The sequence below is a fragment of the Amblyomma maculatum genome, chromosome 1, assembly GCF_055883805.1.
Source record: "Amblyomma maculatum isolate TAMU_Amacu chromosome 1, ASM5588380v1, whole genome shotgun sequence".
In the NCBI taxonomy this organism is placed as follows: domain Eukaryota; kingdom Metazoa; phylum Arthropoda; class Arachnida; order Ixodida; family Ixodidae; genus Amblyomma; species Amblyomma maculatum.
The window spans coordinates 273,566,180-273,634,280 of NC_139344.1; the positions used below are offsets into that span (position 1 = coordinate 273,566,180).

At 45.9% G+C, this 68,101-nt stretch overlaps 2 protein-coding genes across 4 annotated transcripts in view; one reads left to right on the plus strand and one right to left on the minus strand.

Moving 5' to 3' along the window:
- Positions 1-2,709: 2,709 nt before the first annotated feature.
- Positions 2,710-17,425, plus strand: LOC146206564 (mitoferrin-2-like). The gene is made up of 5 exons (XM_084591292.1): positions 2,710-3,236; positions 3,883-4,108; positions 9,306-9,362; positions 9,445-9,845; positions 15,344-17,425. The coding sequence occupies exons 1-5, from the start codon at positions 3,120-3,122 to the stop codon at positions 15,518-15,520; spliced, it is 978 nt and encodes a 325-aa protein (XP_084447418.1). The 5' UTR covers positions 2,710-3,119; the 3' UTR covers positions 15,521-17,425.
- A 43,153-nt stretch (positions 17,426-60,578) lies between these two features.
- LOC146206565 (programmed cell death protein 4-like) overlaps positions 60,579-68,101 on the minus strand; it is a 48,928-nt gene continuing 41,405 nt past the window's right edge. For 2 of the 3 annotated variants that reach the window (XM_084591293.1, XM_084591294.1), the window contains 2 exons: positions 62,944-63,083; positions 60,579-60,728 (listed from right to left, as the gene is read on the minus strand). In XM_084591293.1, coding sequence (XP_084447419.1) covers positions 60,668-60,728; positions 62,944-63,083 — 201 coding nt within the window. In that variant the 3' untranslated portion in view covers positions 60,579-60,667. Of the gene's footprint in view, positions 60,729-62,943; positions 63,140-68,101 lie in introns of all 3 variants that reach the window. The other variant, XR_014704456.1, reaches the window with a different exon arrangement.

Sequence of the window (68,101 nt, forward strand, 5' to 3'; positions counted from 1 at the left end):
GGGGTACACTCCAGTATACATCCTTGCCGAGCAAGCGCTAAGTGCTGACATGGTCACACTAGACATGAAAGTATATACTAATTCGTGTTGCCAAACTGTGTGAAGCGGAGCTCTTATATCCTTAAAATAAGAGGCTTCTACCACGCCGACGCCTCCCTCAAAGCGCAGCCAGGCGCAGCTCTCCGCGAGCGGCTGTCCCCGAACGGTGGCGCCGCGGCGGTGGCGACTGGAAGTAGGCGCCTCCCGCCGGTTTCGGGCGACGTAGCAGGCCGCACCTAGTGCGCTTCCATCGAGCGCTTCCATCGAGCGGCCGTGGTACAGGAAACCTCTCCGCACGGAAATCTGACTGCTCACGTGTAGGTCGGTAAGTGGATTGAGTTTACTGAGCTCACAACAAGACGGATGCTTCTTAACTGCAGATAATCTGGTGTTGCACTGTGAAATGACAAAATGATTTCCTGAAACCGAGGGAAGTATAAGGAATTTCTGATGTGTGTGATGTTTATAAATGGTACATTAGTGTAATTATTTTATTGCGGTAGCAATACTGCGCCAGGTTTCGAGCCGTCACGTGGTTCCAGCGGAGGCCACTCTTGACCTTGAACAGCCGAGGAGGAGGAGAAGAAGAAGAAGACTGGTAATGTAGCGCACCTTACACTGATAGGGCGTGATAGGGGAATAATGTAGCAGGCAAAAGAAGCTACCGCCATTGCTATCGCAATTCAACTAAGGTTAACCAGAGTTAAATCACAACTAATTTTATTTTTTCAATGACAATAAATTTTACCATGTGACAGACAGAAGTGTTACATACAATTGACAATTAATTTAGGGCTATCAGCGATTCATTTTCAGTAACGTTAAAGTGCAAGCTACGAACCAGTAGCTGCGAAGACATCGTAAAAACTGCTCTTGGTCGCTGTCATGTTCTGGGAAGGAATTTTGAAGGCCCCAAGATTTTTTTTATCATTAAATGAGCAGTGACTTGGAGAGGTTCTGTCGTTTACTTCCAAAACAGGTGCCAAATATAAAACTATGCTGAAAGAGATAGAGTTCATCTTATCATGTGACTATAAATATGTATTTATTCTCGAACTAAACACCAATGGTTAAGCCCGTATGAAGCTATTTTACTCCCTTTGTCAGAAACAACCAGCTTGCTCGAAAGACAGCACAGACGAAAAGGGGTGGTAATGATTATAATGGGCTAACAGCGTACATTAATACACATAGATCAAGTGTATTATGTAATATTTAGTGTAACAGGTGCTGCGAAGATTTGTTTCTCAAACGTTCGAGCATTTCTCTAAAGCGAAATGTGCTCATTACAGCTGTTACGGATGCGCAGGATTCTTCAAGAAAAAAAAAAAAAAAAGCAATTTGAAATGAATATATGCATGGGTTAACGCGCCATGCAACATCGGCTATATGACGGGTGTAGGGGCGGGCCTCGGTGTCATTGACCACGTGGGATTGTTTAACGTGCAGTCAAATCCCACAGCCGAGGAGCGCCTTTCGAAACGGCTGAGATCGAACCCCCGTTCTCGAAATCAGCAGTCGAGCACCGTACAGTTGAGACACCCTGACAGAGGTTTAACAGCAAAAAAAAAAAAAAAAAAATAATAATAGTAATAAATAAATAAAAATAAAAAGGACAACTCTATCGTGGATACAGAAGGCACAGAGTGGCTCGTTCAAACTGGAGTTTGCTATGCAGCAGTCTGCGGTCGCATGTTTTAGTAGTTGCGGTATTCCAAACAGAAACGTATATACGATTTTTGAGCGTTTGAATCAAGTTGTATTGACGGCAGCAGCCGGTTTTGCATTGACACGGCGCCTATAACGACAGCAGCGCTTCGTTTGAGACACCGCTTGTCAAAGAATCGCAAGTGCCGAAGTCTGCGACTGATGATGTCCTTTCCAGCGTGACATACTCGATATTGCCGCGATACCTTCAAAACTTTATTTGTTGTTTTTTAACAGCCGCCGGCATGCGGGCTTATCACTGTGATCCTGGCACGCGCATCAATTCTGTATCCCGTGTTTGTTCATGCTCGTTGTCGCGATACGACGTGTTATCATTTTCTTTGTCGCGAACGATGCTCCGAGACCTGTCTCGAAGATTCCGATCACTTTCGTATGTTTCTACAATGTTCCAGGTTGTACTAGTAGCAGTTTGCGACGTTATCTAGATTGTTCTGAGCAGCCTTTAAATTGAGCGTTTACGAGTGTGACGGGCATTCTTTGTTCGACGAGCACGTTTGTTGCTATCGCCGCCGCCGAGTTGCTTAGTTCTTTTGCGGACGCAAGTCAGCCCAATAAAGAGAATTTCTGTACCATCAAGCCTGTGTCTTCTTTTGGCGTCAATGACTGTCACCACTACGCGACAATACGGACAAGATTTTTTTTTTTTTAATAGAGCGTGGGGTAATAGCCTGTTCATATTTCTTTTGCAGCAGGTAAATATGTAAGCAAAAGCGCACAGGAACCGCGAAACAAACAAAAAGCGCTCTTGTACACGCCGCACGCGCGCACGTAAATCACTGCAGGATGGCACGCGACGTGAACACGCATCCACACCACACTGGGTAGGGTTTGCCGCTAGGTGGCGAATCTCGAGGCTCAAACAGCAATCTCGGGTCTCGGGGGTTAACCACCATAGTAATACTGGTAATACGTACGCACACAGCAGTGGATCAGAGCAACGTTGTATCAGAGTCACGTTGTGTCAGTACCGTTAGGCGAAGTGACAACGGGGGCAAGGCCATGCAATGCAGTGAATGCAGTCTGCATGGCGGGCCGACCTCATCTATCTACTCACCTATTCACTCTAGACGAGGCATATACCCATATACCTTGGACGAGGGCGCCCTCATGCCGAGCCATCGGCGCGGATAGCCTTTGCGGCTAGCGCGGCGGCGCTGATTTGCTTGCCGCCACCGCAGCCGCCGTAAATCATTGGCACAAGTTCTCCTTGCCCCTTAGAAGTTATTTCTCATATTTCTACGCAAAAATGTAGGGGCTTTGGACGCTCTCATATATATTTGTTTCTAAATTCTTTACTTGCGCCCTTACGCTTAATAAAATACAAGGCGGCCTTTTGATCAGCTCTTGATCTTATGGATTTCGAGGACTATGAAAGTCTACCGACTGCCAATGTGGTTACCCACATGCTTGCGGGTGCCGCGGCAGGAGTCATGGAGCATTGCGTTATGTACCCTTTGGATTCTGTCAAGGTGAGTAGATATGATACACGTGGAGCTCTAAAATCACGATGCGTGGATGTGCACGTTGCGTGAAGCATTTAGCACGTTTCATTGATTTTACTGCAAATGTGCTGTAGTCATTAGTGTGTGTTATAATGTTAATATGACAGCGTATTCGCTTACTTTGCTTGTGATCAATAGTACGGTAGTATAAACGAACTGTCTTGCAGGCTGCTCTGCAAGTTGCCATGCTATGAAAGCAAAGTTCTGCGAGTGCTGAAAAACGCGACCTTGACTGCCGTTGGACACAGGTGCAGACTTTTGTGGCGATTTGTGTCTATTTGTTTAACAAAAGCGAACTGTCCTTTTCCCGGATGCCGCCACAGTATTGTCGCTCAGGTGTGGCCGGTTTCATGTCTGGGCGACGTTGCAGTGTAGTCTGCTGCGAGCGCCGACTTATGCTCATGATCCTCTCCAGTCGCTCAAGCGTTATCGTACTTGCAGGCTGTAACGCCGTGCCCGAGTTATGCCCTTTTACGTTTCTACGAATGGCTTTTATTTGCCTAACGCGTGGTTTTGATGTCTAAAAACTAGGAGCCTAGTGTATGTTCAAAAGCATAATCAAATATTGACCATTGATTCATGTACACGTGCGTACCACTCTATTTCCTTGCAGACTAGAATGCAAAGCCTGCGGCCTAGCCCCGGTGGTAGATACAGCTCAATCCCTGATGCATTCTACAAGATGGTACGGCATGAAGGTGCACTCAGACCTGTCCGGGGCATGAGTGCTGTGGTTATCGGAGCTGGCCCAGCTCATGCCTTGTACTTCTCATGTTATGAAAAACTCAAGCGAAGTATCAGCGGCACGGAACATGGAACGAACAGTCCCGTTTCACAAGGTGCTTTGGTCATTTCATTTCTCTGTAGAAGAATCCCTTGCCTTACCTCATGATTTATGACACAATTTTCTTTTACACTGCTATAACTGTTACTACTGCTGTGCGTCTGCTGTTTGTCAAATAACATTGATCAATGTGTCAAGTTGCTCAATGGCAGCAGCATTTTTAATATGTGAAAGCTATTCTCTGACAAGCACTTATAGAATAGCAACACTTGCCTAAGTTTGATGTGACATCATGCAAAATAACATATCCGTCTTGAGTATATCATCATACTTTCATCATGGCGGGATCATCGACGGGTATTCGTATGCACATGCTTGCTTGAGTACTGTTGCCAATTGACAAAATTGTAATGAGTACTTAAAACAAGCAAAACTCGTAGTTTAGACCTTTGCATTCAGGCAAAAGGAAATGTTGAAAATGAGCACACACAATCAGTGGGCAGTACTATGATGTCCATGTAGCCCTAATCTCAAGGGGCCTATATAAATGAAATACATACTTTTTAACTGTTAAATAAACAATTGATACCTATTAGGGGTATGTGAATGTTTAAAAGTTTCTAATGGTGAATCAGTTTGATTTGCTGAACAAATCAGATAGGGAATATTTTAGCAAGAGTTTTTAAATCATTGCCCTGAAAAAATCTCTCTCGCAACTGTTTTAAAAGCTGCTTACCTTTCTTTTTTATTTGATTTATCTATTTCTTAGAAAGAAATAGGAGCGAGAGCAAAAGGCAGAATAATGCCTGACAAGGGCTCTTGCCCCATTCACAGTTTGGCAGGATAGTCATTGTACATAGGCATAGATAACAATGTTCCTTACGTTACCAGCTTCCAGAAAAGTGATTTTAAGTGGATGCGACACAGCATTCAAGAACAGACACTAGCACGAAAGACACAGCAGCACTACAAAAAAAAAAAATGCGGTCGGAACATAATTATCAAATTGTATGTGAGAAGCAATAAAAATATAACTGCAATATTTAATAGCAAGATACTGAAGAGATGATAAAGACCTATTATACACTGAAACACAAGCATGAGCACACTAAGGTAATGCTGTGTTGTTTTCAATGAAAGTGGCTTTAAGAGTTTTTTTTTGGAGATATTTACACTGAAGTCGATTAATTCTCGTACTTGATTTAAAAGGGTAGGTATCTGATATTCAGTATTCACTGCACACCATATTTCTGCAATTGGTTTGTATTGGAAAGAAAGTTCTGTGTTGTACCACAGTTCATTTGTGTGGCAGTGTTCATAATATGGCTCCCAAAATTAGGGATCGTGGCAGGGTTCAGCCAGATTAAGGTATTTCTACCATGATGTCCAATATAGAGAGGCTATGACATAGCTTGTGCTCATATTGTATCCCATGTCTTGCATTATTTGGCAGTCTTAGTTGTAGCTACATGAGTTACGGTGACGTGTCATAGCACCGTCATAAATTCTTCACTTTTCTTGCTTGGATGTTAGTAGTAGCAAATAAACCTTCAAATTACTGTTGTACTTTTATGCAGATTAGTTATTTGTTTTTACTCAATTAGGTACCAAACCTACTCTGTTCGTATTGAATTTGGTATTGAAGAAGTACTATTCACTCACTCTGCATCTACAGTGGACTAAGGGGTCCTCCTGGGAGTGTCGACATTATTTTAATTAAATAAAGTTCTTTCCTCCTCCTCGACAGTTAAACAGTGTCTTGTATCTACAGTTAATGTCTGTCTTGTGGAATAGTTTAAATGTAGAGGTAACAGTTTTTGTTTTATCTGTTGCAGTAAGGAGAGAGGAAAAAATTCTTTGTCTTTTTTACTTTTGGTGGAAATTCAAAATATGTGAATTATCTGTACACAGAATAAATGTATTGAAATTTCTTGAGACCAGTAATTTATTGATAATTCTGAAAGCAAATTAGATCGGCAGTTAACAGGTAAAAAATTTGATTTCTCCTTTTCTTAAGCTGTGCGCAGGCATGGAGAATATGTGCATGCTGTTGTAAAATGTAAAGTTTTTTTTTTTTATTATTATTTCAAACACAACCAACATAAGGAACATTGCAACAAGCATCTGGATCCCTAGCTCGCAGGCTAGTTGGGATCCATGCACATAATGTTCAAAAGAAATTATTTAGTAGACAGCACAGACATTTGGCAAAATTTCAAAAGGAGTAAAAGAGTCGCAACCTATTGTAATAGTACGACTTGAGCAGTGCAGAGAAGTTGGTATTTTGCTTTATTTCTATAGGGATTTCATTCCATATTGTAGTCCCTACAGACAGAAGAGTTCTTTTGCCATACACATTTTTGCTAATTGAGATGAGAAAATTGTTTTTCGCTGCGCTTCGTGATCTGTATTGTGAGGAGACAAAGTGAGATGAGGGTAAAGGATAGTTGCTGGTGATTGAACGGTGCACCATTATCGCAGTTTTATGCTGAATTATTAGATGAAGAGGAAGTATCTTTAAAGATTTGAAGAGAGGCGTCGTATGGGCACGGTAACTGGAATATGATATGAACCGAATTGCTCTTTTTTGAATTTTGAAAAGTGGTTTTAAATATGTCGGATAGGTATGGCCCCAAGATTCAACACAATATGACAGGTGACTGTGAAATAAAGAAAAGTATATTGTTCTTAGAGTCACAGAATCGAAGTACTGTTGACATTTTAACAATGTGAAGCAGACACGGGATAACTTTTTGCAGAGAGATTCAATGTGAGGTTGCCAGTGTAATTGCTCAGCAAGTATAATTCCTAAGTAAGTGATGTGATCAACTTGTTTAATGACAGAGCCTTGAATGTTAATATGCAGGTTCTGAGTTGGTGGCGGCTTGCGTGGGGACCTGAATAGAACATACTTCGTTTTAGCAGAGTGAAGCGTCAACTTATTGCTAGCAAACCAATGCGAGATAGAGTTAAGTTCAAGATTTGCACTTTCGATCACATCCTCATATGATTCACTAGCGCAAATCAAGGCAGTGTCGTCAGCATACATGAATGCTGTAAATTTATTTGATATTTTGGGGAAGTCATTTATGTATATGGAAAATAGAATAGGCCCAAGGACTGACCCCTGTGGCACGCCGGCACCAACAACCTTGTACTCTGATTTTAGATGGAGCAATTAACACACTGTTCTCTATTTCTTAAATAACTGCTAAAAAATTTGAGTGCTATACCGCGAAAGCCACAGCACTCTAATTTGCGAAGCAGGATGTCGTAATCCACCGAATCAAAGGCCTTTTTAATGGCTAAGAACACGCTCAAGACAAATTTGTTATCGTTTAATAGCTGATTTATGAGATTCGAAATTAGGAGGACTGCTGTGCCAGTTGATCGATTGCTCCTAAAGCCATGCTGACAGGTGAAGAGTATAGCTTCGCGTTCCACAAAAGCTGTTACTCGTGCCGCTAAAAGTTTTTCAAACAGACTGCAACAAATGTTACAGGTTGATTGACCAGCCACACATGCTGTAAACGGTTTGATGCTTCATTCATTGCTATGGCGTCTTGCTTTTATCATCATCTTTCATTTTGCCCAGTTTGTGTACTGTCTTTGCGAAAAATAACCAGACTGCTGAGACCACGGAAAAAGTGGGCTAGGTTCTACTTTCATGACATGAACGCATGTCATCGCTATCTTTCAGTGCGTGATAATCAATCTCATGATAGCATGGGAAGTGGCAGGGGTAGCCTGGTTTACTTTTGCTCACTATTTCTTTTTCACGACATAGCTCAGGAATCCACCAAGGGAGAAACATTTACAGCATCCTCCTTCCTTTTAATTTGTCAGTCAGTTTCGTCCTGTCTATTTAAAGAAGTCACACTTTCATGGGGCTCACTTTTTAAGTTGTGTGTTAAAGCACATCATCTCACTTGGGCCCTGCAAGTAATCTTGTTTGATGCCATGGCATTGTTTTTTATTTTACCCAGTTTTCAAGCCTGGCAAAAGGAATATGCTGGTGGAAAGTCAGGATCAGTACAGTACGCTTGGTTTAATGTCCCAAACCTGCATGTGTACATGACAGGTGATGTAGTGATGGGCTCCAGATTAATTTGTCTCTGTAGAGCATTTCATGTGCTTGTCCTGCATAATCACATTTAAGGTTTTCTGTATTACTGGGTTTCACACAGCATTATAGGTTTCGTGATTGAGCAGTGGCTATAGCTTTTGCAAAGCGGGTTGAAGCAGGTAGCTATAAATGATTTAGAGAAGTGCAGTTATTTGCCATGTTCCTGATCTCTAGAATAGCGAACCTGTAGGACATTTTTGCTAGCCTTCTATGCTAAAATAAACTGCAGCTGTTTGAAGTGGTTATGAATGAAGCTGCCAGAAGGCAAACCAAAGAAGCAACAAGAAAGAGCGGCATACTTTTCTCAACTTCATTCGCGGTGCTTTATTCATGTCAGAATGGACCAACTAGCCCAGCAAAAAGTTCTGCTTGGATTAGTTACTTGCCCTCATCAAACCTAATGGGGCAGTATTTTTTCAAGTGTACGTGACTTGATTCTGTAGTCTTCACACTCATTGCAATGTGCCTGTGGCTCACAGATACCATTTCATGAGCAGTCGGCAAGCAGTGCTGTAATTTTTGTAATTAGGGTGTCAATACACTTCTTAGCCTGAGCTTGATTTTTTTTTTTTATTACTGTGAAAAATGTACAGCCTTTGTAAATAATAAAGCACACAAGTGGTTTGCTTCTTGTGTAGTGGGGCTCTCATAGTACCCTGTCTTTAAAACATTGCAGCCAACTGCTGCTTGCACAGAAATCATCATACCCCAGTGTGCAGGCCTGGCTGCTGGCCTTCATTTGAAGAAGTGCTCCTGGTACCGGCACATATTGTGTCAAGTCTTTAAACCTTGAAAACAAAGCTGCTTCCACGTCCGGGTAATGCTAAGGCCTAACTTGCTTACGGTCGGCTTTTGTGGCGGCCTGAGTGTTGCCCTCAGTCCAAAAACAATGTCTTAGGCTTTTTGGAAGGGCAAGGACGAGAGTTCGTTTTGCCTGCAGGAGATTTGGAATGCTGGCAATATATAATGAGCCTCATAGCATCATGGTCTAGAACTCTAGCATCATCATGGTGGAACTCGGGCAACATAGAATTTACATGCTTCACAAACAGCAGTATATTTTGCAACATCTGTTAGGAAAAGATCAGTCATAGATGTACATGCATGTCATTGCCTTTAATTTCAGGTCTTGCGGGGTGTCTGGCCACTGTGATGCATGACAGCATAATGAACCCAGCTGAAGGTGAGTTTGCAGCCAAGTGGCTTTGTAAATTTCATTTCTTCATGGCCAGCAGTGCACTGAATTAAGGTCCATTTTTGTGCAGTGGTGAAGCAGCGAATGCAGATGTACAACAGCCAGTTTAAGCGATGCACAGAGTGCTTCTTGCATGTGTGGCGGCATGAAGGAGCACATGCCTTCTACCGGAGCTACACAACCCAGCTGTCCATGAACATTCCGTTCCAGTGCGTCCACTTTGTCACCTACGAGTTCATGCAGGTGGTGACTAACAAAGAACGTGCCTATAACCCGCTGGCGCATATGGTATCTGGTGGTGTAGCAGGAGCATTCGCTGCAGCTGTCACCACACCATTGGATGTGTGCAAGACATTGCTGAACACACAAGAGACTTCCCTGCTCAAGACTACGCACCAACCTCAGATCAATGGCCTCATCAGCGCTGCGACGACAATCTACAGCTGTTGCGGCTTGAAGGGATACTTCCGGGTAGGCTACATATGTCATCCTATGAGCGGGAAATGGGGTTGAGGTGTGTGAGTACACATGGATGCAGATTTCAATATACAGTTGATCCTGGATATATCAAATAATTGCTTATATTGAACTGTCTGAACACCCCCTTGAAAATTCCATGCAAAAGTATAGTAGTATTATCGTTCATGGAGCTCCTATTAACGGAACGTTTTATTGATCAAACTGTGCACCGTGCCTTGCAAGGGGTGCTTCTCCTAATGGCACTGCCACAATAACTTAGCGCACATGGAGCCAGGTCAACTGAGCGTCCTTGGGCACCTGCTGGCAGCGCTAACACTGTAAAACCATGTGATGAGGTTAACGTCCAGCCCACTTGAAAGTGACCTTTGGTCTAGCATGTATTTTTCAACACAACAATATTGTCATACGGGCAAGCCAGCATTCGGTGGCCTGGTTGTCATGCGGTGAAGCCAGCCTAGCTTACTGAAGACTTGTGGCTGCTCTCGCATGGCAGGCGTCGTTGCTGAAGGCGACCCAGAAATCAACTGTACTGATTGAGTTATGTTTGGAGTCTACCAGTAACAGAATTAGGCCTCTTATGATTGGTGATGGCTTTTCCCAAAGCACCATCCACTGCAGCTTTGATGCGAACCCGAATTCAAATGGGAGTTCTGCCGTGTGGCGCAAGTTGCGAGCAGCACAAGCTCCACCACTGTGGCCTGGCCCATGGAGTGGCATTTGAGGTTGTGCCCAGCGTATCCACTTTTCTACGCATAGCGCATGGTGCTTCCTGGTGCGCGGGTGTGCGCTTGCATCTCGCAGGCCAGAACACTCACCGCGAGCAGTGACAGTTCGGACTGTAACATGGGGTGCATTCTGATGCATAATTTGACATCTACTGTGGAATTTCGCGGATTCTTTCTTCTCAGTCCACAGAATTTTAGATTTTCCACCGCACAAAGTTAGGGCCCTTATTTATAGACCTGTAGCTTTTACCAGCTGTCTAGCCAAATATTTTGAAAGTGTTCTTAACCCTTTCGCTGTCACGAACGTACCGGTACGTTTTCGCACTTCGCCCCACAGAGTCACCAACGTACCGGTACGTTCTCTATTGTGCATTAAAAACTTAGCGCCTGAGCGCGAAGCTTGCGCGCTTGGACAGGCTGCGCCATCTGTCAAATCTTTCTACAAGTTCGTATTTTCGCCCCGCGTTGTGTTGATATGTATATACTGAATAGTATGGAGCGACCACGTCCACCCCCGCTACCTTCTTTGCTGCGGGGGTGCGGTTGCTCCGCGCGCGCTACTGTATCGCGCTAAGCGATCTTGCGGCGCGTGCGTGCGGTTATGGGTTCAAGGGTTGTTCTGCCATATTCCGCAGGCTTGCAGGTTTTATTTTTATTCTGTTAGAGTGTCTGCTACGACGCGTCACGTTCAAGGGCTCGCGCCGTTGCCTCTCGACACATTACTAGATTGCTGCTTTCGCTCTCTCTTGCCGTGCTCTTGCTTGCGGCTAGCAGCAGAAAAGGAGGCTATTTTAGCCTCTGTCAATCTCTCTCTGTCATCTTGATTTCACAACGTGCCGTTTATCTCCGTTGTGCGAGCTACCGAAAGTACGCCCTCCGTGCGCACGGTTACTTTTGGATAGCTCACCGCGCGGGATCTTCGACTGCGAACTGGAGCGATGGCTCTTTTGATTATAAACACGAGTGTCGAGCTCGGATTCGGTCTCTAGAGAAGTAACGAGCAGTTTTTTTTCTTATATTATCCACATTTATCTCATTTATAATCAGGCTAGTAATGATGATGATATTAATTAACAGCATCTACAGAACGCTGAAATGTGCATATTCCATTGACTATGTTATTTGTATAGCAATCATAATCAAAAATAAATCGCTCTGCTCGTTCCCAGATATGCTAGTTCCCTGAAACCAAGCAGACACTAGGGGTGTGTCACGGCCAGAAATGCCCGACAGCGAAAGGGTTAATATTAGATTAACCTTTGCCCTAGAATCTCATGAACTTATCATTTTTCATCAATTTGGTTTTAAAAAGCATGCTCAACTACAGAGGATCTAGTTAGCCTTGAAAATGCAATCCAAGAAGCATTCATACACAAACAGCACTGTCTTGCTGTTTTCTTTGATCTGGACAAGGACAACATAACCTGGAGACTCAGGATCCTGCATGACATGGCAGGCTTAAGCATCCATGACAGGATGCTGGGAGTTTTGACTTTCTGTCCAACCATTCATTCCAAGTGTGTCTTGGTGCAACTCTGTAAAACACTACCCAGGAAAATGGTGTTTCTCAGGGGTGTTTTCCAAGCACAGCACCCTGTGTGGAACAAGGAATTCTTAACCAAAATAATTCCGAATTCCATTATATATTCACCAGTCTGTGTTTACGATTTCCAGTCCTCCAACACATCAGCATACTAGAAGCAAATGCAGTGAACAATAAATAAACTAGCAGTATGGGCAGACAAAAATGGGTTCCAGTTTTCTGCATAGAAAACAGTGGCTGTTCCGTTCTCACTCAAAAAAATAAAAAAGGCTTACAGGCTGACCGCACTTGACTCCTAAATGAAATAAATTGCCAGGAAAAAATTGACACATTTCAAGGCGAACTTTTAACAGTAGACTCACATTCTTGTCGCATGTAATCCAATAGGACATGCATTTTATATATTTATTGCTCAGCTGTGTGGTCTTGCCTAAATTATGGTAGCGTAGTGTATAGGTCTGCAAGACCATCATATTTGAAATGGCTAGACTCAGTGCATAACCTGGGATTATGTTTCACAGCTGGTGCATATGGAACTTCTCCCATTAGCTGTCTGTACGTAGAAACAAATGAACCATCATTTGATTGCAGGAGAACCGTGCTTGCATGTAAAAATACAGCCCCTGCTGAATCATCTAAGCTACTCCATGGTTACAAATTGCACCTCCAAAACCCTGTTCTACAATATACCCCAGTCAATCGGACCTTTGCTACCTCGCTTCGAGGAAACATGCCAAGACTTGGGAATACAGAGTGGCCTTTCTAATGTTATCCAAGGCATGATCTGTTGCCACCACTACAAGAATACCTCACACTGCAAGAAAAATATGTGAGCCCGAATTTTATATGCATGCGAATGGTTTGAAAACAGCAAATTACATTGGAATTACTCCGAGGTAACTTTGAAAACAGCAAATTACATTGGAATTACTCCGAGGTAACTGGAAAAATAGTAAGGTTACCAAACTGTGCATTTATATTTTTACCAGTGGATGTTAGTTGTCTCTGTAGCTGTAAGCAAAATAATAAATCATATTATTGATATGATTACATTGATTCCCTGAGCTTACTACAGCATTACATTTCTGAAATGCAGTTAAGGCCCAAGTAGAAAGCATTATGCGCAGTGCAGAAGAAACCTCAGGGTCCTGAGCCATTTCTGGATAGATGATATTGAGAGAGTCTATGTATGTGCTGCACAAGCCTGTAAGGAGACAGGTACACATCCTGTGCAAAGTTTGCATTGTTAGTACAGCTAAAGCTGAGAGATTTATTGCAGAATAAATTGAAAAATAAATAATAATCTACACTTAGTAAAACATATAGGAGAATGGAAGGCATGCACACACTGTGAACATTTATTGAAGGAATTATATGTCATCTCAGCTGTAACAGGACGCACCTGGACTTGACACATTAACTCTTGCTGTCTAAACCGGACAAACCTCTATGCCAGAAATTTGGAAGGGAACTTTCTGTTAGCTGTATGCTATTCTCATACACAGAACTCTATGGACATACTGTGAAATCCGAAAACTGGTGGTAAAACTTTTGGTTCCATGTTTCCTACGGGCGCTTTCCTTTCACCCCAGTCAGCCTAGCCAGGCAACAACAGCGCTACCACATATTTCTTACGTCACAGATCGGTGTTGGTCTATATCAGATGACTTGGTAGCCATATTGTAACGCCACCACAGGTTCCCCCATCTCAAGAGTGGCCAAACAGCTAGATAGAAAATATTTTCCTCCATTCTACAATGCACACATCCCTTTCCACCTATGCTTACACATAGGTGACAATTCACTTGTTCAAATTTCTTCTATTTTTAGTTTTCTAAAATAAGCAAGGAACCAAGCAAGTTGTAATATCTTAAGAACTTTTCATTTTTTTACCCATTAAGCAAAGTCATTGAATCTTGTTTGGCGGTTTATGGCTTTAGTTGGCTATGTGCCCTATAAACAGCTAAAACAACACAGGGAATTGTGGCATTAGTGGACAGTTACACAAGTACCATTCTAGTGCCCGCTGTGAGAAAACCATATCAAGTTTCGTCCTTTTCCTGGTGTTATTTTCTATGCATCCTGATTGGCCTAGCAAAAATTAAATGTTTTACTAAAGCTGTATGTAAAGGCTACAGTTTTCCGCTTTTACTGTAGGCTTCATTTGGCGTATGGAGTTAAGGCGCAAAAAGAGTTTTTGTTGAGCACGATGAAGCCAATGATGACAACTCTGCAACTTGCACTCTCATCATAAATTTGATTTAATGGTTTACCTCCTAAGTGTTTCTGTTTGTAGCCGTGGTTATACAAACTATTGTCAATATAGTTTGTTGTAAATAATGAAGAATAGGATATTATTACCAGCAGAGTTGTAGCGAATGAGAAAAAAAAAGAAGAGATAGACACTTGTTTATAAAAAAAAATTTCACATTTCAGGCCTTATCACAGGTTGAGAAATAGTTCACTACCCAAGTTCTTACTGTACATTTCGACATATGGCCTTTGATGTGTCAGTTTTGTGTAGTACCTGTAGCAACACCAAGAGACTAGTTCATGTCTTGCTGCATTGATGTGTTATGATGTGGTGTCATTTGTGATCTCAATTATTCTCTTCCATTTTGCTTGTGCCTTTTAGTTATGAACTCTTATGGAGTTCCCAATTTCCTCAAATTGCCCTCTTTTAAAGACAAGGCACATCTCAGGCTCTCTATTTCATAAATACTAGAATGCCACTGAGGGGTATGCAAGTAGCCACCTGCACTAGTCTGGAGAAAGACACATGCATTGCTAGTGGTTAAGAAAGGAGGTTGCTGTTGCTCATGGTTACGTTTAGGAGATGGCAGGGATGTAGGGTGAGTCAACCATAGTTTGTTGCTTTGTAAGCAAAGATTAGTTAGTGAACTGTTCTGCCAAGCGGATGTTTCGTTATTGTTCACCCAGGATGCCATTGCATCTGGCAAGTGCCATCGAAATTCCCGTGGGTATACTTGGCATATTTTTTCTTGAAGTCTATGCATGTTATAGCATTTAAGTATTAATGTTCAGTCAGAGTGCTGGCTGCCTGCCATGCCTTGCACAGTGTGTTGCCTTCTCACTGGAACTCAGCCATCGGCACAGCTAATCTCATGTCTTTACCCTGGCAGGTTTGCTCTTGTGACGCAATACCAGCACATCTGAATTTCCGACTTTATCTAATGTCTTGTGTTCATCTTGGTTTGCAGGGGTTGCAAGCTCGAGTGCTATTCCAAATGCCCGGTACAGCAATCTCCTGGTCTGTCTACGAGTTCTTTAAGGCCAACCTGAACAGACGCAGTTCTAGGGAAAGTGAGTTCAGTACTGCAACCAGTATAGATACTGCAGTTGCTAGTGTGTCCATGGGTCGTTCTGGCACGATCTAGGAGCCTGTCTACTTGAGGACATCAAGTTTCCTGCAGCGCTGCTGAAGCCAAAATGCATGACCACGGCTGTGCCTCACTTGGAAGAGCTAGTCAAGTGGCAGAGCGTCTATTAGGCAGAAGTGTCTGCCACAAAGGTGAAACCTGCCTTGCTTGCACCAAAGCAGGCATGGAGCAAGTTAACAGCAAACTTTGAAGATGAAGAACAAGCTCACAGCCTTCGTCTTTCAAAACAAAAGTGAGATATCTTGGGTGCAGCAGTTGCGTGGCAGTGCAGTGTGTGGCTTTTGCCAAGGTGTGGACGCTTGGCCATGTATGGCCTTCAGAGACATTGGTGCTGTTCTTCATGCTACCATCTTTTCAGCACCTTATGTTAGGTTGTTTGAAATATCAAAGGCAATTAGTAAGGGTTATCCCAGTTGTAACAATGGGATTGGAGCAGCTATAAGTGAACCGTGTTATGTACAGATGTTGTTTACGAAAGGAACTGAGGTAAATGTGGTACTAGTTGAGATTTTAAAACAGATAGTGTATCAATTTTACTACGTCCAGAGTTGGGATGCCAAGAAAGTTGTCCGAATCACATGTCTTCTAAATGAATGCACATGTCAGCTTCCATACCACTGCTTTTAGTGAAATGCTTTTGCTTGTCATTTACTTGTGCTAACACTATATCATTATCTTTGTGGGAAACAGTGGACATGGCCAGTTAAAGCAAGCAGTGCCAATTGTGTAGAGCAAAAAAGTGCTACTGACAACGTCTCTAAGACCTAAAAATGCATGCACAGGCAGGATGTTTGTGGCAAGGCTCAAAGTTTTAGTGAGTGTTTGTTTAATATGTGTTTACTGTAGTTCAGTGAAAAAAGTTTGATATACAAAACTTTTTTTGTAGGCTTGTCTGACTAGTCATACTGTTCAGTACCCTGAAGGGTAGCTGCCTTGATTTTTTTAGGGCTGTAGCCAGTGAAAATTACTGCCCTGAATGTTTGCCAGGAGTTTACTTTTTAAAATTGCAATGGCAATTACATACTCTTTTCTTGGAGCAAATGATGTTGGCATTTATATTTTGTAGTTAAGCTATCACATTTCATCTCACAAACAACTTGTTCATTGCTGTAAGGAGCAGAACCCACTAACTTTGAGTTAAAGATCAGGTCTGATTACTCATCCCCTGAAATGAAGAGGGGAATTGGAAGCCTAAATCACTGAAGAAGAAAATTTTTGGCAGTGAAACTCATTTAAGATTGTGTGGCTACAAGGTTTAGAGCTTTTAATTTTTTTTTTAAATGTACAGAGTAAGCTTGCACCATTTAAAAAAATGCTGTAATGTAAAGTGTATTTTGTTGGTGATGTATTAAAGAGCCAGTGTTAAAAAAGCTCTGAACCATGCCTTCATGAGAAACATCTAGGAGAATGAAAGGCACCTGATGAGCACTGTCATCCACCACAAAATTTCCCTAAATGCGCAACGAGCGAGATTTTGTATGCACACTATTTGGCTTTTGCCTTTTCCCTATATTCAGCCTGACGAGCTCTGTCATCCGCCATTACCCTAAATGCATAACAAGCGAGGCGGTTTTCTACGCACATTATTTGGGCTTAGTGTTTTCCCTAAATTCGACAAGCACTGTCATCTGCCTCTAGATTCTCCTAAATGCGCAATTAGCAAAGCGATTTTAAATGCACAATATTTTGCCTTTTTTGTTTTAGATTAAGAATCGCAGTTATTTTTTCTTGACTGGCATTTCCTGACGCTACTTGCCGATGTTGTTGCTAGTGTCATGGCCTGTGGCCATCTAGCTATCTGCTATGTTGAGCAGTGGTGAGGTCACCACGCGAGTGCTGGCTACAGTGTTGAGTCATCGTGACATGATAAAGAAACATAATAAAGAACGCCTTGATTTTGCACTTTGTTTGTGAGTGATGCCTGTGAAACTTAATTGTCTAGATGTTTTTAGTAGTGCAATCCACCTGTTGTACTGTGAGCATCAAGTGAAATGTAAACAAGGCAGTTGATACAGGAGGAGTAAGACACGATTTTACTTGAGGCTCACTGACTATTTGTGCATTTTTACTCACTTTGCTGATATGTAGATCACTGTGTGGAAGTGTTAATAAGGCCTGGAAATGTTTTTTGTCCAGTTTCTATTATGTTTTTCAATTTTTGTTTTGTCAGTAAAATTTTCCTGATCAAGTTTTGAGTTTATGCTAATGACATGTACATGACAACTTGCAAAGCTCAATGAGTGGTCAGGGCTTCTTAAGCAGGACAGATGTGCACCTAGACCCAAACCTCACATTTTCACCTCATTTTACTTGCATAAAGCTGGACATACATCCATAGTGTTGATCTTTATATTGTCCTTCATTATTGTTTGTATTATGGCTTATTGTACCATAGTTCTGCATAAAGAAAGTAACAAAATTCCTATAAAGAAAGGTGTTAGGCAAGGAGACACGATCGCCCCAGTATTATTCACAGCTTGCTTAGAAGAAGTATTTAGAGACTTGGAATGAGAGCAATTAGGGATAAGAGTAGATGGAGAATACCTCAGTAATCTACAATTTGCTGATGACATTGCCTTGTTAAGTAACTCAGGGAATGAATTGCAAAGAATGATTGATGACCTAGACAGGAAAAGTAGAGAAGCAGGCTTGAAAATCAATATGCAGAAGACTAAGGTAATATTCAATAGCCTAGGGAAGGAACAGAAGTTTACGTTAGGTGGTGAAGCACTGGAAGTTGTAGGCGAATATGTTTACTTATGACAGGTAGTAACCGCAGATCCGGACCATGAAAGGGAAATAACAAGGAGAATAAGACTGGGATGGAGCGCATTTGGCAAGCACTCCCAGATTATGACTAGCAGCTTACCGTTATCGCTCAAGAGGAAAGTATACAATAGTTGCATCTTACCTGTACTCACCTAAGGGGCTGAAACTTGGAGGCTAACAAAAAGTGTTCTACTTAAGTTGAGGACAACGCAGAGGGCTACGGAATGAAAAATGGTAGGGGCAACATTAAGAGATAGGAAACATGCAGAGTGGATCAGAGAAATAACTCGAGTTACTGACATTCTAGTGGAAATCAAGAAGAAGAAATGGACATGGGCAGAACATGTAGTGCGAAGAAAGGATAACCGATGGTCGCTTAGGGTAACAAACTGGATTCTAAGGGAAGGAAAACATAGCAGGGGCGGCAGAGAGTTAGGTGGGCGGATGAGGTTCGAAGGGGTCAAGTGGATGCAGCTAGCACAGGACCGGGTTAATTGGAGGAATATGGGAGGGGCCTTCGCCCTGCAGTGGGTATAGTTTTTGGATTGATTGCATTGGTTCTGAGGCTTCCCTTTTTTACCAGTAGGACCAGACAGGTCCTATCTAAGTCAATTCCCTACTGTGACGGAGTCTGTCCCGCCCTGGCGCAACGCCACCAACACTATTTATTTAGTATGCCTTATCCAGTTCTCAAGGTGTCGTTTGGTTGTCTCTACAGCCACAGCCCTCTCATCCCGCTGTGTCGCATCACTGTCCACAGCAGCGTCTCCTTGCGGCTGTCCAAACGTGAACCCCAGCACCTGCGGCAAAGTTGACCCGCTAGGCTGACATGGCATGAGCACTTGGCAAGTCAACACAATATGTTCGATCGTCTCTGTCTCCCGCCGGCACACCGCACACAAGGCATCCGCATTGTCCTTGCCTTCGATTCGCGTGTGCCATTTTTTCATGCGCAGCTGAGTCAGGCTAAGGATGATGATGATGATTGTTTGTAAAGGTATCTCTTCTCGTCTGGAATGAGTATGTTAGGTTAAATTGGGGCACTGGATAGCTTTGTGCTACCTGAGTGAATAAGTAGCATGGATCTGAAGGGTTTGAAGCCTTTCTCTTTGACTTCAGGGGTGTCTTGTCTTTTAATCTGAACAGTGGCCAGTTTTCTACATCACCACGTCAGAAATAATTTCTTCTTTTTTTACTGGTGGGTATGCGAGTTTTTTTTTAAGGTTTCGTTACTCTTCTGCCTTATAATTAACTAGTGTGCTTTTTCATTTTTAAAACCAGGGATGTATATTTGGCTCATATTTTCTTATTGATATTAACCTTGGATTGAGAAATACTTTTGAAAAGTGGCGCATATGATTATATGTGTGTCAGGAACATAAATTCGAGTTCCCAAAATGCTTGCTTATTTGGATTGGTCTGTAGAATAATGGTTTTTTGTCTGGCTTAATGTCTAAAAGTGACTTTGGTTATGAGCGATGGTGTATTTGAGGGTTTGCTAATTTCGACAAACTTCGGTTCTTTAACGTGCACTGACATTTTACAATACACTAGCAAACGGCCACTGTGGCCAGGATCGAACCAGCGTCTTTGGGTTCAGCTGTCAAGTGTCGTTACAACTGTGCCACTGCTTGCGTATGGTTCATGTAGTTTGTTTATGCCATATATTTCGATGTGGAGTCATGGCCACCATTTGGCAGATAGTTGGTATATCCCTGAGAAGAAGCGTGGGTGATGGGATTAGGAAACAGCAATTTACAGAAAAGAGAGACAGTACAGTACAACCTCGATAATTCGAACTCGGTTAATTCGAAATCCCGGATAATTCGAAAGTTTTCTGCGGTCCTGTATTTTCCAATGTAAATTTGGCCGGATAATTCGAACAGGCGGCCTGCGCCAGCCCGGTTAATTCGAAAATTTGGACTGCTATGCGGCAATGCCTGATCCATGTTTCGCCGCAAACCCGGCGAAACGAAGGCCCTACGGAGCCGCGAGGCAAAGCCACATAGTAATGGTGATGATTTATAGGCGAAGCGCCCCAGCCGGAGCACTCTTTGCATAAAAATCGGTCCACAGTGCGCCTCGCGCACCGCCGAAACACGCGCCTGCAGAGGAGAAGACGTGCTTCACTGCAACACGGCGGGCATACCAGTTTTTATCACGTGACCTCGCCCCCACTCCATCCCTTGGTGTGCTTCGCCCACTCTTCCCCCGTGCCTCCGACGCTGCAAGTACGCCACCACCACCGCCGCGCCGGTCTCGCCTGCGCCATTTCTTTGTGTTGTGCGCTGTGGTTAGGGGTCGGCTACTGTGCCGTTTTTTGGGGCGGGACTGTGCAGAAGTGCTAGCTTTGTGACCGTAGCAGTGCAGAAATGCCAAGTACAAGACTTTAACGCTGCAGCAGAAGTTCTGCTTGATCCAGGAAGCAGGCAAGAGCGCTTGTTTGAAGACAGAGTTGGCCAAAAGGCATGACGTGCCCCTCTTGACGTTGTCCACAATTGCGAGTATTGCGACCGCATCAATGCGCTCTGCGCAGAGGATGAGTCCAACGCAGTCGGCTTCGCCGAGTATATCAACATTGAGAGCGAAGAGCAGACTGGCTACTCTGACTTGGAGAGTGAGATCACTGCTGGTACGAACATGCGCGATGACAGCGACGAGCCTCCCCGAGCACCTGCTCTTGGTGAAGTTATCGGATCGCTGAACGTTATCCGCAGTTTTGTTGAGTGCCGCGGTGGAAGTTCAGAGATGTTTCGTCTATTTGACCAACTCGAGAGCATCACTTTAGGAGCCACAAACTACCGGACGCGGCAAACCAGCATCTCTGATTACTTTCAGTAGTAATTCAAAATATGCCGAATAAAGGTAACACGTTCCTGCAACGAATTTTTTTGCCTAAGTCTTATTTCTTGGTGTGTTCGGTTAATTCGAAAATCCGGTTAATTTGAAGATTTCTCGCGGTCCCCATGACTTCGAATTAACGAGGTTGTACTGTAGTTAGTGGTGCTGCGTGGACATATTTGTCTGGGAGCATGAAGAACGGCTTTGATGCGTCGAGGCATTGCTGAGATTGCAAAGGATTTGGCTGCCTTGAACCGAAGAAACATGGAGACAAGTCATCTGAAGGCTCTGATGGGCTGTAAGGATTATCTCCCAGTGGCAGGGGAGTATATGTCATTGATTAACCAACTTATACCCCACACATAGGAGAAAGTTGGTTTTAGTGTGCATCTCTCCTATTGTAGGACAGATGATAAAGGAGTCTAGATCAAATGTGAGATTCCAAATGTCACGAGAGATCTGCTTCTTTATAAGCCTGTGATGATTGGAAGTTAAAGTAATGATGTAGCTGCGTAGGCACCAGGCAATGAATTGGTAAACGTTTTGAGTAATCCATGCGTTGTACTGGTAAAGTATGGCCGTATGACTAAGTACATCATTGATTTGCTCACACGATTGGTCCCAACTTGCATACACACTAGTAAAACAAAGGAGTCTTATGGTCAGCTAGGATTTCTCGCACAAGCAAGAGACCTTTCCAACCCCTAAGCCTTAATTGTAAATTGTGGTCGTAGGCGCACGAACTTAGGTCCTGAAGTGGCCATGGGAGCTTCGGTTGGATAAATGGTAAAGTTGTCTGCATAGGTAGCATATTGTCACGCGCCTTTGTAGAACGTCGACGGAAGATGAAGAAGAACGGTCGGGTAGATCGGTGAAGAAGAAAGAAGAACAAGGGCAGAGGGACGTTTGTACGCTTCGCCGCAGTCCTGTTTGGACCGATCCCTGTAAATAAACCCCCCGTGCGTACAAAGCACGTAACATCTTGGTGGAGGTTCTGGGTAGCGACCACGGAGCATTTCATCTACCGAAGAAGCCGTAGACTTGCTGGCCTACCACTAATGCCATCAGACATGACTGAAGATGGCAGTACCGAGCAGCCAGGCGAACAACTGGCCCCATTATCGAGAGCCGCATACATTCTCTGGAACACTACGAAAGAGTGAGTAAATACAATCACTGGAACGCCACTACTAAGCTGGCTAACGTGGCGTTCATCCTTGCCGCCACTGGCTTTGACTGGTTCGATAATCGCGAGGATTCATTAAGTACATGGGCTATCTTAACAAGCGAGATCAAGAAAAATTTTGGGGATGAACCTGCAAAGAAGTGCGCTGAACAAACTTTGCTTCACCGGGTGCAAGTACCCGGAGAAACTTGTACTGCGTATATCGAAGCCATCTTAAAGCTATGCAAGCTCGTCAACCCCACTATGCTTGAAGAAGACAAAGTCAGTCACCTCCTGAAAGGAATAGCGGAAGACGTTTATAATTTTCTTATTAGCAAAGAGAACCTGAGCACCACCGCTGATGTTATAAAGCATTGTAGAACATTTGAGGCTCTCAAGCTGCGACGAATTACACCTAAATTCGGAAGACTGGCCAATGTCACCTCTGTAGCCAGTGTTGAAGCCTGTCCTTCAGTTTCCATGGCTGATATGATAAGAGAGATTGTACGCGAGGAATTGTCAAGATCTAGGGACGCCATCTGTAGTGAAGAATATGTGCGGCAGAGTTGTGCACCGCAGGCAAATGTTGCCGCCCTGTCCACTCCGTGGGTTCAACCTAGCGGCGCTTTGCATATGGACGATCAGCGCAGCTGTACTCAACGTTATGACCACTAGCCGACGGAAAAGAGGCCCGCCTACTCTGAAAATGTGGTTCGTCAGCAGCGAGAGCCTCGCTACAACCAACGTTGCGACTTTGTTAGTAAGGACTCTTATGCTGATCGCTGGCGCCCTCAACCTGTGTGCTACAGGTGTGGCATTGCGGGGCGCATCGCTAGATACTGCCGCCGCCGTTTTCCAACTGTCCAAGACTACCGACCCCACGCGAACATTCACGGACGGCTGCACACCGAACAACAGCGATCCCCGACTATGCCTACTTGGACTCATACCATTCAACATATTTGCGGAATTCATCTCCTGCATCTGATCGTAGTGTGACGCTGCCACCTCAGCGCCCGTGCAGGTCACCTTCCCCTCGACGTTGTTCTTCCCCTACGGCTCAGGGAAACTAAGAGGTGCGGCCGATGGAGGTGAGGCTGCCGGCGAGTCGATGACGTCCATACCTCTACCCGTGTTTATATTAAAGAACAAATTGGAAATGTTTGTTGATGGTGTGAAAACAATGGCTCTTGTGAACACTGGTGCTACAGTATCTGTTATGAGTTTGAGTTTTAAGAACCGTTTAGGTAGGAAAGTAATTTTCAGTGGTGACCGTGCTGTGTTATTCCGTGGTGTCGGTGGTGAACCTTTAGTTCCTCTTGGTGTGTGTGCTTCGGATGTTGTTATTGGCGGCCTCAAGTTTAGAGTAGAATTTGCAGTGCTGCCTCGGTCAACGCATGATGTGATTCTTGGGATTGATTTTCTGCAAGAGTGTGGTGCAACTTTAGACTGTGGTACGGGAGAGATTGCTTTGAATCCTTCACTACTTTCGGTTCTTGTGGATGACTCGACACCTGAATTTGGAGTATTTGCTGTGGAAGAAAACACAATTGTGCCAGCGTTATCTGCAGCATTCGTGCGGGTTATCTCTATTCGCAACCAGTGCGAATCTTTTGAAGCTTTAGTAGAACCTACGAGATTCACCTGCTCTAAGAAGAGTATCCTTGTGCCTCGTTGCGTCGTTCCCGTGACTAGAGGCCGCACTGAGCTGTGGACAGTGAACCACTCCGAAGAGCCAACTGTGTTGCCTTCGGGGCCTAAAACTCGCCCGTTTCGGGGAAGGCATATCTGGTTCCGTCGCGGCGTTAAACAGCTCTGTCACTGAGCAGCAGGTGCGACCAGGCATGGAGACCCAAGTTACGGCTATGATTAGTAAGTCTCTTTCTACAACTGAGCGTTGTATTCTAGTGGAACTACTACTGAAACACATGACAGTGTTCGACTTTGCCAAGGATGACTCAATGCCACTGCCTACCAGTCCTATTCATCGCACGATCAACACCGGACCGGGTCCGCACCTCCAATACGTCAGAAGCCCTATCGAGTCTCAGCAACTGAACATAAGGTGAGCAAGTTCAAGACATGCTAAAGCGCAGCATTATTCGAGAGTCCTGTATTCCTTGGGCAGCTCCAGTTATCATTGTTAGAAAGATGGCACATGGAGGTTTTGTGTTGACTACCGCCGTTTAAATACAGTCACGAAGAAAGATGTCTACCCGCTTCCACGTATAGATGACGCAATTGACTGTCTGCACTCAGCTTCATACCTTTCTTCTATTGACTTGAGATCCGGTTATTGGCAAATACCCATGCACATTGCAGATAAAGAAAAAACGGCATTCGTAACACCAGACGGACTTTATGAATTTAATGTTATGCCTTTTGGATTATGTAATGCACCTGCCACATTCGAGCGGTTCATGGATGCAATTCTCCGTGGACTAAGTGGCAAATTTGTTTATGTTATTTGGACAACGTTGTAATTTTTGGCAAAACATTTAGTGAGCACAACAGCTGTCTGGGTATCGTACTTAATTGCATGGAACAAGCTGGTCTTGTACTAAATGCAAAGAAATGTCATTTTGGCGATCGTGCAACAATTGTTCTCGGTCACTTAGTGGACAAAGAAGGTGTTCAACCAGATCCCAAGAAAATTGAAGCTGTCAAGAGTTTTACCATACCCAAACTAGTAAAAGAGCTGCAGAGCTTTTTGAGGTTATGCTCGTACTTTTGACGCTTTATACCAAGGTTTGCAGACATCGCTTACCCACTTACGTGTCTACTGCATAAAAATGCACCATTCAATTGGACCAGCGAATGTGACTCAGTTTTCCGTCATCTGAAGTTTCTTTTGACCTCGGGCCCAATCCTCCGCCACTTCTGCCCATCAGCTCCAATTGAAGTACACACTGACACAAGTGGTATCGGTATCGGCGCTGTACGTATACACCGCCATGGACGCGATCAGCACGTGATAGCGTATGCCAGCCGCTCGTTGAGTAAATTTGAAAGAAATTACACAGTTACGAAGCAAGAATGTCTCGCCGTTGTTTTCGCTGTGCAGCGCTTTCGTTCCTATCTGTACGGGAATGCTTTCACGATTGTGACAGACCACCATTCCCTTTGCTGGCTCGTGAGTCTTCGTGACCCCTGTGAGCGGCTCGCTCGATGGGCTTTACGCCTACAAGAGTTTAATTTTACTGTGGTGCATAAAAGCGGCCATAAACACTCAGATGCTGATTGTCTTTCGCGTTTGCCGCTTCAAACGACTGATAACGACTCAGACAATTTCGATGGATATTTGGCTCCAATTTCACAAACCTTCCCCGATCTCTGAGTTTTCCGAACCGATCAACGCAAAGACAAAACATTAACCTCTCTGTTTGATTCCGCCAACGATCCTATGAAGAACACATTTAGCATTCGCGAAGGAGTGCTTTACAAGAAAAATTGCGCCTCTGGGGGAGCACGTATGCTTCTTGTCGTTCCGGAAAGCCTATGTATCATAGTTCTAGAAATGATGCATGATGACGCCACGTCTGGTCACCTGGGAGTGGCCCGAACACTCCACCGCACACAGCAGCGATTTTACTCGCCGAAGATGCGTTCAACGATCAAGCAATGTGTAGCCAGCTGTGTGCAATGCCAGCGCTTTTAAGCTGTCGACTTCAAGCCCACATGGAAAACTGCAGCCAGTCACACCTCCAACAGCCCCGTTTGAGCAAGTTGGCATTGACCTTCTTGGACCTTTCCCACGGTCCTCTAAAGGAAACCGATGGATTCTTGTGTGCGTTGATTATTTAACCCGCTATTGTGAGACAGCTGCGGTACTATCCGCTACTGCGTCTGAAGTATCTAATTTCTTACTTCGATTCGTCATTCTTCGGCACGGCCCTCCTGCAGTCAGCATTAGTGACCGTGGACGCCAGTTCACAGCGGACATTGTCGAAGAACTTCTTCGCCTCAGTGCCTGCAGTTTTCGCCACTCCACGCCATATAATCCCCAAACGAACGGTGTGGTAGACCGAACTAATAGGACGCTTACCACCATGTTGGCTATGTACGTCGCTGCAGACCATAAGGACTGGGATGGCGTTCTACCGTTCATTACTCATGCATATAACACAGCGCAACATGAGACAACAGGCTACAGTCCCTTCTACCTTCTCTATGCTCGCACGCCTCGCTGTGCCCTCGACACCATACTGCCATTTTTCATTCATGACGAACCTTCTCTTGCTACCACACTCTGCAGAGCTGAAGAAGCCTGCCAGCTGGCCAGAGTTCGAATTTTATCTTCACAAGAATGTTCTAAGAACTGCTACGATGCTTGACACCAACAAGTTTCTTATGCTCCTGGTGACTATGTGTGGTTGTGGACACCTCTCCGTAAGCGTGGTCTTTGTCAAAAACTGCTGTCACACTACACCAGACTGTTTGTTGTGTTAGAATGCATCAGTGATCTGAATTACATCATAGCATGCGGCGAATGGTCGACGGTCACGGCAGTCTCAGGTGGTGCATATAGCCCGCCTCAAACGATTTCATTCCAGAGGTTCTCTGTAACTCGCCCGATGGGCTTCGTCTGCGAGGAGGGAAATGTCACACGTCTTCGTAGAACGTCGACGGAAGATGAAGAAAGAAGAACAAGGGCAGAGGGACGTTTGTACGCTTCGCCGCAGTCCTGTTTGGACCGATCCCTGTAAATAAACCCCCCTGTGCGTACGAAGCACGTAACAATATTATCATGAGGTATATTCAGGAAGGTACCGAGGTGTGAGCACTGGGGTAAAGAGGAAAGGTGAAAGCGCCATGCCTTGAAACATGTTTTGGTTCCCAAGTGGAGTGAGGGAAGATAGTAAGCAGGTAGTGGGAATGGATTTTTCGGCAACTCTTGGAGTCCTTTATGTGCAATGCATTTTTTTTTATTCTAATAACTGGAAAGCACGTCATTTTGATTTTTAAAACATTTTTCCTCTATTTGCTTCCCTCCCTCCCCAGTCCGTCATGGTAGGTGGTCTTAGTTATGTGGCTTGACTGTTCATGAAGAAACTGTGGACATAACCTACAATTTGACAACACTGTTGGTGTGGGCTCAGCGTTTTCAGAGATCATAGATGTTATATGTGATTGAAGGCTTTTTGATGGCCAGGGTCTTTTACTTTTGAGCCAGGCTGAGTTGTTGGGAAACATTTTCTTCAGTTTTGAATGGAAATGTCCATCTACGGTATCCCACAAGGTTGTGCAGAAGACCATTGTGTTTTTCAGAAACTTTTGTAGCCACAGTTGAAAGCCCATTTTGGGAGTATTGTTGAGGCCAGATACAGTCATATTGAGCGAATATCAGATGCTTAGACTGCCCAGGTTTGGGAATAAGAATAATTGTAAAATTATGTGTTACAATGTGTTAGATCGGCCTCACTGCCTATAGTGTAGTGTGGCGAAATTCTAGACAGGAACTGTGTAGTTAGAAACTTGAACTGCAGCCAACAGTGGCTGCAGTGAAATCTGCACCTGGTATTACAGAATGGTTTTCCAACATTAAAGGCAATTAACAGTGAATATCTAAATTGCCTGGTGGCACCCACTTCTGAGCATGAGCACTGAGCACCCTTGTAAGGTATGTCCAAAATGGAGGTTCTAATTTCTAAGGTTCTAAAAAATTAATGAATTAATTTAATTAGATGATAACCTGTACTGGTTTTGCATGTCTTGAGCAGGCCGAAATAGAGCAGGTTGACTGATACAGGCCAGTGGTGTGCGTTCAGTTTTTACCTAGCCTTCACTGGGGTGCGCCGCAGGTGACGTGTCCTCTTGAGGACCAACAACCTCGAACTAGCCAACAGCTTCAGGCCGGGACTTATTGGAGGTACATGTCAGCACAAATACACTTGTCGCGGTGTCTGCTGGCTGAGAGTTACTTTTGCTGGACTGTGGTTACAGGCATCTGCACACGGCCTGCCATGATCCTCTGTCTCCCAACATGCTGACATAGAGTAGGGTGTTTCTGATTCACACTGATTTCTGTGTATTTGCTCGAGCACTCTCAGCAAGCAATTTTTTCCAAGGCAAAGGAAGGCAAATTGGAATATGCACCTGCCATGTACATGGTGCAGTGCTGAGTTCAGATGACAAATGCAGTCTATTTAGACAAGGAGATCTCCTGAGATGAATGGCCATTTGCCCTGCCCTGAACTTTGACTTATGAAACAGGCCCACAAAGACCATTCATGAGATCCTGTTTCCACGTCGTCCATGAGGTTCGTGCATGGCTCGCATAGCGAGAAGAGCCAGGCGTATGTCTAGTCCGATTATCGCTCCCTCCGACCTTCACCCTGTGCAGGTGTAAGTCAAGGAGGTTATGTAAAATTGCTGGAGTGGCAGCCTCCGATAGACGCCAATGTGAGCAGGTGAAGCTGGCGGCGGCCATGTTGCTAGGGGCAAGGCAAAAAAAGGAGGCTAGTGTAAGTGCATAATGTAGGTAGACAAACCTTGTTGAAATAGAACTTCACTTCACTTGTCAGCATATGCACTTTAAAAAATTCTAATGAAATCGTATTGTCAAAATCCTTTATGTGGAAGTCCAAATTTCATGTTTCATGTGCTTTATAGTGTGATGAGACTGGATGCAACCAACTGGGCTAGGGTGTTCTGTTGATTTTCTGAGTGCTTGTAGTGCTAGAACATGTTTTCTTGGGGTATCATATGGAGCTCGCATAGCACTTGTAACACAGCTGTTTATATCTCTGAAATTAGTGTATATCAGTTGGGTACTATTTCGGAATGTGTGTGTATACTGAGATCCACATTGGGTTGCATATGTTTCACTGACAGCATTGAAACATTTGCTGCAAATAAGAGCTGTTTTTTGCCTTTGTTACCAATGATGGTGGAGCATACTCCTGATATATAAATAGCATAAATAGCATTTAAATACTATGTTAACACTGCATGAATCACACCAAAATAGGAGGCAAAACGTTGCGCTCATGGTGTAGAAGATATGCATGCGCAGTGCCTGCCAGCCACATTTCGCACCAAACGCTGCCGCAGACGCCGACACGTGCCTGTATCGACAAGCCGCTATAAAAGAGCACAGCTTCCCTCAATAAAGGCGCATTCTGTTCTGACCTGTCTTGACTGTAACATGGTATCAGAAGTGGACCGGCTGTTGGCGTTTCAAGCAGTGCCTTAAAAAAGAAACAAGAAGACGCCGCTAACCGTCGGAAAGGATGGAGCTAATCAAGTCGCCCGACCAACTTATTCTGTCCGAGAACATAGCAAAGAAGTGGACGCTGTTTAGACAGAAGTTTGAGCTCTTCCTGAATGCTACAGCGTCGACCAAGGAACCAAGGACAGAAGCGCCTAAGACAGCTCTGCTCTGCTGAGTGTTGCTGGAGACGAGGCCCCTGAAGTAATCACTTTTTCGGAGGAAGAGAGCAAAGATGACCATGCAACAGTCGTAAAGAAGTGTAGTCGACACAGTCGTCAAAACAAAACAACGGAACAGATTTATTGTCCCTTCGTTTACAACACTCGCTCGCACGGCGTACAGAACACACACTGCACGAAAAGGGTCCGTTTCGGTGGCGGCCCGGTCCACTCGGTCCTTCTCAGCACACCCTCTCCCACCAGACGTCCGGAGTCAGAAAGGCCGAGTAACCCGAGAGCCACTTCGCAGCGCGGAGCAGAGCGCCCTCCGTCGAGTCCGAGGCGAGACCCCGGAGAGGGTCTGCATGCATTCCGTCCGTGGGCCGAAAGTGCGTGGCGCCTCTGTCGACAACATTCGGCCATCCTTTTCTTTTCAACCGCCCTCAGTTGGAATGGGGTCTTGCGTTTTCTCTTTTTTTTTTTTTCTTACTCGTAGGCCGCTTGGCCCTCATCGCTTTCGGTGTCTTCTGAAGAGGAATCGTCGCTGGCCGCAGTTCCCATTGTGAAGCGCCTCATCCGGTCCGCCGCCACGACGCCTTCGTAAAATCGCCGGGTACGCTGTACTTCGGGGAAGTCTTGCACTTTGTATCGGTCGTTGGGAAGCATTTCCACGACCATGTACGGTCCCCTGTACTTCGGGCACAGCTTGCGTGACTCTCCCGTTGAAACTGGCTCCCTCTCGATCAACACCATGTCGCCTGGTTGGTAGCTGGGTGCTGGCTTTCGTCGCTTGTTGAAACTCTCTCTCTGTTTCTTCTGGTCCTGACGAATATTGTCAATTGCCGTCTCCCGTAGCTTAAGTAGGCTGGCGTCAAGCTCCTGTCACGTTTCGTGGGTGAAAGTTGAATGGTGTCGCTTTCGTAGCTCAATTTACGGTGTTGTTGATTCCCCATAGCACCTGCATTAGAGTTTCGTCCCAGTCCTTTCCGTCACCTCATTTTGATAGACTGGCAATGGTGGGCGTTATCATTCGGTTGTACCTCTCGACCTGCCTGTTGGCCCTAGGCGTGCACGTTGCGTTCTTCACGTGAATTATGTTGAGAGACTTGCAGTACTTCTCGAACTGTCGGCTGGTGTAAGCGGTTCCCTGCTCGGTGATCAGTCTTCGTGGAGCCCCGAAAGTGGCAACAAGGTCTCGGAGAAAACCCTTTGCATAGCTTGACGCGGTGCTTCTCACAGCGCGAATGGTCACAAACTTCGTAAAGCCATCCACTGCCACAATGATGTGCGTATTGCCGCTAGTGCTGCAGATAAATGGGCCGAAGTGATCCATATGGATCGTATCGAAAGGCACGGCCACTTTTGCGATGCTGTGCAGCCTTCCCGGCTTTTTTCCGGAAGGAGCTTTTCGATACAGACATTCCAAGCACCATGAGATGTGCCGTTTTATGTAAAGTCGCATCCTTGGGAACCAACTTTTGCTTTCTAGCAAGGCCATAGTTTTGTCAACTGCAAAATGTCCCACATCGTCGTGACACCGTCTCACAATTTGCCAACGTGCCGCTCGTGGCACCACCCATAACAAGCGCTCCTCACCGTTGTTGGATGATCTCCTGAAAAGCACGCCATGAAAAGCACCAGGGCATACTCCTTTCTTATGCGGTGCGCTTCTTTCGTCTTCGAGGATCCCCTCAGGGTGTCTGCGATAGACTGTAACGTAGTGTCCGTTTTCTGTGCTAGCGTCAATCATTCGTCGTCAGTGAGCTCCGTTACAAAGACATTAATGCCTCTTGCAACGTAAGTCTCTTCAGCTTCAGAGGCAGGCGCCCGGCTGAGGGCATCAACATGGCTCATTGAAGCTCCCGGTCGGTGTTCTACATCAAACGTGTATTCTTGCAGCTTCAGGTACCACCTGCCCACACGTGGCACCAGATCCCGCTTTGACAAGGCAGTCCTGAGAGAGTTGCAGTCTGTAACAACGAGGAACTCGGTTCCGTACAGGTATGGCCTAAGCTTCTCAATAGTCCATACAACCGCTAACGCCTCAAGCTCGTACGAGTGGTACCGTTCTTCGTCTCTACTGACATACATAACGGGATGCATTTTACCGTCCGCTTGCTGCTGCAATAGTACTCCCCCGAGACCAACCCTGCACACATCAGTGTGCACTTCCGTCTTCGCTCCATGTGCGTAAAGTGCCAGCGTTGGCTTACTCATTAGGTGTCTTTGTAGTTCCCTAAATGCAGCCTCTTGATCATCATTCCAGCACCAGCACTGTCCCTTACAAAGCAGGGTCGTAAGTGGTTTTGCTACCTTAGCGAATCCGGCCACAAACCGTCTGAAATAGCTGCAAAGGCCCAGGAAATGTCGGAGATCGTGGACGTTTGCCGGTGTAGGAAAATTAGCAATGCCCTTCAGCTTGAGGCTGCCGGGGTTGATGCTCGAAGCCGAAATCTCGTAACCCAAGTAGCTGATTTTCTCTTGGAAGAACGAGCACTTTTTCAAGCGCAACGTTAGGCCGGCAGCTCGCAGGACTTCAAGTACTTGTGTCAAGTTGTCTAATCCCTCTTCAAATGAAGCCGAGGAAATCAGCAAGTCATCCATGTACACCATGACTTTTGTGTGTCTGAGCGGTCTGAGCACCGTATTTATCATGCGCTAGAACACGCTCGGTGCGTTGACAAGTCCAAATGGCATGCGGGTGAATTCGTAATGACCGTCTGGAGTGGCGAACGCCATCTTCTCTCGGCTCTCTTCATTGATAGGCACCTGATAATAACCACACGCAAGGTCTAGGCTCGTGAAAAGTCGTTTGTCGTGGAGCCTGTCAAGTTGGTCGTCAATTAATAGGAGCGGATACCTATCCTTCTTGGTTATTTTGTTGAGGGCTCGGAAGTCTATGCAAAGCCGTTTCTCACCGCTCTTTTTTGTTACAAGTAGGATAGGGCTCGCGTATGCAGAGTTAGAGTTCGTAACCACTCCAACCTCTTTCAGTTCGTCGTTCATAGTTCGCACAGCCTGCCTTTCCGAGTGCGCTAGGCGGTAGGGGCGGTACATTACTGGAGTGTCCGCGGTCACTTCAATCTTCATTTCAGTTGCGCGTGTGCAGCCAATTTCCGATAGGCACGTTGCGAAGCAGTCGGAAAGCTGAAATGAAGAGGGCGTTTTCTTCGGCATCCAGTTTTCAACGCACATTCCGAGACATGGAATCAAGAAAGAAGGAGCGCCACGAAAGTGTCGAAGCGTACTTCTACGACAAGCTGGCCAAAGCAAGGCGCTGCAACATCGGTGAAGCGGCTTGTATCGAGTATGTCATCACTGGACTCAACGACGACGATCTGGTGCGGACCCTCAGCGTTCGAGACTACGCAAGCCCAGATGAGTTGCTCCAGTGCATGAAACAGCTCTGCGACAGAACGGACACCACGAAGCAGACGAGACCTAAGACGCTCTATCAGCCGTTGGATGCTCGACGTTCACACCACGTCCAAGACGGCAACGACTGCGTAGCGGCAACTGCTCAACGTCCATTTCGCACCGGAGGCGAATCGGCAAGGGCACCCGGACGGAAGTACAACGAAAAAGGCGAGCCACTTTGTTTTAATTGCTCTTCAGACGGACATTTTTCGGTAGCATGCCCAAAACCTCAACGTAAACCGTGATGCACAAATTGTGGAAAATTGGGCCACGAGACCAAGGATTGCTATTCAAAGAAAGGCTCGACAACTATCAACGGGACGAAACCAGCTGTCCTTGCGCAAGAGAGCAACGATACAGTGGGCAGCATGGTGCCAAATCAGAAGTACTTCATGAGTGCCAACGTGAACGGGAAGCCGATTAAGGCCTACGTTGACATGGGAAGCCAATGCATAACAATGCGGGAGAGCGAGGCAGAAAAGTTAAAATTCTCACACGAACCTCTAAGCCGTCCCTTTACGATCAGCGGGTACGGGTCGGGAAAAACGACGCCAACGGGCAGTTTTAAAGCGAAATTGACGGTGGACCAGGCTACAGCCGACGTCCAGATCCACATTATCCGAGACGATGTACAAGCTGTCCCACTGCTTGTTGGGCAACCCTTTACCGAACAGCCGCACATAACGGTGGTACATCGCAAAAATACAGTGCGCATTTTCGAGGAGCATGACGAGTCGTAGGATGAGGACGGGACTCTGGCCAACTTAGCTATACCAGCCCTACCACCGCGCCGAGTGAACTTGTGAGCAAAGGAGGCTGTTGTCATACCTCCGAATTACGTCGGCTTCGTTGCACTGGGCAGTGACAACGTTACTCACACTGACATCTTTGTCCACGGAAAACTGCATGAGCCATGTGGCCAATACGTACAAGCTGTGTGCTGAGGGAAAACGAAGGGTGCGAGCTATGCCTACCTGTAGCGAATGTCTCTGAGTCTCCGCTGATCATCGCGCAAAACCAGAAAATCGCAAGGGGAATCTTGTGCATGGAAGAAGAATATTCGGAACCCTCCATTCTTGTAAACTGCAATGAAAGAAAGCCGACAAAAGCAATCTCGGGAGATGATGTAACGGTCGGATCGTCAATTTCTAACACGCAAAAGGAGTCGCTCGTTGCAGTGATTAACGAGTACCGCGACTGCTTCGCAACGTGCCTATCGGAAATCTGCTGCACATGCGCAACTGAAATGAAGATTGAAGTGACCACGGACACTCCAGTAACGTACCGCCCCTACCGCCTAGCGCACTCGGAAAGGCAGGCTGTGCGAACTATGATCGACGAACTGAAAGAGGCTGGAGTGGTTACAGACTCTAACTCTGCCTACGCAAGCCCTATCCTACTTGTAACAAAAAAGAGCGGTGAGAAACGGCTTTGCGTAGACTTCCGAGCCCTCAACAAAATAACCAAGAAGGATAGGTATCCGCTCCCATTAATTGACGACCAACTTGACAGGCTCCACGACAAACGACTTTTCACGAGCCTAGACCTTGCGTGCAGTTATTATCAGGTGCCTATCAATGAAGAGAGCCGAGAGAAGACGGCGTTCGTTACTCCAGACGGTCATTACGAATTCACCCGTATGCCATTCGGACTTGTCAACGCACCGAGCGTGTTCCAGCGCATGATAAATACGGTGCTCGGACCGCTCAGACACACCCTCTCCCACCAGATGTCCGGAGTCGGAAAGGCCGAATAACCCGAGAGCCACTTCGCAGCGCGGAGCAGAGCACCCCCCGTCGAGTCCGAGGTGGGACCCCGGATAGGGTCTGCACGCATTCCGTCCGTGGGCCGAAAGTGCGTGGCGTCTCTGTCGACAACAGAAGTTTGAAGTGTACTGCCAAGAGCAGCAGAATGAAGTTTATGAGAGATATGTGCTTCGCTCAAGAATCCAGGCATAAGGCAGATCCTTTGAACGTTTTGTGTGCGACCTGCGAAAGCAAGCCCAGAGTTGCAACTTCGCATCATTGAATGACTCTATGATCCGGGACCAAATTGTGTTCGGCACAAATAAACCGAAGCTCTGGGTGAAAATGCTCAAAGTGAAAGACCTTACGCTGTTTACAACAGAACAGATCTGTGAAGCTGCTGAAGAGTCAGCCCAACAGAATGAAGCCTGAGGCCAAATAGAAAAGCAAATGGCTTTGATGAAACAGCGTCCACGATTTCATTGCAATGATGCAACCGGACACATGAGGGGAACAAGTGTCTAGCGTTTGGGAAGACATGTTTTGCTTGCAAAGAGGCCAATCATTTCGCGTCCTGCTGCCAGAGTCTGCAGTCAGTGCGGTAGCTCAGGACAGCTTTGAAATCCTCAATGTCAGGGTCTGCACTATCGAAAGGATAGCTGATTGGATGGTGGCAGCCAAAGTGGCCAACCAGAATGTTGTTTTGAAAGTGGGCGCTGGTTCTCAGGCAAACTTGCTGCCTTATTCAGTCTTTTGTAAATGCAAAGCAGAGACGTCTCGGCTGCCCAGCAGCTCTATTCTTCGGTCATACAGTGGGGACGTGATTAAACACTTTGGAGTGGCGACCATACCAGTGGTCATGAACGACAAGTCAGAGACTATCCCCTTCTTCATTGTAAAGAAGAGCAACCAGGCAATAATTGGACTACAGGCAACTGAGACGTTAGGACTCGTAGTGCGTTCAGTCGAAACCGTGGACGACGTGCGTTCAGACAAAATATTGCGAGAATTCCCGCAGCTCTTTCAATGTACCGGCTGTGTAGCGCGTCTATACCAGATGGTCCTGCGCGAAGATGCAATTCCAGTGATACAGTCGGCACGACTCATTCCCTTGGCTTTGCAAGAACCACTGCGAGAGGAGCTGCAACGCATGGAAAAGACGCATATCATTCAAAGGGTCAGCGAGCCAACAGACTGGGTGAGTCCACTGGTCATTGGCAGGAAAAAAGATGGCAAATTGAGGGTCTGCATGGATCCTAGAAATAATAACCAGTACTTGAAGCCTGAACACTGCCAGATGCTGAGGCGTGATGATATTGAGGCCAAGCTCGCTGGCGCTAAATACTCCCGTCTTGATGCAAATTCAGGGTTTCATCAGATTCCATCGGATGAGGCCACGCCAAAAATTTGCACATTTGCGACACCTTTCGTATGATATCACTTCCTGAGATTGTCGTTTGGGATTGCCTCAGCACCAGAGGTGTTCCAAAAAACAGTGACAGAGATATTTGATCGAGCTCCAGGCGTTCACGTGTATGTCAATGATATTCTGGTATAGGGTTCAATACTGGGCAAACAATGAGTACCTTTGTGGAGCACTGGAAATAGCAAAGCAAGTTGGCCTAATGTTAAATGCAAACAAATGTAAGTTCGCATGCACAGAGGTTGAATTTTTGGGTGACATCATCAGCCAAGATGGGATACAGCCCGATCCCACATTGAGCATCATTTGCCGAAATGACGCACCCAGCAGATAAGATGGCGGTTCAGCGAATGCTGGGGTTGGCCAATTACTTTGGAAAGTATATTCCTCATCTTGCTGAGAAGACCAAGTTGTTGCGAGATCTTATCAAAAAGGACACAATATTTCAGTGGACAGAGAATCATGCCGCTGAGTGGGCTGCTCTTTGTAGTGTTTTAAGCAGCACGTCTGTGCTGGCAATTTTTGATCCAGCTAAAGAAACTGAAATCAGCTCGGACGCATAAAAAAAATGGTCTAGGAGCTGGACTTTGGCAACGTCATGGGAATAGCTGGCGTCCGGTCGCCTACGCATCGCGTGTCATGACTGAAACTGAACAAGTGTACTCGCCATGGGAGTTACGTTTGGGTGCGAAAAATTTCACCGCTTCGTTTATGGAAGAAACATCATTATTGAAACACACCACCGCCCCTCCTAGTGATTGCGGCAAAAGGAATCGGCGATATGCCGCCAAGGCTTCAATGTTTCTTTTTACGCTTGCTGAAGTACGATTATTCCCTTAAATTTGTACCAGAAAAAGAGTTGCTGCTCGTCAACATGCTATCAAAATCGTCGTCAAAAGAGTCAATGTACCGCTGACTTCCCAGATGACGTAGAGGTGCATGCAGTTGGAGTGGTCACGGATCTGGTGAGCAGCAAAACAATGAATCGACTTGAGGCCACTGCAAGAGATCCTGATTTGCAGTCTGTTATACGTTACATAACAGATAGTGGTGACCTGGTTGCAGCTTGAAGCCATTCGCTGTAAAGTTGTCTTTCGTTGAAGGAATTGTGTTAAAGGGGTTTAAGGTAGTCATCCCAAAGTCGAGGGTGGAAATGCTTCAATGTCTACATGAGGGTCATTTGGGCTTGAATAAAAGTAAAGCAAGAGCTTGCCAGCTAATGCTCTGGCCTCGACTGAATTCTGATATTGAGCGGATGTTAAACAGTCGCGCTGTTTGCAAGAAATACGCGTACCAACAACGCAAGCCGTTCCTGATGCGGCCAACACCCCATTACCCTTGGTAGAGAGTCGGCATTGATATCTTCCAGCACAGCGGTAATTCTTACCTGTGCGTGTACGATGCCCTCTCCAACTTCCCAGAAGTTGAAAAACTTACCGACACCACAGCTCATACTGTTATTGACAAGCTGAGCGCAATCTTAGCTCGTTATGGTATTCCAGTAGAAGTTTGCAGCGACAATGGTCCCCAATTCTCCTCTCATGATTTTGCTGCTTTTACATCCAGGTATGACTTCAACCACATTACTTCAAGCCCTGCATTTCCACAATCTAATGGACTTGCGAAAAAAGGAGTCCAAATTGTAAAAATAGTCTTGAAAAAAAACGCAGGAGACACAGCAGGACTTCTGGGGACTACTTTCCAACCGTTCAACTCCATTGGAGGACGGTCGTTCACAGGGCGAGCACCTACAAGGCAGAAGACTGCGCACGCTAATTCCTGACTGTAGCCAACAGCCGAAGACAACCGTTTTCAAGTGCAAGCCCCTGGATGCTGGTACTAAATCTCTACATCATGCCTCAAGAAAGGAGACGTGGTTAGGATTCATGACAAGCAGTGGACTCGCAAAGCACGAGTAGTGGGGCCGGTTGCACCGTGTTCATACCGGGTGCTTACCGAAGATAATAAACTGCTCCACCGCAACAGAAGGCACCTACATGCGATGCTGAGACCCTTTGAAAGCAGCATAGCTGAAAGTGACGAGTCCGACAGTGAGCGCGAGCCCATCGACGAGCAGATGCCTTGTCTATGACTTATAGAGGCAGAGGAGCCAACTACAGACAGCCAGTCAATGCCAAAAGTAAGGCGCTGCTTCAGAAACAGAAGCCAGCCAAATCGACTCCACTACGACCAGAACTTCAACCAAGTAAATTGCTGACGTTTTAAAGTACTGGCAAACGGGAAATGTAGAAGATACGCATGCGCAGTGCCTGCCAGCCACATTCCGCACTGAACGCTGCTGCAGACGCCGACACATGCCTGTATCAACAAGCCGCTATAAAAGAGCACAGCTTCCCTCAATAAAGGCTCATTCTTTTCTGACCTGTCTTGACTGTAACATATGGTATTGTCTCATTTGCCAAGTTCTGCAGCACGTATGAGGTCCGTCTGCTTTAATTTGTCGATGTGTATATTTTCCTTCATAAATTCATCACTATCTTAAATTATGCGATTAGTTATGCGGCATGAATTCTTAAAATAGCATTTGCCTATACGATGGCTTAGGATTAAGCAAAATGTTTTGGGCAGGTTTCTCTGCGAGTCAGTGCTGTAGTTCCTGGCTTGCTTTATTTCTTGCTGTTGTATCTAGGTGGTGTACCTTTCAATGCAAGTTTTCTTTTGAGTAATGTAATTTGGCTGATAAGAACATGCAAGATGTCATTGCATTGTATCATGCATCAATCAACCTTGCCTCAGCACCTTATAGATCTAAATTCTCTCAACTCAGGGTTTTCTTCTCAAATGTTTGGGTTTGGTGATAAGCATCTCAGATTTTTTTTCAAATTTCTTACTTCATTGAATTCAGAATAAAGTTTTGCCAAAATAATTCCGGCAGAACTTGGTCCTTGTGCACGTAAACTTTGTTAATGTAAAATTTAAAAAGAAACCATTATTGAACAATATATTGATCTAACAAGCTATTACAAGATCTTTTGAACTATTTTGGGCTGCGCCATAAGTGAAGAAAATGACGGCACTTCAAGAATTTTTGAAGGAGCAACAATTTCACAGTTCTAGAACTAGAGCGTCAAAAAGTTGGACGATCAATGAGATTCATCCGGGATATGTGCAAGAACAAATAGATGTCTACAGGATTCTATATGCTTGTCATTGCATGTAAAAAATGACAGAGGAATTGGTGGTTGTCTGTGAATCATTTGCTGCAGCTCTTCAATTTGCTTGGCAGTTTTTATTAGTATAGCTCTCACACAATTACAACCACTTCAAATTTAGGTGAAGGCCCATACATCCAATGACTGGGCATTGGCATGCTAGTGCACCTCCATCAAATTGCTGCCTTGCCATGTCACCTGCCAACCACCATGTGCTGGAGGCATGCTTGTGAATTTTTCAGACAGGCTTTAAAAGGGAGGAGGGCCAAGGTTTTTGGTCTGCCAGGGGCTCATTATGGCATGTGAGTATGAACAGTCTTCCATACAGTATGGTCATGGTGCGAGGCAGCATGCTAGTCATTTTTTGAGGCTGCGAGGTTTCAGATAGTCGATGCTGATAACATTTTTTTCTGATAGGAGATTACTAAAGCTCTCTTATTAAAATAAATGAACAAAACAGAATTTTAGCTTTATCTTATTTCATATTATATCCGAACTTGTACACATAAAACAGAAGCTAACCAAAGTAGTGCACCAAGCATCTAATATTCTTGAATATTTTCCTAGTGGTTCATTTAGCACTCAGCTGAAAACAAAAAAAAACTGTTCAAGTGACGAAATAAATATTTGTCACTTGTTTTGGTGAAGTTTTACGCCTGTGATACAAGAGTATAAAAATTTTCTGACAAATGGAGAAGTCTAGAGCCCCATTTGATGCCCATTTGGGACGTCTGATACGAAACAACCGTTCGGTTATACGTCATGATTCCCCCTTGCACGATGGCGGATGCATGTCACGTGATCCGTCGACGTTTGATGATGCGGTCGCCTGCGCTGTCAACGAGGAAGCGAACGAACTTCTCAGCGGCAGCATGTCTGAGATACGAGTCGTCGACGGGGAAGAAAGCTCGCCTCGCATAGAGATAGAGGAAATGAAACAACGGTTAGAAAACATTGAAAGGTTGCTCACTGCACCACAGTCATCAAGCGCTCCATATGGGCGGCGTTAATCACGTAGGGCATGCTTCGTGTGCGGCCGAACTGGTCACTTTGCTCGTAACTGTGCTGAACGTGCACACTCCAAAATCAGTCCATTCCAAAAAAACGGGTAGGTCGCCTCTCTGACTGCGGGTTGGAAGGGGCTGAAGAAAAACAACGGGGGGTTTCTGTGAGTAGATCCGCTGTAGACGGGACGATAGAGAAGAAAACAAGGGTACAGCGATCTTTGGAGATCCTCTTACAGTAGTACGATATTCGGAGGAAACTGGTCTGGTAGTACAGTGCCGCATAAACGGGAGTGAAGGTGAAATGTTAGTTGACACGGGCTCTCGCATTTCGCTCATTTCTGAACGGGCTTTCAAGAGGTTGCAAGACCGATATCCTGACAAAATTACTAGCGCAGTAAGCTCGCATGAGCACTTTGTGGGCATCACTGGAAGTAAGACTGACTTCCACGGCTGTTTCTCCTTGCAAATTTCCTTAGGAAACAGAACTTTTTTCATAACGTTTTCATGATTGCGGATGGGCCTGCAATCCCAGTAGACGGAATGATTGGACAGGACATCAGATCAGCCCAGAAATTAATATTTTAAACACTGAAGGGTCTTGGACTCTATATAGAGTGTCAAATTCCTATTAAAAACTTGCGAGCTGAAACTATACGAGAGGTTCCTCAAGTGCTAGCCGTCCTCGATGATGCGCCCGAACGCATATCCGTGAGTCTGACATGCCCTTGCACTGTACCGGCCTTGTCGCAAATTGTTTGCTGGGCAAAGCTGGCAAAACGTAGGCCAGGTTGCCGTCTTCGAGGTTAATGCTGTTTTTTAGCACATGGATTGATAGGGTCCGCGACACTAGTGAAGCTAGACGGAAGATGACGCGTTCCCGTCCGCCTTGCAAACTTCTCTAAAGAGGGAATAATTTTGCCCCGAAATATGAACATTGCTACATATCTGTGCACTGTGGAAGAATCAAAAGACGAAAAGTGCTTGCGGTCACAGATCGTTGCCTGGCATAGACAGATGATATCACGTATGTCTCTCTTTGATGATACCTAGGAGGGCTTGGCCCAACTGAGAAAGGTAATCAAGGCATACACTGAAGTTTTTCCTCAAAGCAACTTTGGCCTCGGGCAATGTGGGGCAATCAAACACCACATAGACACACAGGGTGCATCTTCTGTGTATCAGAGGGCCTACTGCATTCCGTATGCGCAGCGTGAGGAGATGGCCAAGCAAGTGCAGGATATGCTGAAAGCCGGAATCATAGAACATTCCAAGTCCCCGTGGGGTTCACCTGCACTATTGGTTGAAAAGCCAAATGGGTCATTCCGTTTTGTAGTTGACTACAGGAAGCTAAACAGTGTCACCAGAGTGGACCCGTATCCGCTGCCAGATATCCAAGAGACCTTGTCACAGTTGGGATCGGCCAAGTACTTCTCGGTTGTGGACTTGGCCTGTGGCTTCTGGCAAATCGAAATGGATCCTTCTGATACGGAAATAACGGCGTTTATCACGACCAGTGGTCATTATCGATGAACGAGAATGCCCATGGGATTAGTAAACAGTCCTGCTGTCTGGCAGCGAACCGCCGACGTTGTGCTCGAGGGGTTGACTGGCCACATATGTCACGTGTACATGGATGACATAATCATCTATAGCTCGACGATCGAGCAGCACATGATAGATATTGAGGCAGTGCTGAGGAGACTGAAAGGCGCCGGGCTGAAATTGAAGCCGAGAAAGTGCCAATTTTTGAAGGCGAAAGTAAAGTACCTCGGGCATATAGTGTCTGCCAACGGCGTGCAACCAGATGAGGAGAAAGTTGAGGTGGTTCTTTGCTTTCCCAACCCAAGCGGTGTCAGACAGGTGCGAGAGTTTCTGGGCTTAGGAGGGTATTATCGGCGTCACATCGCAAACTTTGCGCAAATGGCTAAGCCACTGACATTGCTAACAGCAAAGCACACAAATTTTGAATGGACGGCCGAGGCACAAGCTGCTTTCGAGAATCTGAAAAGAAAGCTCGTTGAAGCGCCAATACTCAAGTACCCTGACTTTAGGAAAGAGTTTATCCTTCAAACTGATGCGTCACAGAGCACAGTTGGAGCAGTCCTGTCGCAAAGATTAGAACAAAATGAACATCCGGTGGCTTTCACAAGTCGTCAGCTAAATAAGGCAGAGCAAGATTATAGCGCAACAGAAAAAGAATTTTTGGCTGTTGTATGGGCGGTAGCCACTTACGCTGTTACTTGTATGGTCGAGAGTTTAAAATAGTGACAGACTGCCAACCGCTTAAGTGGCTTATGAACATCAGGGATCCTAGCTCGCGACTGGCACGCTGGAACCTTCAGCTTCAAGGCTATGATTTTGAAATAGAGCATAGAGCGGTGAAAAGTGCACACAAACGCGGATGCCTTGAGTCGGGTGCACTTGGAACCAGTCTCTGAAGTAAGGACCACAGCTTTTATTCCAGTTATTGATGAAGAAAAGCTGAAACAAGAGCAGCAGAAGGACGCGAAACTTCGAGGGATAAACTAACTGACGACCCGGAGTATTCAAGGGGATACGCATTGAGCATATCTGGCTTGCTCTGTTAAAGGTGTGCCCATACCCGACGCAAAGGCCAGGCGCGGCTACCAGAGCCTGGTTAGAGATGTGTTACATGCATACCATGACGCACCATACTCCGGTCATTTCGGGGCCAAGACAATAAGACAGAAAATTTAATTGAAGTATTTCTGGCCAGAAATGAGAAAGTCGATTACCGAGTACTGCGCTCAGTGCGAATCCTGCCAGTTACGAAAAACAGGAAATGCGCTCCGTTTCAGGAGTTTAGAGAGTTGAGCGCACCTTTTGAGAGAACGGCCATGGATGTTATCGGACCCTTACCGACAACCAGTAATGGGAACAAGTACGTGGTAGTGTTCTCCGATCATTTGTCCAAATTCACGGATGCCATTCCAATGATTGACCAGAAGGCGCTAACAGAGGCGAGGAGCTTTGTTGAGAGAGTCATTTTGCGCCACGGTGTGCCCAAACAGCTGCTCATTGACCAAAGAAGCAATTTCATTTCCAAGGTCATGACAGAAGTGTGTGAGCTTCTAAAGGTCAAAAAGCTGAAAACAACAGCATCATACCACCCAGAATGTAATGGGGCAGTAGAACGGCTGAACCAGACTCTTAAGCAGCTGCTCTCCCATGTTGTGGCACCTGACCAGAGAGACTGGGATTTGTGGATTCCGTATGTAATTTTCGCATACAACACCGCCATTCACGAGAGTACTAATGAGACGCCGTTTTTACTAATGCATGGCCGAGACCCAGACATGCCGCAAGAGGCATTTGAGGAGTGTGGGGGTCCCAAGTACTTCGTCATGGACGATTATCGGGCAGAGCTGGCGTTGCGACTGCAGCTATCTCACGAGATGGCGAAGAAAGCTTTGGCTTTCGCCTCCACGGTCCGGAAAGCGAGACATGACATTAAAGCCGCGGAAGCAGAGTTCATGGCAGGAAATCGGGTCTTGCTCAAAGTTGAGAACAGTGACAGGGGACTGTCGCATAAACTGGCGCCAAAATGGAAAGGCCCCTACCGCATCGTGGAAAAGGGAGGCACCCAATTTTCACTGTGCATGCGAACGGACTGAAGCGCTACCAAGAAAGGGCCCCTCAAAGGGATTCAGAACAGGACAGAATCGAAGCTTGCACACAGAGCACACCGGCTGAGAACAGTCGCGATGACTTAATCTCACCTGCGACAACAAGTTCTATAGATCCCGAAATCATTCACGTTATTCTGACACATGCTCAACATTTACCGCCGCAAAATGCTGAAGACGGTGATATTCAACCCAGCAGCACTGCCGAGTGTGACGTGGATAGTTCACAGGATGCAGGGTCGCAGGCACTGGAGGGGAACAGGGACAAAAATTCCGAACTGCCAACAGAGCCAGGCCGTGAGCTGATTTTGCCTCCCAATGTGTGGGATATGTACTATCCTTTGTCTTAATTGATAACGCTGTGAGCCTGCTAGTAAGTTTCATCCATGTGCAAAAAATAGTATGATACCCTTTTCTGAACACTGTTCAGTTGTGTAAGCTTTATTTTTGTACTCTTGTGTTTCGTTTTACTTGTATGAATAATATGAACTCAGTTTAATGATGTGTATATCAACCTGTATGATACCATTTTCAGACCCCCTTTAGAATGTGCATTTGTTGCAATGCTTTGCTAAAGGAAAGAAAGCGTACACGCATTTTTGTTCATGTAAAATAGTCGCCAGTCGAGCCATTTGATTCTCAACAAATGTTAGGGAGCTGGATGACCTCGTTGTTGTGTGTGAAATGCGGACTTCTTGTATAGACGGTGATGCAGTTGAACTCATCTGTGATGTGCCTTTGTGGAAGTGCACATACAGGTCAAGGCCAACAACTTATGGACAAAAGAATTGATGTGACGGTGCACAGACTTCAAAAAAAGATTTTTTTTAGAAAAAATTACGGTGAGCGAATGTGATGGCTAAACTGCCTGTGCCAAAACTTGGGATACGGGTTGCGCGGGGTTCCGGGAACCACAGACCTCTCCTGCTCGTGTCGGCTTTTGATGATTTGCCTGCTCGTGTCGGCTTTTGTCCGAAAACCGAATACGAGAAGAGTCGCTGAACGACATGCTGGAATGCGGGGACGACGCGCTAATGACGGCTACACGTGCGCTGTTGCGATGATGGCGAGGGTTCCGGGAATGGGAACAAAGGACACGAGGTGACAAGGAAAGCAACAGAAGGACGGTGGGGCAGAGAGGAACGAGAGACGCTCTAGAGCCGGTCAACACAACCTCGTCTCCAGAGGGACGACTGCCTGAAGATACGACGGCGGCTCGCTAGTCCTGGCGGCGCGTATATTGATGGACTGTAATATAAGTGTGCAACAAAAATGTGACAAAAAGAAGTGGACAACGATGGTGCGTATATTGAGCTCGCCGTGTAAACCGTCACCATCAGCGCTGCCTGCAGCTATGGCCATCATCTTCTACCTCAAGCATAGGATCATCACAGTGGCGTCCAGACGCAGCCTCAAGACCGTATGGTGAGCGGGGGCATTCAGCTCTGATTAAATCTGTTACTGGCCCTATTTTGTGTGTGATTCCTGCTCTCCACCCCGAAAAGGTCCCTATAACCAGGACATCGCACCATAAACATGGAAGATCTCCGCACTGAACAGCGAAATGACAAATCACTGAAGAAATTATTTCGTGCTGCTTGGGGGGGGGGGGTCACCCAGGACCCAGACAATGCTTATTTGGTGGATAACCAAGGGACACTACGAAAGCGCGCACGGCCTACTTGGTCAGGAAGTTGTCGTGCCAAGGTCATTAGTACCACGCATATTGAGGTTTTCATGATGCTCCGTACGTGGGTCACTGTGGAGTAGCAAAGACACGGAGAAGGTTGGAGCACTAATACTATTGGAGAGGCATGCATCCTGACGTTCGAGACTACTGCGCTAACTGCCAATCTTGTCTAGAAAGAAAGGTCCCGAAAAACCGCAGGCCAGCTCCTCTTCAGGAATTTGAAGAGCTCTCGATGCCTTTTGAAAGGGTGGAAATGGATATCATGGGCCCACTTCCAACGACGACGACAGGAAACAAATATGTACTGGTGTGTGTGAATCACTTAACTAAATATGCTGAAATAACAGCACTGCCTGACCAAAAAGCAGAAACTGTGCCGCGCGCCTTTGTAGAAGCGGTCGTTTTGCGGCATGGCATTCCAAGGCAGCAGCTAACGGATAAAGGGTAAAATTTTCTCTCGAGATTGATGAAAGATGTCTATCGGCTTCTTGGAATTGATGAAAGGCAGATAACATCTTACCACCCGGCTTGTAACGGCGCTGTGGAGAGGCCTAACCAAACCGTAAGCCAACCGTTATCCCACTACGTTTCACGAGATCAATGTGATTGGGATTTATGGATACCTTTTGCTCTTTGCGTATAACACGGCGGTACACGAGAGCTCTGGTGATCGCCTTTCTACCTTTTATTTGACCGCGACCCAGACTAAGCCAAATGCGGTGTTTGACAGAGAGCGACGGATGCCATACGGGTCGCTGGAGGATTATCGAGCAGAACTGACATTTAGATTTCAGGTGGCCCATGACTTGACAGCGGAAGCTTTGATTAGTGCTTCTGCTTTCTCCTTCCTCTTCTCTGTGTTGAATATGGGATGCATGTTACGAGGGAAAGGGGAAATGATTAGATTTTCTCGACAGCAGATCTTTGGGATCTAGAAAAAGCTGAAGCTGAGCCGCTTGCAAGTTAGGTATCTTTTATCCGCTAGACAGCGTCATAACTTCATGTTCGAAGCCTTCTCTTTGGGAACATTTAATCCAGAAGTTGCGTGCAGCGTTAACCTGATTCAAGAAATTCTTCTGCAATTGCATTGCTTTTCCGACAGTTGTTTACAAGTCTTCCTATCCAGGCGGTCACTCTGTGCAAACGAGTATATAAAAAAATAATTGGTTCACAGGAAGGAAAAGGCGCAATATCTGTCACACTTGCTTCTGTGGACACCTGAACCGCGCCGCAAGGGAAGGGAAGAAGGTGGAAATGAAAGTGGAAAAAGAGAAAGAGGAGCCGTAGTGAAGGGCTACGGAGTAATTTCGACGACCTGGGGATCTTTAACGTGCACTGACATCGCACAGCACACGGATGCCTCTTCGGTTCACCTCCATCGAAACGCAGCCGCCACGGTCGGGATCGAACCCGGGTACTCCGGCACAGAGGTCGGGCGTCTTACCACTGCACCACCCCGGCGGGGCACGAACGAGTAAGGCTGCTATAATTTTCTGCTCGCAGCAATGGAGTGTTGAGCTCTGAGATGAAAAACTGATTCGTCTGCCTCTTTCTCTCATCTGCAACTACCTCAGGGCTGCACTGCACAGCAATCAGAATCTTAAGCCATAATGTCGAGCCCTTTACCAGCCATTCTGGCCCGTGCCAAAGCTCTCTGTTGCAGAGGTTCTCTGCTTTCATACCTCTCGTGAAGCAGTCAGCTGGATTATTGGTTCCCGGGCAATGCTACCATCTCTCCAGGTTGGTTGCACTTTGTATCTATCACTCTATTTTGAACGAATGAAGCATAATTATCGCTGGAGCGTAATCATCGAGTCAATCCAGAAGAAAGCATTCATTTGACTGACGAGGTTGGGCCCTTTTTCCAAGCGGTCGTTGAGTGACATCCGCTTCCCTGGGGTGGGTGATGATGTTTTGAACACGATACGAAGTTTCGTCGTGGTTGCCTAACAACGTACGAATGGCTGATGTGGCATATAGTAAACTTTTCCAGGCAGTACTTCATCGATCACCCGCTCCGCATGCCTTTCCTTGGATTAACTGCTGATATTGTTTAGGGAGTTCTGGATGGCGGCATATATCGTTTTGTCAGGTTATCGGGTCGCAGCATTGCCATATTTTTGTTGTCATTCAGTTCTTTAGATGCATATTTCCATGGCAAGACTTCCTTTCTTTTCCAACTTTACTTTGCCCAGTGCTCTCTCGTTTGGTGTCTTTGCAGAATCCTTTATGCTGATAGCGTCTAGCTCCCAGAAATTCTGCAGCGTATACCTATTCTTAGCATGCAAACATTGTTTGCGAGTGTGAGGTTAGAAGTCACACTGAACGGTCCCTGGATGATCCAACCCAGTGGTACAGTGCTCTAGAATCTTGGGCAGTGTGTCGTCCGCGCCGGGGTACAATAGAGGAGCGAGGTCGCCGCCGTGATGAAAGCGCGCGTGACAACCATAACCCAGGGGGCGCTGCCAGTAACAGGTGTGCCAAGGGTGCGGTGTGCCGAGCCGAGCTCCATTCGCTTGCATGCGAAGACGAGCGCAGACCGTCTTCGCGCGTTGATTTCAGGAATTCGTGTTTCGTTGTTCTGCATGTTCTTTGCCGTTTGTTGCGCTTTCTTGGTGTGTTGTTGAAACCTCGTATGTGCTCTCCACTTGGAACATCTAAGCAATGCGTGCACGACGACGGAAAGACGACGCGACACAAAGGACAGTGCCGGGCTGCAACAGTGGTTACAGCTTGTGCAAGGGAGTTCCTCTCTCTTCCATGTATCCATCGACGCCGATCGCTGTGAGATTTGGTCACAGAACATCAAGAAAGCAGACAGAGTGCTGAACGAAGCAAGCGTTGTGTGCGAGCGCTATTTTGAACAAGTTTTCATTCAGTGCACGTATAAAACAATCAACGGTGAACGAGTAGAGGCCGGTCACATACTGATGACGCCGTTCCGACCATCTTTCCGGACGCACCAAAATATATTTCAAAGTCGCTGCCAAAGAAAATGAAAGTCGGGAACATCTGTGAACAACAATTCATGCAGCGAAGCGGAGACGGTGTTTACAAGCTAGCTCATGAAGAGCAGCCGACATCTGACAGCGCGACAATCCCGAGGAGCCCAACAGGGGAGATTTTGCCAAGAAAAACGAATGTGCCGTCTTTGCCAAAAGTAACCAGGCTGTATGTTTTGCTTCTCACTTGTATTAAAAGCCAATGAGGATTTTCACTTTATCACAACTAGTTAAGAAGTGAGGACAGGTGCTCGCCTTTACATTTGAGATTTAGAGCTTCAGAAGTTTAGTATGAATCCACTACTACATGGCTGAAAAGCAGATCCTGCAGCCTGGTTACTAAAACACCCGAAATGTGGTCAAGGATCGCCTTGCCACGCTGAGAAAAAGCTTTCCACTACGCCGAGTGCATGTGAGCTGGATGCTGGTGGAGACATGTAGCCAAATTCTAGAGTCGGTCTCACATAGGCTTTGTACAAAAGTAAAAGAGTATCTCGACACATACCAAATTTCCTATTACTTGAGCCTACCAAGGGCACGCTCCCAACATTAGACTTGATGTGAGGCCTCCAATCCATACTAGCGTCATATGTAATGCCTAAATACCGCACAGATTTTGCTTGAGGTATGACATCTGCGGTAGTTTAACGAAACATATAAGGGGGTTTTGGTTTTAAAAACTAGTACACTACTTTTGCACACATTTAAAACCAATTTCATTATTCTGCCTGCTAGCTTACTGTGTTTCTCAGTCGTTTTCTTTTTTCTGAGTTGTGTGAGGAAGCGACCACATATTGTCATCGGCCAGCGTGACATCTCATGCGGGCGGGCCATGGTTTTGTACACGTCAAGAGAGCTGTCATTCAAGTGGAAGTGAACCAAGAAGTGCATTTGCTTCGCTGTGCTGTACGTGTGCTGTAAGCATGGTTGCTCCTCCGTTTGCAAAGCTGAGTGAATAGACACCCTCTACAGCTATAGGACGTCATCAGTGCTATGTTAAGTTGCCTTGAGAGCACGCCACGTACACTTGCAAACACTGGTGCAGGCGAAACTCGCTGGACACAATCTTCGGCTCATGAGGTCGGTGTGCGAGGAGGGCAAGACGGCAGCGCAGAAACTTTGGGGCTATTTGCGATCGCTGGACCGGAGGGGTACCCCGATGCCCCTCATCATTTATGCGATGGCAGGGCGGCCAGCTGAAGATCAGCAGAAGTCATTCATCATCATCAGCCTGACTATACCCATTGCAGGGCGAAGGCCTCTCCCATATTCCTCCAATTGCTCTGGTCCTGTGCTAGCTGCATCCACTTGACCCCTGCGAACTTCTTAATCTCATCCGCCCACCTAACTTTCTGCCACCCCCTGCTACGCTTTCCTTCCCTTGGAATCCAGTGTTACCCTAAGCGACCATTCGTTACCCTCTCTTCGCACTGTATGTCCTACAAATGCCCATTTCTTCTTCTTGATTTCCAATAGAATGTCAGCAACTTCAGTTATTTCTCTAACCCACTCTGCACGTTTCCTATCTCTTAATGTTACCCCTACCATTTTTCGTTCCATAGCCCTCTGCATTGTCCTCAAATTAAGTAGAACACTCTTTGTTAGCCTCGTTTCAGCCCCATAGGTGAGTATAGGTAATATGCAACTATTGTATACTTTCCTCTTGAGCGATATCGGTAAGCTGCTAGTCATAAACTGCGAGTGCTTGCCAAATACTCCATCCCAATCTTAATCTCCTTGTTATTCCCTTAATGGCAATGACAAAGAATATGTGTGCGCCGTAACAGTAATTGGGAGACAAGAGTACACTCTTATTGGAGTATATGTTGAGCCAGGCAGGCCATTAGATGCTTCGAGGCTTGAAAATTTGATAATAAGGACACCCACTCCACATATTATTTGCGGAGATTTCAACGTTCACAATGAAATTTGGGGAAGCGCACACACGTGCCCGAGGCGCCAAGCTTGCAGAACGTCTCGCAAAACATTCAATTGAACCGCTAAATGATGGCAGCAAAACCCATCTCCGAAGCCTTACGACTGCCAGCAGTATTGACGTGACCTTTGTGACAAGTTCAGCTGCCCACAACTTTGGCTGGTGCACCGATCTGGAAACGTGAAGCGACCATTACCCAGTCTGCATATCAGCTGTCCTTGCGCAGGTGATGCCAGAAAAATTTCTAATAAAATCTATAGATTGGGATGCATACAAAGATGCTGCAAGCAGAGGAATTACTACCGCAACCCGAAATGAGGAACTAATATCGACAATGGCTTATTGCCCGAGAAAAAGCACACGATCACAGCTAAAAGCGATAGATTACCCTCAAATGATGAGACATTTCAAAGGCTGTGCGCTATTTGCAGGCGAGCTGAAAGGAAAGCTTTGTGCACAAAAGACCTTGAAGACCTTCGTGCCTGCCGACGGGCACGTCACATTCGACGCTATCTGGATAAGCTTAGTCGGCAAAGATGGCGCGATTTTTGTTCTACGCTGGATGTGTGCAAACCAGTAGCCAAAATTTGCCGGATTATTCCCAGTATGCGCACATCCCTCCAACCGCTTCACCCTTTAACAGCACTATCTCTGCATGAACAAAATCCATTAAAAAAGTCTCAGAAGAATGCTGCAGACTACTGTCAGCGGGGTCAGGGCCTTCAGCACACTCCACAGATGGTCTCGGGCATCTCCCAAGCGGCAGTGCAAGCAATGGACCTACCTTTCACAATTGAAGAGCTATCCACAGCTATCACGGAATTAAACAGACGGAAGTCTCCAGGTCATGACGAAGTGACCTATGACGCAATCGCAAAGCTACCTCACAATTCCCGTCTTTGACTCTTGGAATATTACAATTCTTCCTGGATGTCTGGGGAAGTCCCCACGGAATAAATTTGGTGAAAGATGTCCGTTTTGAAACCTTTTCTTTTCTTTTTCTGAAAGTTTGCCACAAGGCATTAAACAGCCAACAAGTTACGCATCCTTCTGACCCATCGCCCTACTGAGCTGCGTAGGTAAGCTTATAGAGTGCATGATCACCAAACGCGTCACCTGGTTCCTCGAGAGCTGAAATGAGTATCCTCAAGAAATGAACGGGTTTCGACAAAATAGGTCTGCGACTGATAATGTCATTACCCTTGTCTCATCACTTGAAGAGTACCTTCACGCTGGGTCGCCTACATCGATCCCACAGCAGTCTTCCCCGACATCAAGGCCGCTTTTGACTCTGTGTTTCAGCATGTAATTCTCGCTGCCTTGGCCAGCCTTGGCATTGGAGGAAAGCTTTACAACTGGACTGGACACTATTTACAAGAGCAGCAAATTTTATGACCACTCCAAATGGACTCTCATGCAGGGCAGAGAGGCACACTTCAGGGAGCTGTTCTCAGCCCTCTCCTGTTCAATATTGCCTTTATACATATAACAAGAAACCTTTCGCGAGTACACATAATTTTTGCAGATATCTGCATCTGGAGTGCATCACGTCCGCGTTATAATACGCAGCAAAGTATTCAAAGAGTGTTACTGTACATCTCATTGTACCTGGCTCCCCGGGGTCTTCGCATCTCATCAGTAAAGAGTGTTGCTATGGCTTTCACAAGAAAAAATGACTCGATACCCGCTCCTACTGGGTAGACAGTCACTCTTGTATGTACGGTCACACCAATTCCTAGGTGTTATGATTGACAGTAATCAGATTAAAAACCTCAGATTAAAAAGCTCCGCGAGAGGAACACTACAGCAGCGCAGGTTTTCAGATTCACGGCGGGAACACTATGGCACAGCAACTGTTGGTCGATGGTTCTGCTTGAGAACGCCTACGTTGAAGGAGTGTTACGATACTATTTACCGGTGCTTCAAAGATTATCTCCAACAAGCAAGAAGATTCTTGAAGCCGTGTGGAACAACTGCTTGCGGATATGCCTTGTACTCCCAAAGGGATCCTCTGCACCAGGAACACTTGCAGAAAAAGGATGTCTCCCGCTAGATGTGATTGCCGCCCAAGAACCTATGCGTACCCATCTCAGACATGTCCTCTAAGGTGAGAAGCACTTCTTACACAGTGTCCACCTAACTCACTGCAACTCTGGCTTTGGTCAAGCTCTACAGTTTCTGCCCCTCCTATTATTATTCAGCCACAAAATCTACTACCTCTCACCTTTCCCCCATGGACACTATCGTCTCTAAAGGCGAATACGTTTGTTCCTGGCGTGGATGCAAAGAGCCGCATGACACAGGCAGCACTTCCGCAAGCCGCTCTCGCCTACTTAGCCAAGAAATATACGCAGTACGTCCACATATTCACCGACGGTTCAACTACTCAAGACACTTCTTCCTGTGGCCTTTATGTGCCCTCAACAAACCATGCCCTGTCTTACCGGCCGCAGCGGAAGACATCTATGACCGCTGAGCTCCATGGCATTAAAGAAGCTGTTTCCAATATCCTGCGCCAAACCCCCGGACGATGGGTTATCTTCAGCGATTGGACGATGGGTTATCTTCAGTGATTCAAAAACATCTCTGCAAATCCTGTATAACCTGCTCAAGAAAACCAATCATCAGCCTGTTTCCCTTGACATTGGGTTATCATGATCATGATCAGCCCGACTATACCCACTGCAGGGTGAAGGCTGTCCCATATTCATACAATTAACCCAGTCCTGTGCATACAGCATCCACTTGACCCCGGCGAACTTCTTAACCTCATCCGCCCACCTATATTGCTGCCGCCCCCTGCTACGCTTTCCTTTCCTTGGAATCCAGTTTATTAACCTAAGCGACCATCAGTTATCCTCTCTTAACTACCTGCCCTGCCCATGCCCATTTCTTCATCTTGACTTCCACTAGAATGTCAGTAACTCGAGTTATTTCTCTGATCCACTCTACATATTTCCTATCTCTTAATATTACCCCTACCATTTTTCATTCCATAGCCCTCTGCGTTGTCCTCCACTTCAGTTCAGTCGTGTCCGACTCTTCGTGACCCTATGGACCATGTAGTAGAACACTCTTTGTTAGCCTCCACGTTTCAGCCCCATAGGCAAGTACAGGTAAGATGCAGCTGTTGTATACTTTCCTCTTGAACGATACTGGTAAGCTGCTAGTCATAATCTGCGAGTGCTTGCCAAATGCGCTCCAAATCTTATTATTCTTGTTATTTCCTTAATGGTCCGGATCTGCGGTTACCACCTGTTCTAACGACATATTTGCCTACTACTTCCAGTGCCTCACTACCTAACGTAAACTGCTGTTCCTTCCCGAGGCTGTTGAACATTACCTTAGTCTTCTACATATTGATTTTCAAGCCTACCTACTTTTCCTGTCTAGGTCATCAATCATTCTTTACAGTTAGCAAGACAATGTCATCAACACATTGCAGGTTACTGAGGTATTCTCCATTTACCCTTATCCCTAACTGATCCCAATCAGTCTCTAAATACTTCTAAGCAAGCTATGAATAATTCAGTACTGGGGAGATCGCGTCTCCTTGCCCGATACACAATGCAATTAGTTCTCTCCCACACGAACCCACATCTGATACTGTTCACATTTACACAGACTCCCTAGCCGCCCTTAAGCAGCTTAAGGCTGTTCTGCGCACATTCAAAATTACACAATCCCATTCACCAGCTTAAAAAATATCCCATGCCAGATTTCATTATCTTAGAAAAAGTGCTTCAGCGGACCCAGTTTCACGTCCACAAATGTGGACACGGCATCTTAACGCCGAAATCGAAGTGGCAGATTCCGTCCGCGGCACTTCGTTATTTTGTGCAAGAGCAGTATGTAATACGGTTATTGCGTGCAGATGTCACAATCTTGAAGGCGTCAAGGTATTCTCGGAGGAAAACATTTATTCGTGCTTAATAATTAGAAAATGTTGCAATATTTTCATTCATGTAGCAGCTTTGAGGTGCCATGCCCACATATGTAGACACAAATAAAATGAATCATTTTTGCATAATCTTTTATATGTGAATTCTGCCTGGCCTACTGATCATGCATGGTGCAAAAATTTTTTTTTGCAGATTTCATTGGCGCCTGACGGGGATATTACCAGTGCAAAACTTCCCATGGGCCCATACTCAAAAAACACTGCGTTTACAGGTACCCACACCTGCGGACTAGGCTCATGTTGCAATTGACATTGGCATACAGCCACCCAGCAGCATCAGTTGAAAGGATGCAGTGGCATCCCCAGCTGGTCAAAATTCCAGCCTTCCACTATGGTAGTAGCCCTTCTATGAAGATGTAGCTTCTATGAAGATGTAGAATCGGCAATGCGAAAAGTAAAGACGCAGTATACTGTACTAACGGGCGACTTCAATGCCAAGGTAGGGAGAAAACAGGCAGGAGACAAGGCAGTAGGTGACTATGGCATTGGTTCTAGGAATAGCAGGGGGGAGTTACTAGTTGAGTTTGCAGAGCGCAGTAACTTACGAATCATAAATACCTTCTTCAGCAAACGGAAGAACCGGAAATGGACATGGAAATGTCCTAACGGGGAGACTAAAAATGAAATTGACTTCATACTGTGTTCAACCCCCGCCATTGTGCATGATGTAGAGGTAATCGGGAAAGTGCGATGCAGTGACCACAGGATGGTGAGGTCCCGAATTAGCCTAAATCTGAAGAAGGAACTCAACAGACTAGTAAGAAAGAAACCCATCAACGAATTAGCGGTGAGGGGGAGGGCAGAAGAGTTCAGGATCTCGCTACAGAATAGGTATTCAGCTCTAACTGAGGATGGCGACATTACCCTAGAGGCAAGGAACAATAATTTCAGAGATATCATTACTGAGTGCGCGGTAGAAGTAGGCGGTAGGATAGTTAGAGAGGATACCGGTAAGCTGTCTAAGGAGACGAAAGATTTGATTAAGAAACGCCAGAGTATGAAAGCTTCCAATCCAACAGACCAGATCGAATTGGCCGAGATATCAAAGCTAATCAATAAGCGCAAGGTGGCCGATAAAAGGAAGTATAACATGGACAAAATTGAGCATGCTGTAAAGAACGGGGGAAGCCTTAAAGCGGTAAAGAAGAAATTGGGCATAGGCAAAAACCAGATGTATGCGATAAGGGACAAGGCGGGCAACGTCATCACTAATATGGACAAGATAGTCAAAGTAGCCGAGGAGTTATATACAGATCTCTACAGCAGCCAAAGTAGTCAGGACCGTAATGAGATTGGCGGCAGGGAAAAACAGACGTTCCACCAGTGACGAAAGACGAGGTCAAGAAAGCATTAGAAACTATGAAAAGGGGGAAATCAGCTGGAGAGGATCAGATAACTACAGATTTGCTAAAGGACGGGGGGGATATCGTGCTAGAGAAACTGGCTACCCTGTATACGCAGTGCCTGATGTCATCGACGGTACCGGAACCATGGAAGAATGCAGACATTATCCTCATTCACAAGAAAAGGGACTCTAAGGACCTTAAAAATTAGACCAATCAGCTTACTGTCTGTTACGTATAAGGTATTTACTAAGGTAATCGCTAATAGAATCAGGACAACTTAGACTGCAATCAATCAAAGGATCAAGCAGGGTTTCGGAAACGGTACTCTACTATCGATCATATCCATGCCATCAACCAGGTGATAGAAAAATGCTCGGAATATAACCAGCCCTTATACATAGCATTCATTGATTACGAAAAAGCATTTGACTCAGTTGAAACCTCGGCGGTGATGCAGGCATTGTGAAATCAGGGGGTAGACGAGCCGTACGTGAAAGTGCTGGTATATATATATAGTGACTGCACAGCAACCATAGTTCTGCATAAAGAAAGTAACAAAATTCCCATAAAGAAAGGTGTTAGGCAAGGAGACACAATCTCCCCAGTACTATTCACAGCTTGTTTAGAGGAAGTATTCAGAGACTTGGAATGGGAGCAGTTAGGGATAAGGGTAGATGGAGAATATCTCAGTAATCTGCGATTTGCTGATGACATTGCCTTGCTAAGCAACTCGGGGGATGAACTGCAAATAATGATTGATGACCTAGACAGAAAAAGTAGAAAGGTAGGCTTGAAAATCAATATGCAGAAGACTAAGGTAATGTTCAACAGCCTCAGGAAGGAACAGCAGTTTACATTAGGTAGCGAAATACTGGAAGTAGTATGCGAATATGTCTACTTAGGACAGGTAGTAACCGCAGATCCGGACCATGAAAAGGAAATAAGAAGAATAAGATTGGGATGGTGCGCATTTGGCAAGCACTCGCAGATTATGACTAGCAGCTTACCGGTATCGCTCAAGAGGAAAGTATACAGTTGAATCCCGCTATAACGAAATTCACGGTGCACGAAAAAAAATTCGTTCTCGCGGAACTTCGTTATCGCAAAAATTTGACGTGAAACGCAGAAAGAATTGCCCAAGCAGCAGCAAAGGCGTTTAATGCCAAAAATCTGTAAGCTTGGTTTGCTTACGCTTCACGGCGAGCAACGCCGTCACGCGATTTTCGCACTCGGTCAGCAAACCCATTGCAACATCGTCGTCTCGGACAGCAACGAAATTCCTGATGACATCAAAAGCGTCCATCACCTGTACGGCGGTTGCCGCAGCCGGCGCTTCCTGTACGTCGTCGTCCTCTTCATCGGAAGAGTCCTTATCATTCCGGGCAGCTTTTATGATCTGCTCATCACTCACATCTTCGTGAACAACAACACAAGCGTCAGCGCCGATGTATTCGTCGAGCTCGAGATTAGGCGGCACGGTTCCTATTTCTCCCAGCGTTTTCCAGGCGGCCGCGATCCCCGGAGCCGGTGACGCCTCTTCGTCGTCGTCTGTAACGCCTGGTGTTAGGCCAGCAGAGTGTACGGGTCGACCTTCGGCAAATCCGGCGTGCCTGAAACAGTTCACAATTACTGAGCGCCCCAGTGTGCTCCAGGCAGCAGACATAATCTGCAGTGCCACGTACAAGTACACCTTCGTGTCTCGGCCGGTTTCAGTGTTAAAAAGCAGCCGCTGAATTAACCTCCCGCGGTAAGCGCGCTTCAGGCTAAGAATCACGCCCTGATCGAGAGGCTGTAAGACAGACGTGCAATTGGGAGATAAAAACCTCAGCTCCGTGTTAGTGAGCTTGACTTCGTCGGAGTGATGCGCTGAACAATTGTCCAAAAGCAAGCAAACTTTACGGCCCTGCCGCTTCATGTCGCGGTCGAATGCCATCATCCACTCGGTGAAAATAGCGCGGGTCATCCATGACTTGTTGTTCGCCTTGTACTGCACAGGTAGGCTACGAGTTCCCTTAAAACAGCGCGGCTTGGCACTTTTGCCTATGACTAACGGCGGACGCTTGTCCGAGCCATCCATGTTTGTGCAAAGCAGCACTGTGATGCGTTTTTTGCTGTGTTTGCCGCCGTGACAGCGCTGCCCCTTGAAGTCGAGCGTCCTAGCCGGCAACATCTCGTAGAATAGCCCGGTCTCGTCGGCGTTGTAAATGTCTGCAGGCGCGAAGTTGCTTAAAATTCCGGCCATGTTACTCGCCTTCCAAGCAGCTGCTCCGTCCACGTCTGCTGACATTGACTCGCCGCACAACACTTTTCCGACGATGTTATGGCGGGCCTTGAAACGGTTTAGCCAGCCAATGCTGGCTTTAAAATCATCAATGCCAAGTAGGCATGCATAGTTCAAGGCTTTCTGCTGGACGATGCTTCCGGACAGGGGGACGTTGCTGGCTCGTGCTTCCACAAACCACGCATGCACTGCTTTGTCCAACTCTTCATGGAGGGGCCGCGTCACCTTTTTGTGCTTCGAGGATGTGTCTGAAGCAAGTGCCATTCTCACACTGTCCTTATTGCCTAGAATCGTTGACAGCGAACTTGCAGGAATTCCGAAGTCTTCAGCAATTGCCGCTTTCTTCCTTCCGCTTTCTGCTTGGGCGATTATTTGAGCTTTTTGCTCAAGGGAAAGAGTTTTGCGTTTTTTCACTTGCGTTGCCATCGTGTCCTGCGGATGAAAACTCGTCGTTGTCGAAGAGAAAGGCAGCGAGTGAACAACGCGACCACGACACAAAGCCAAAATGGCGGAACTGCAATCACGTGATTTCATGCTTAATGTGGCTTTGGATTTGACTTGGACTTCTCGCCAATAAAACTAGTTTCGGTTTCGATTTTGAACGCGAAAATTTCGTTGAAGCGGAAACGCTCTGCAAAAATGGTTCGTTGTGCAGAGAAATTTAGGCCATTAATTCTTATAGGATACTCGCGGGGAATAAAAAATTATTCGTTGTCGCGGAAATTTCGTTGTGGCGGGATTCAACTGTACAACAGTTGCATCTTGCCTGTACTCACCTATGGGGCTGAAACGTGGAGGCTAACCAAGAGAGTTCTACTTAAGTTGAGGACGACCCAGAGGGCTATGGAACGAAAAATGGTAGGGGTAACATTAAGAGATAGAAAGCGTGCAGAGTGGGTCAGAGAAATAACTCAAGTTACCGACATTCTAATGGAAATTAAGAAGAAATGGACATGGGCAGGACATGTAGTGCGAAGAGAGGATAACCGATGGTCACTGAGGGTAACAAACTGGATTCCAAGGGAAGGAAAGCGTAGCAGGGGGCGGCAGAAAGTTAGGTGGGCGGATGAGATTAAGAAGTTCGCAGGGATCAAGTGGATGCAGCTAGCACAGAACCGGGTTAAGTGGAGAAATATGGGAGAGGCCTTCGCCCTGCAGTGGGTATAATCAGGCTGATGATGATGATGAGTAGCCCTTCTCCTTCCTCCTCTCCTTAATGCACAGTTCAGGTGTCCAGAGAGCATACTAATTCTTTCAAATCAATCTATAATTCTGTTAAACAAAATGCCGGTGTTACAGCACGAAAATAGAACACTGAAACCAGCATTTGTCCTATACAACAGCCATCGCTTGACACTGTTCGGCAGAGCTGAACAATCTTTTTTTGAAGTGGGGTTTCCCCAACCGGTATGACCAAAAACTCTCATGAGCTGCCTCAGCCCTCAAGTAGTTCATGCTCTATGGGGCTGAGGTTGGCAATGTGCAAGCCACAGTTTTTGTGAGAACTTAGTCACATTTCTCGAAATCTGGATCCATAGCCACGTTTGTGAAAAAGAAGCAATGCCTCATAATGGGTGCCTGCAATGCCCAGGTGGCGGTAGCTTCCATTTTGGCGGCTGCTACAACTGTGCCATAATGACTTCATCACCAAATCGCTAGTTCAATTAGGAGCAGCGCAGGAACACTTTCCAATTACAAATCGAAATCTCCCAGCAATGGACATCACACTATAAATCCACAAAATGCCACACTACCACTTTAACCAACAAAGTTTTGATATAGCTATCCTTAGTGCTCCGAGCTGAGGCTAAAAACAGTGCTAACAGAGACGAAGCAGAGAGAGGGACCAACCAGCCCAAATTTCCACCCTTTTGAAGCACCTTTCTTAGTGTTCCCTTAAAGAAACTTCATAGATGAAGGTTATCATGTCAGACTGGAGACAGGAAAAAAGAAATTGGAATAACTTGCAACTGTTGCTGATGGAGAGTAACCTTGTCACAGTGGTTTCAAAAGCTGAAAGTCCATGCTTGTTTGTCTGACATGCAGAGACTAATGTGTCTTGCTCGTGATGCTCTCCCTGAAACCTGCCACACCACCACTACCACTGTTATAATCACACATCACCACAAGACTGACTTGATAGACGTTTAATTCAAAACGCCCGCAGGTACAGAGAGGGTACGGCATGGCACAGAAGCCCATCCAGTAACGAGTGTTGTTCAACACAGCAGTGTATGAGGAATGGTGCCATGAAATGGTTTCTGAACACCTCTAGCTGGAGGAAAAAAAAAAAACATGCAAAAAAAAAAAAAAAAAAGAGAGAAAATCTCCAGAGGGGATTGTACACTGCAGAACGGAACCATGGGTCCCTCAGTAGGCATCCTCTTTGAGGCGGCCCCCATCACCCTCAGAAACAAATCGTTTGCGCCCCCTGCAAGAGAAAGTTTACAAGGAATGAGATATTGTGATAGACCAAATTCTGCTCACGTTCTCACTTCACCAGTTTGCCAGTCAAAAAACCTTGGAAGTTATAATAGCTGAGAAAGTACAAATGACAACACATGCAACATTAAGCATAGGCTACAAGAAAAAATAATAATTACAGACAAGTATCTCCAAAAGCATTAAACTGCACCCAATGAAAGGAGCACCATGATGGCGAACCATGCATAGCCTTGGCAGTGCAAGCAGAACAGTTTTCGATATGTAGATTACAGAAATGTGCACCATCTTACATATTTCTTCTGTGTCCTGTTTTTCATGCAGTTAATGTTTCATTATGCTATCAGTGCAGTCCACTTATAACGATATCAGATATAGCAATATCACTTATAACGATCAAATTCTTGAGATTTATCATTTTTCCCATTGCCCCTATGTAAAAATAAACCAGATATAACGATCGATTATCGGCGGTAAATCGGATACAACGATAGCTTTATTACCGCCCGGTAGGTGTTTACCACGAAAATTTGACTGAATATTCAATAAAAGATAATATTAAGAAGACAATGATGTGAAAACTCGACATATGCGACGAAAATGGAAGGAAATGAGCACTATCATCACTGCAATCGCAGCTGCGCAAAGGGTGCTGCAGCCATATTGTCATCGCCATCGCTGATTCTGTATCTGGAAGATGGCGGCGACCACATTGACGGGCGGCGTGATAGCTCACGATATAAAACGGCAGATTCATCAGGATTTTTTGCAGGGTTTCAAGGTTGGAAGCCTCGTTAAAAAATACGGACATTCGCACTCTACGATTTTAACGATCATCAAGGCATCAAGGCTGGGGATGTTCTTCAGTTCATCCACTAGCTAATCGGTTTCGTGCACGCAAAAAGGACTGCCGCCAGCGTACTCGCTACTGAAAGCGATGCTCACAGCGATTGTCAAGCTTCAGCTGTTGCTCAAGCGAGCGTGAATTTCCGACTTGTTTAAGTATGCTTAAGTTATTTTATGGCTATTGATTTATACTGTAATAAAGTCTTTAGTGCTCTTTACGATGATTAGCGTTGTTCAGCCCGCATCGCTAGTAAGTAGGCAAGCATAACATGCATGTGAAAATATGTGGGTGTGGTTTTCTTTTTTTTTTTGCCGGTCCAGATATAACGATAATCGGTTATAACGATCGGATTTTCAGGTTTTCTCAATATTGTTATAAGTGGACTGCACTGTACAGCAAAATTGTTTACGCAATAAAAAAGGGGGGGGAAATGTATTATCTAGGGTAATGTATTATCCGAACTGCATGTTTTCTAAAAATGTTTCTGTTGAATTGGCTACAATGGCGTTCACTGACACTTCCAAATGATAAAAATATAATTAGCATTTCTGAAGATACGATGAGCCCATTTTATTTCGCAAATTCAGTTCGAATTTGCACTGTGCTTATTGTACAAGGGATTCAGCAATATATTCGATACTTAGCTGTTTGTTTCCAAACACTTAGCTCTCTTACACTAATGCACTGTGAAGCTGTCGCTTAATTGTGTTGCCCAAATTTGGCCTATTAGTATGCAAGCACATAGCTGCTTCCAAATGCTTTACTCCATTGTGAAGGAATCACTGCATTTCCAAACGCCAAGTCTTGTGAAAACAGCCATCACATTAACCCCCCCCCTTCCCTCACTAATGCACTGCAGAAAAGCCACAACCATGGGCAAGCATACCTGCTTCTAGGTCTCCATGCCGCGCGCTCCCAGGCTTTTCCCACTTCTATGTTAGGAACATGCGCAGGTGATCGCTAAGCATATTATATGACAATTTGGAAATTTTGCACGCAGTACCCGGGTAATAGTGTTATCTGGGAAAAACGCTAACTGTGGGAGATTTTTGCAGCACGCGATTATGAACGCATGAGGCAAGAAACTGTCTCGACCAGAAGTGTACCAGTAAGGTTCTACTGCACCAGTTAATTCCCACAATGCATTCCTCGAATATTTGCAGTGCTCATGGTTCGGCAGCAAGGTGTCTGCTGTAACATGGGTGCTAGCTGCACATGGGAAAAAAGCCCGGTGCTTCTGTGACTGCCTTGAAGAAAGCAGCCAGAGGTGCATGCATAAATAGTTTTCTACATGGGCCAGGCAAACAATATTTTCAGCAGTGTGCCAACAAGAGGATCTGCAAAGGAGGAAACCTACCTGGTAGGCATTGCTTTTCCAATATCTGGGGACAAGAAACCTGCACCTGTGCACTTGCCAATGAACTTCTCTAACACTGTGTATGCAGGAGGAACATCAATACAAATGTCTGGCATATCCTGGAAAACCCTGTCAAAGCCCTGAAACAGCCACACTTCTGTATAATATGCATGGGTACAGACACGTGCAAGAACCTCTGCAAGGAGCAAAAATATCAGCATTTCAGGCTAGGCTATTGCTATTACAATGTAGCATCAAGATACTTGTACGCAATGAGAAGTCACCAACAAGGAACTGACAAGTCATTTTAGTCAAGGCATAAGCAGCAGCATCTTTTTACTCTGTACAAAGAAATAATAAAATTTCATTTGACATGCCCTGCATACTGAGTGGTTGGCATAAATGCAGACTTTAAGATAGTGACCTTTTTTATGCAGAAGTTCTTATAGACATACTGTGAGTAAGTGATGCAAGGATTAATCATCAATCCACATCGCAAGTAACTGCTTACGGCAAGTGATTTTAGCGGATATCTTCCCGTGAGCACATAGAAACAAAGCATAAAATCAGGAGACAGCAGGTAGCTTGATATTAGTGCAAAATAGATGCTTTTTTTAAGTGAGCAAATAAGATCCAATTTATTTTTGTTCCCTAACCTATTGCTTTCACACAAACCAAGAGAAACCAAGCATATGGAGCCTTTAGGTGCACTCTTCGTCAAAAGTTTGGAGGTCAGGGGGGTTAGCGTAAGTCTCCCGAAAGTAAGGTCAATTTAGGTCCTGCCCCCTACAATACGTAGGATTTCCACGAATACTGCAGCAGCACCACTACAGTGAAAGCTAGTTAATTCACAACTCGTTAATTCGAAATTTTGGATAATTCGAAATAGTCATCGTGGTCCGGTCCGCAGTGCATAGAAGTCTATGCGCGTAACAGCTCGTTAATTCACTCAAAAATCGGCGCCGCCACCCATAATTCGAACTGCGCGCCGCCAAGCGGCGCTGTTAAAAACCATCGTTGGAAGCTTTCACGGCAGAACGATAGATGGCACAACCATCGGGGCGCCGCTAGGGTGCTGGAACAAGTACTAAACAGTCTTTCCTGCCGCGACTCCTTCGAGGAACGACGTTTTAGTGTTATCGACCACGGTTTCATGTTGCATTTCGTGAGCCCTCGTTTTGCACGCCGCTTGTTGTGAGCTTGTGTCCGCGAGATGTGTTCGCGTGGGAAATACTGTGCCAAGACGGTGAAGGAGAAAGTGGCTATTTTACGCGAGGTGGATGAACGGAAGGCCAGCAAAGTGGAAATCGCGAAAAAGCACGGGATTCCACCAAGCACGTTGTCGACGTACGTCCGAAATAGGAAGGCCATCGAGGATGCCTATGAAGCCGAAGATTTCGCCAGCAACAGAAAAAGGCTTCGGTTAGCCAAGTATCCGGAAATTGAGACCGCTGTGATCACGTGGGTGAAAGAAATGAGAAGCGCTGACATTCCACTGAGCGGCCCAATTATCATGGCGAAGGCGGCCGATTTCGCCCTGCGCTTGAATGTGGAAGATTTTGTCGCCTCCGAAGGATGGTTTCACCGCTTTAGAGACAGACATAATCTTGTCTTCCGGGTGTTGTCTGGAGAAGCCAAAGAAGTGGATGCAGAAACTTGCGCCACGTGGCGAAGCGGTGCTTTGCAGCAGTACTTAGAAAGCTACTCGGCACATGATATATTCAATGCTGATGAGACGGCTTTGTTTTATAAGCTCCAGCCCGACAGAACAGTAACATTTAAAGGGGACAGCTGCGCTGGCGGCAAGCGAAGCAAAGAGCGGATTACTGTTCTGGTCGCCGCTAATATGACCGGGACGGAGAAGGTCCCTCTTTTTGTTGTCGGCAAGGCACATAAGCCTAGATGTTTCAAGAACATTAGGACGCTGCCGACGGAATACTCCGCCAACAGCAAGGCGTGGATGACGGGCGAATTGTTTAAAAAATGGCTCTTGAAATTCGATCGGAGGATGGAGCTAGGGAAGCGTCAAGTTCTCCTCATTGTGGATAACTGCTCGGCACACAAAGTCGACGCCGAACTGAAAGCCACAAGGCTCGTCTTTTTGCCCGCCAACACGACTGCGGCCTTGCAGCCGATGGATCAGGGGGTGATCAGAAACATCAAATGTTTCTATAGGCGCCACATGATCGAGCGCATGACTTTGTGCACTGGAAACCAGAAGACCAGCACCATCACATTGCTCACAGCAATGCACATGTTGGTGCGTGCATGGGAGCAGGTCACGCCGTCCACAATTGCAAACTGCTTCCACCAGTGTGGCTTTGCTGCCGGAAGTATGAAAGAAAGTGGCGACGATGGGAATCCGGAGCCTCTGCCTGCGGCTGTGCGTGCTGTGCTGCAGGACGTCAGTTTTGATGATTACGTTGGAGTAGACAGCGATGCAGCAGTGTGCGGTGCCCTAAGTGATGAGGACATTGTCGCTGAAATTGTTGGGGAGCAGTCTGTCCCAGAAGAGGCAGAAGACGAGGACGACGACGAGGAGCAAGAGCCCGTGCGTCCATCCGCGGCAGAAGTTATGGGAGCGCTGAATGTCGCGCGCCTTTTCTTCAGCTTTGAAGAGGGGGAAGAAGATTCCCTGCGTCGCATTCGCATGCTAGAAGACCGAGTGAGTACGGTAGCCCTCAGAGAGAAGAAGCAGAAGATGATAACAGACTTTTTTGCTAAATAAATGTTTTTCGTGCCCTCCGGGCATCAAACGCCTTCACTTTTGCTCACTTTCATTAGTTCGAATTTTGGTTAATTCGAACTGGCCTGGCGGCCCCGTGGAATTTGAATTAACGAGCTTTTACTGTACAAAGCTTCGAAACAAGCCATCTGGGTTCCAAATTTTTGACAAAATGTGTACATCTTGTTTTACATGGTGTCGCTTATTAAAGCAGAGTTACCATACACAGTCTATTTCAGCTATAGCAAAGCCACTCAGAGCAAAATAAAGTAAAACCTCTTTAATTTCGAAGTCACTGGAACTGGGTAAAATGTTCGAAATAACGAAAACCGCAAAAAAATCTGGCCCAAGAAAAGATATCATTGCGAGAATATGTTGGGTGTACTCCTCCCATCAATCCCCATCTTTCCACAACAGTCATCAAGAAAGCACACGGTCAGCAGCGATCATGACGGCTGCTTTTTAGCATCCTTCCCTCAAAAAGATGCTGGCTGCTATCACGCGTTCATATGGCACGTACTGAAAACCAGGCTTGCGCAACTAGACTGGCAGAGCAAACAACAGCTGGCACCAAGTCCCCCCCCCCCCCCCTTCACACACACACACATCCAATACAGAATGCAAGAGTAATGTCAGAAGATAATCGCGGTAATGTTATCGCTGGACCAGCATACTGGCACACTGCACACTGCCAAGAAATGAGCTGTGAACTGTGATGATGGCGGAGGAATGCGCTAACGAAAGGCTTTCTTTTTTTTTTTTTTTAATTCTCAGTGGCATAAGCGGGGGGTGGGTCTATTAGGGAGTAAATACGGTAATTGAAATGCCCATTTACCCTGTAAGCCATGACGCACCATTAAATAAACATGCAATTCAAAGAGGCAGCCTGCAACAGCTCTTTTAATTCAAAGGTTTTCGGAGCAATTTAGCTGCAAATTGATGAAGTGACGGCACCTCGGAGCCGTGAAGTTGCGCCCCAAACCTAGTGCTCCAGGCACAGAAAACCGCTCTGTGGTACGGCTTGCCGAGTACCGAAGCATGTCCCTGCAAAGGTGGAGGCGTGCTTCATTGCAGTGCAACCATGGATAATCTTAGAGCTTCGTCAAGGCACGACCGGGCTGGAAGCAGCGGTGCGTGCACTCTTCGTCCCTCACCAGCCGGACCATAGGCGCTAGCATCAAACCATCTCCCACTCATAGCAGCGGCAGTGCATGTCCTGCGATGTGACTACTCTTACTCAGTGCGCTTGACGGGGTGACCGCGCGCAATAACAGCATATGTCGATATTGCGCACGGTCACCCCGTCAAGCGCACTGAGCAAGAGTAGTCGCGTCGCAGGACATGCACTGCCGCTGCTATGAGTGGGAGATGGTTTGATGCTAGCGCCTATGGTCCGGCTGGTGAGGGACGAAGAGTGCACGCACCGCTGCTCCCAGCCCGGTCGTGCCTTGACGAAACACCGAGAGTATCCATGGTTGCATTGCAATGAAGCACACCTCCACCTCTGCAGGGGCATGCTTCGGTGCTCGGCAAACCGTACCACAGAGTGGTTTTCTGTGCTTGGAGCACTAGGGTTGGGGCGCAACTTCACGGCTCCGAGGTGCCGTCACTTCATCAATTTGCAGTGAAATTCAGATTGATCATTCCAGTAAAGCTCCGAAAACCTTTAAATTAAGAGAGCTGCTGCAGGCTGCCTCTTTGAATTGCATGTTTAAATTACAAAATGATGGGACTGCAGAAATTCTTTTAATTATATGGGATTTCGAATTATGCGAGTTCAAATTATCAAGGTTTTATACTGAAGGGATTTCAATTTCCCACTTCTATTTCTGCATTTTCAATAAGTTTTGATTTCAGTTTTAGGAAACAAAAGCGTGTCAGCGGATACAGCAACGAAATTATGTACCCAATAAATAATTCACCAAGTGCAACATTTTTACGCCTTTCAGGGAAATTCTTGGGCAAAAATAAGTACAACACTCGGCTGACGATCCCACGAACGGCGTCCAGTCCCGTATGCTTCTTTGCATTACCTGCCTGAGCCATCCTTGAACGCCGTCAAGCCAACCGCACAAGACAGGTAAAAAGAAAGAAAAAAAAAAAAAAAAAAAGATTTTCCTGGTGATATGGCTAACCACAGCTCTAGAAATTGTGTCCTCTACGTTCTCGGCGCAGGGAGAAATTTCAGTGTCATGGGCTTGGAAGTGGTGCATCATCCACTTTCGTGAATCTTTTTATGCGCTTTCTTGCATGCCCGCACCGACGCCATATGCCTTTGCTTTGGTATTTTATGACCAGACTTCACCTAGACAATATTTAGACAAGGCCCTCCTCAGTTATCCCTTCTCGGAAATGACTGAATGGTCCCTGTTAATCCATGATTTCTCGGCTAATGCAAGTCTCGTGAGCCTCAGCACCTCACAGGGTGAAAGG

Bases quoted from the DNA above. Each gene is read 5' to 3' on its own strand.
- LOC146206564 (XM_084591292.1), top strand. From the start codon at position 3,120: ATGGATTTCGAGGACTATGAAAGTCTACCGACTGCCAATGTGGTTACC. The intron at 3,237-3,882 runs GTGAGTAGATAT...ATTTCCTTGCAG, and splicing joins ACCCTTTGGATTCTGTCAAG to ACTAGAATGCAAAGCCTGCG. The intron at 9,846-15,343 runs GTAGGCTACATA...CTTGGTTTGCAG, and splicing joins GCTTGAAGGGATACTTCCGG to GGGTTGCAAGCTCGAGTGCT.